Source organism: Scomber japonicus, chromosome 19, assembly GCF_027409825.1.
Source record: "Scomber japonicus isolate fScoJap1 chromosome 19, fScoJap1.pri, whole genome shotgun sequence".
NCBI classification, from domain to species: Eukaryota; Metazoa; Chordata; class Actinopteri; order Scombriformes; family Scombridae; genus Scomber; species Scomber japonicus.
The window spans coordinates 32,705,294-32,768,390 of NC_070596.1; the positions used below are offsets into that span (position 1 = coordinate 32,705,294).

The 63,097-nt window shown below is 40.1% G+C and overlaps 3 protein-coding genes across 3 annotated transcripts; 1 reads left to right on the forward strand and 2 right to left on the reverse strand.

Annotated features, from left to right (window-relative positions):
- Positions 1–25,813: 25,813 nt before the first annotated feature.
- Positions 25,814–29,638, reverse strand: LOC128379973 (serine/arginine repetitive matrix protein 5-like). The gene is made up of 3 exons (XM_053339610.1): positions 29,628–29,638; positions 26,375–29,059; positions 25,814–25,817 (listed from the first exon to the last, which is right to left on the reverse strand). Exons 1-3 carry the CDS (start codon positions 29,636–29,638, stop codon positions 25,814–25,816), a joined length of 2,700 nt encoding a protein of 899 aa, XP_053195585.1.
- Positions 29,639–37,123: 7,485 nt separating this feature from the next.
- On the forward strand, positions 37,124–41,243 carry LOC128380771 (calcyphosin-like protein). The gene is made up of 4 exons (XM_053340670.1): positions 37,124–37,260; positions 38,233–38,410; positions 39,466–39,675; positions 41,142–41,243. Exons 1-4 carry the CDS (start codon positions 37,124–37,126, stop codon positions 41,241–41,243), a joined length of 627 nt encoding a protein of 208 aa, XP_053196645.1.
- A 4,824-nt stretch (positions 41,244–46,067) lies between these two features.
- On the reverse strand, positions 46,068–50,352 carry LOC128379974 (interleukin-7 receptor subunit alpha-like; the record flags this gene model as incomplete). Its single annotated transcript, XM_053339611.1, has 6 exons — positions 46,068–46,448; positions 46,678–46,750; positions 46,833–46,929; positions 47,324–47,480; positions 47,571–47,722; positions 50,133–50,352. Coding segments are annotated over 6 exons (1,080 nt in total), but the record flags the coding sequence as incomplete, so codon positions are not given.
- Between the last annotated feature and the right edge of the window lie 12,745 nt (positions 50,353–63,097).

A 63,097-nucleotide genomic window follows, 5' to 3' on the forward strand; every position in this document is an offset into this window, starting at 1 on the left:
TTTGATCCAGTCAAACGTAAGCTACGTGAACTCAATATGAAATACCTTCTCCGTTTCCCCGCCACGCTGTGTGCTATTGTAGATGGCAAACAGCAACGCTTCTTCACCCACAAAGACGCTGAAGCTGTCTTTATGTCCGCCTCAAACTCTCCTTGACACCTGAGGTGAAGTTGTTGTCCATGGCAGTGACTGTCATCACTAGCCTAGCGACTAATGACTAGCGGCTACGACTTCTTAATAACGATCCAGTTATCACTACACGTACATGCTGTGACTCTCTCTACCCGACTCATTTCTTTTTCTTTCTGTTTTCACTTTTTTGTGATTGATTTTGACACATTTTGTGTGTGTGTTCTAGGCGCAACAGGTAACTTGTACCTGTCTCTTTCAATTACACCGTTTGTTTACTTCTGACAGTGTGACGTTACTTCCTTTTCCTGCCATGACAGAGACGTCTATTGTTACACTGCCCCCTAGCGATAGGTTTTTATTTTTTATTTTTATTTACTACTACTTATGTTATCTGATTATCTTTGAGCTACATCTTTTTCCCTTTGCTCAATGCAGACTGTGCTTTGAATTGATGGCCTGCACCTACGCAGTTAGGTTTACTTGCGGAAAGGCTCTGGGACTTGGTCTCGGGGGCTACTGGGCCTTCTTGTTGTATTTCTTGTTGTATTTTTAATTTTTATTCATTTTCTATTCTTTACGTTTATATCTCTGTCTTGTTCTGTCTGTCCGTCCCACAGTACTTAATGTCTTTTGCAAACTTTACAACCTGGTATGGCATGTACACCTGAGTAGAGACAGTATCTCCATGAATTTTTTTCTCCCAAAATGGATGAATTTAAGGGATTAAAAATAATTCACATGAACATCAGGAGTCTTTTGCCTAAAATTGACTTACTCCGTGCATGGATTGTTCAACATAAACCCAACATCATCACACTCTCTGAGACTTGGCTCAATTATAGCATCTCTGATAATGAATTAAATATATCGGACTATGTATTGTATAGATCTGATAGGTGCTCCAGGGGTGGAGGTGTTGCTATTTATGTTTCTTCTGATTTTGTGAGTGAGCTAATTGTCCCAATGGTTACAATTGAGCCCTTACATTTTGAAAGCATATTCATTAAGTTAAATTTTCATGTAAATAAATGTCTCACTATTGGTAGCATATATAGGCCACCCTCATCTCCAGCTGTGTCCTTTAACTCCATGATCTCTACCATTAACTCCATCTCCGGTAGCAATGAACTAATCTTACTTGGGGATTTCAATAAAAACTGGTTGGATAAGTCAGCAGATAAAGAAAGAAAATTATTTAATAGTATAAATCTTACCCAACTAATTAAGGAGCCAACCCGTATTACCCCCAGAACACAATCATTGCTTGACTGGATTCTTGTGTCACACCCTGATAGAATCCTAAAGGCTGGTATCATGTCTGACTGCTTCAGTGACCATTCAATAATTTTTTGTGTATGGAAAATTAAATTAGCTAAATTACCCCCTAGGTTAATCAAAATTAGACAATATAAGAAACTGAACCCTGCTCTATTTATTAATGATCTGATTAATATTAACTGGGACAGATACCAACTTATACCGAATGTTCAGGATGCTTGGGATTTTCTGTATGATGAATTTACTGATGTTATTGATAGACATGCACCTTGGAGAACTGTCAAAGTCAAGGGCAAACATCTCCCATGGATCAACTCTGATCTTATAAGTCTCTTTAGAGAGAGGGACAAAGCGTGGGTAACTTATCGTCGAACTCGTGACAATGCAGATTGGGAAGTGTACCGGCAACTATGTAATATGAGCAAAACAAAAACACGTAACGCAAAATCCAACTACTATAAAGAATCTCTCACATCCGACTTTAAGAATCCTAAACAATTCTGGAATCAAATTAAAACCATTATTAATACATCTGACAAGCACTCTATTAATAAAATAAGAGCTGAGGATACTATAATCAATGATTCACTAACTATGGCCCAAACTTTCAATCAGCACTTCTCGACTGTATGTTCCTCATTGCTACCTGAATCCAATATTATATCCTCCTCTAGCCATATTTCAGCCTGTCCCAGTTCCAGTTCCTTTTCATTTAGGAAAATCTCACCATTAGAAGTTCAGAATGCCATCAATGACCTGAAGGTGAATAGCAGTCCAGGACTTGATGGTTTAGAGAACAGGTACATCAAATTAGCTTCCCATGTTCTCATATATCCACTTGCTGATCTTTTTAACCTTTCATTGTTCACCTCTGAGATACCAGCTGTCTGGAAATGTGCTCATATCACCCCTCTCCACAAAGGAGACGATGTACTTGATACAAATAATTACAGACCGATCTCTATCATATGTTCCATCGCTAAAGTATTTGAAAAGTTAATTTATAATCAACTTTCTCACTACCTCACAATTAATAATATATTATCACCTTTCCAGTGGGGTTTCAGGTCAAACTATTCAACAACAACTGCTCTTTTGAAATTTACAAATGATGTGTTCTCTGCTGCTGAAAATGGTGAACTCACTGGTGCAGTCTTTATTGATTTTGTTGATTGTTATCTTCTATTAGACAAACTGTTCAATATTGGTCTCTCTTTCAATGCAGTCCAGTGGTTTAGCTCTTACCTTCACAACAGAAAACAGTGTGTTGTCATAAATGGGCATCAATCAGATTTTCTTATGCAACAATGTGGTGTCCCTCAGGGGTCAACTCTTGGCCCACTTCTATTTTCAATTTATGTAAATAATCTCCCAACAAGTCTTGCCAAATGCCGTGTTCAACTTTATGCTGATGACACCGTCATATATACTTCCCAGTCTGATATAACTCAAATTCAGTCCTCCCTTCAGTCCGATTTTATTTCTGTCCAGGAATGGTTGTCTCGTAACAAACTTCTTCTTAATAAATCAAAATCCTATATTATGATATTTGGTACCAGACAAAAACTTAAATCCATCCCTGGTTCTTGTGTTATAAACTGTAATGACGGCTCTCCACTACATAAAGTTGACACCATCAAATATCTTGGCGTTTGGCTAGACTCTGAACTTAATTTTAAACCTCACATTAATCATCTTTTACGCAAAGTCAATTTTGGGATTAATATGTTGTATCGTTCTCGTACTTGTTTTTCATTTAATGTACGTAAAAAACTTGCCACTCAACTTATACTCCCAATTATAGATTACTGTGATGTTATATATCAAAGTGCTCATAAATCAGACCTTGCTTCACTTAACATAGCTTACAATAGACTCTGTAGATTTGTCCTTGGATGCCCTTTTCTTACCCATCACTGCACAATGTATACTAGACTCAACTGGCCATCACTAAATATGAGAAGGCACATGCACTGGTTACAGCTGATATACAAATGCATTCACTTTAATTACCCATCCTATCTACAGCAGTATCTTACACCATATACAACAAGTTATCATATTAGACATTCATCGCAGCCCTTTTTTTCTGTTCCCAATGTCATCAAATCATTTGGTAGAAGAGCTTTTATGTTTAAAGCAGATTGGAACAACCTTCCCGCTAATATCAGATCCAGTTCCTCTCTTGGTATCTTCAAGCATGCTCTGTCTTCTCATCTTATGGTGACCTGTTCCTGTTTTCACTGAAGATGAATTTCTGATTTGTTGAACCGGTACTAATCATTATATACTGTCATTTTAGTCTCAGTGTTGACCATGGTTGCCTTATTATGGCTGTTTTGTTTTGTACCAGGGTAGTTACAATAACTGTGGTTTGTCCTTGTTTGCATTATCGTTTATGTGTTTATGTCTTTTTTTTCTTTTTGTTTATTTGTCTGTTTGTTTTTCTATATTGTTGAGATCATGTTTGTTTGTTGAATCTATGTTTGTCTATATGTTTGGACCCCCTCGAAAACGAGATGGTACATCTCAAGGGGTTTTATCCAAATAAACAAATTTTCAACAACAACCCCAGCAACAAATGCTGGAGGAACTGTGGTATGGTCGGCGACCATACTCATATATTTTGGGACTGCCCGAAATTACAAACATTTTGGAAAAATGTTAAAGAAGAACTGGAAAAAATCTTGACAGTGGACCTTCCTATGGACTCTTTGTTATTTTTATTAGATGTGTTTCCTGATCACCTGTTTACGACAGAACAATGTTATTTACTACGTATTTTGTTGATGATTGCAAGAAAAATGATTACTATCAACTGGATGAAGCCTGACCCTCCCATGATCACACAGTGGTTACAGAAAGTAAAACATGTCTACATGATGGAATATATGACTGCCCAATTACAGCTAAAAGTACCTGTTTTTACGAGAAGGTGGACCCCAGTTACTGACTATCTGGCTTAGGACTCTTATACACATGTACTCTATTCACTTACTATAATTATTTATTCTATTTTATTTATTATTAGCTAAAATATACCTTTTTTGGAGTACGGAACTAAATATGTGCTATACCCTTTACAGTGCTATCTCTATGTGACAGATGAGACCCAACCTCAAGATGTTTTCTTTCTTTTTTCTTTTTGTATTCCTTTGTGATATTGATTGCCTGTTAATATGCATTTAAGGCAATAAAGTTAAAAAAAAAGTCCTTTTTAGTCAGCTGCCAACCCGGTTACTGGATGATGGGAGAGACCACAGCAGGTTGGGGAGCTTATCCAAGATAATCAGCACTGTGGCTCCACGAAAGCAGTGTGTGGCTCCATGAAAGCAGTGTGTGGCTGTGTTGAAGAAGCGAGTGTTCCTGATAATTGAGTCTCCTACAATGAGTGTGGTAGGAGCGAAGATGGGTCGAGGAGACGATGGCTGTGGGCTTTCAGTGCTCTGTGCCTGAGCAGGAGGTGCTGTGGCCGGGCAGCAGCTACGTAGGAGGTCTTGGACCGGGATGAGGGTAGCTGATTCGGGCCTGGGCCAGGAAGACCCTTGGCTGGTGCTGCAGAGTCAGCAGACGTGGTCACCAGGCAAGGAGGAGCCGCAGGAGGATCATCTGGGTGAACCAGGTTGTCAGCGGACAGGGCTGTATAGCAGTTTGAGAGGTTCAGGCAAGGCGGAGAAGCAGACCCATCTGAGTCCTTCTTCCGACCGCGGACCACAAACTCGGTCCAAGGCGGCTGCTTGGGTGTTGAGCAGGAGGAGAGTTGTGGACCAGCAGAGGGGTCTCGGAGTATTGTACTGAGCAACGCTGTAGATGCTACATCCAATGCTATAACAATTTGACAAATTTTAGCAACAAGCCACGACACTGCTAATCAGGAAATACTGATTTAATTGTGTTATACGGTAAAATAAACCCACTGTCCACATATGAGGACTTGAAAAAAAAAACTTGAATAATTCCTGTTCAAAGATGATGCTGAGTTTTGGTGCTTATCAGGTCCCACTAATCCCAAATATCTAGGAGAAATTTAAAATGCAGGATGTTAACCCTTCTCACCTTCACCTGCTTTAGTCAGAAATCACAGACACACATCACAGATTAATTCATGGTGTAAATTATCATTGCTTCCTCTTTGAGTCATTCAGTGTGAAATGAATCAAATTAAATCTGCAGGTTGTAAAATAGAATATTTGAATATGAGGCGGGGGCGGGGTGATGAATCCTGAACTTTAACATGAGACACAAACAGCTTCAAGGACAGTTTGTATATTTGTGTGAATGGGGAAACTAAAAGTGAGTGTAGACTTGGATTAAAATATGTTACTAGTGGTGTTTCAGTTATAGTTGAATACTGTGTTAAGTACACATGGAGCACTGCTGAATTCTGACAGATTAAAGACATTTCAATGTGTTATGACAGACTTGTAGTAGGTTTCCTTCAGTCCACATCAGCTGTGGCTCCATCTAGTGGTCACTACAGAAAACATCATTATCCAGAGTGGATGTAATATTCTTCAGGATATGTTCATTATGATGCTGTGAGCTGTGTTTTCTTTGAGTCTCTGTCAGACTTGCTGCTCAGAATAAAGTCAAACAGACATTTAATGAACAAAGTTCAGCAGAAGCTTCAACAGACTCAGAAAGCAGCTGATGATCCAGTGAAGACACTCTGAGCAAACTGATTTCATCAAGCTCACACTTTATTCATCATTCACAGAAACATGATTTCATGTAGAATAACACAATATACTGCAACCACTCAAATATCACTGCTTAGAAAATAAACTACATGAATGAATACAAGTTTTCCCACATGGCCTGTGTCATCTGAAATATTAAACTCATCATTACAAGCTGTATGATTCAAATACACGTGAAGAAAATCTGATCAGACAGAAGCAAATACTAAACCATATAATCCTCCCTTTGGGTGTTCCCACACCTCCAATCAACCCAAGTCCTCATCAATTAGCATTTAGCATCATTCCACAGTGATTATACAGATATAATATGATTAACATCAGGTATTTGAAGTCAGTTATAAATGTAATGTAAGCATGGCAAAACTCAGTTCAGCACTTGCCTGCGTTGTGCAGTTGTGTGTAAATTAAAACAAAAATCTGAAATATATCAAAAACACAGTTTGAATACATGTTAAAAATATTACATATAAAACTAAACTATTGCTCAGTGCTATTTAAACTCCATCAAAATATAATCAAAAGATATGCATCAAAACTTAAAGTCAAAATAAAAGTAAGAAGTAGAAACAATTAGATAGTGTGAACATGGCAGAGAAATGTCCATCAGGTTTCTATAATCCCCTACTCCAACTACTGAAAGCAGCTGTGTGCTTCTTGTTTCTTGGTTACTGAAGTGCAGCTGAACACACTGATGCTGTGTTTTGATCTGATGACTGAAGCTGAGAGCAGAAAAGAGGCTCAACTATGACAGGAAGTGATGTAAAAACAGAGTATTGATAAGAAGAAAAGCAACAGCTGCTGTTACTGTGAGACAGATTGTGGCTCTGCTTTGACTGATGTGGATCAACTAATGATTCCTCTGTAATCTGAACAGTGACCAGACGTCCAGAATTAAACATTCAACTACAAGAACAAACAGCAACAGAGCTCCTGTTTCTCACAATCACACACCTGACATTTAAGAGAAGATTCAATTCTTTTCTGATGGACATTTTACATCAACATTGTAATTAAAAGGATTATAATGAAATAATATCTTCTTTTCCAGCTGTTTGTCTACTAAACATGAACCGCAGTGTATCTGTCACAGTTCCTTCATCCCGTCGACTCTTCATCTCCTCCAGCTTCTTCACCTTCTCTCTGTCTCCTCTCTCCTTCATCTTCTCAATCAGGAAGTCCAAGTGGACATGAATGGACAGTGAATTATCATTCAGGGCGATCTGCTGCAAATGTTCCACATGTTGGTAGACCTCATCCAGCAACTTTATCTTCTCTGCTTTCAGTTCTTCCATCTCAGTTTGAAGATTTTCCACCAGGGTCTTCTTCTTCTCATTTTCTACTTTACTCCCTTCATACTTCTGATTTAGTTCAATCAGCTGGATTCTTTCTTGCAGGTTTTGGATGCAGGCTGTCAGTCTGATCCGTGAGTTCAACACTTCAACTGTTGTCTTCAGCTTCTGAGGTTTAGATTCTTTCAGGAAGTCTGTGAATTCTTCCATTCCTGCCTCTGTTAGCATCCATGCATTCTCTAAAGCAACCTTGCTTTTCTTTGTTCTCTCTTTGTTCTGGCAGTTATTACAGTGAACAGGTTCATTCTCTTCATCTTTGGCCCATTTAATGTTTGCAGCTTCAAGAGCTTTCAGAGCACTTTCAGGTGTTAATCCATCTGAGTGTGTGATGAGAGGTACGATGTTCTCCTCAATGTCTTTCCCAAACAGAGACGTCACTGAATCAAAGATGTACTTCAGTCGATCACTCACTCGATTCTCAGTCGCCTTCAGCACCAGACCCACTGCAGAAAGTTCATGAACTCCATCGTCTGAGCAGAACAAGTCCAATAATCTTTGACTAATGATATCATCATGTTCGATCCCTCTGGCGTCTCCATATCCAGGAGTATCGACGATGGTCAGAGAGTAGGGCAGAGTTTCATCTTCATAACCAAAGATCTCGTACACAATCACATCTGGTGTCTGACTCATTGACTGATCTCTCTCTTCTTCTTCTACGATCTCAAACCAGATGTTGTCCTCAAACTTCACTCCCATGGTGTAGTTGACCAGAGTGTTGATCAGAGTAGATTTTCCTGCTCCTGTTTCACCTACAAGTAAGATGGTTCTGTTTGTCTTGTTCGGGTTTTTCTCTCCAACAGTTTTTCTTGTCAGAGTCCCAAACTTCTCTTCCTTTGGTCTCAGCTGGGAGACAGCAGGAGATCCTGAAGAGATCAGAGTACTTTTGGAGATGATGTCCTTGTATCTGGATGAGGCGTTACTGGTTGTGAAGAAAAAATAGAGAAAGCATATAGAATAGTTTAATACATATATAAACTTTGTGTACAGTAATTGTTTTCTGTTTGTAGTTAAGAAATCATTTTAAACAGTGCTATTATTAATGATTTGAATAAAATGAAAGTATCTCAGGTGTGAGCTCAGTGGTTGAACCTCTACCAACAATCTCAGATCCTGATATGATGAAGCTCATCACAGTTCAACAGAAACACTGAGATCCATCAGCCTCCAAACTAACTCATATTTACCTCCAGCTGCTACAGAAACCTGAGCAGCAACACTCACTGCATCAGCTGATAGTAAGGAAATGAGTCCATCATCACATCTAATTACTGTTTGTTCACTCTAATATCAATCAGGGACTTTTTCAATCTTAGTAAAGATACTGATACCTTTGTTGAATTAATAAATTGTATACCTTGCCATGTGGAAGAGACTGAAGGCTGGAGGCTTGACTCAAACAACAACGTTGTAAAACAAAATGTAACACATGAACACATAGATATAAATGTACTGAATTGTCATTTATTACCAAAATAATACATAATACAGCATTGGCAGCAACTTGGAACAACATTCAAAATAAACATGAATTTAACTTCTTTGTAAACATTGAATTCAAAAATCCAATATCAAATATAGCAGCTGAAACTGTGAATAAACAAGTAGTTTAACTAACTTCAAATTCAAATATACAAAATAAACTTCTTTTAAAACATTTAGTCCTGGGGGTTGAGCATCCGAGGGGCCTTTTCTGGTGGCTCTGAAGCCTCCGATACTCCAGCTGTGCTTCTCCTCAACTGCATCTTTTAGAGTCTGCACTCTGAAACTAAAATAAAAACGTAGGTTCAATTATGGGAAATTACTGTCTAGCACACAATACACATAAAATTGCAATTTGATTATATTTGCTACTCTTGTAAACTTTTTAACTTCAATCATTTAAACATTTATGTTGATTTTTATTGTTTGTTGCTAAAAAAATAACTTCACTCCTCATTGTGACATATTTTTTTGGACATGACAATAAAACTTGAGGCAAAGTAATATATAATAGAAAATAAAAAGATTACATCCTTACTTTAATGGTTGCGCATGCATTTATTACTTTAAATATATTATATGAATATATTATATTTTGCTCTCTTTCACTGTAGTGGGTGGACATGTTTTCCTCAGCTCTCTACTCAATGTCAACTTTGCACCTTTCTTTGTGTATAAAACCTCCGTGTTCACTTATTCTCCAAAGAGAGTTTTTTTTTCTGGTTATACTATCACAATAGAAATATTATGCAACAGCAGCACACACAAACTTTTGGGACAAGGGAAGGTTTCAGAGCCTTACTACAGATCAGCTGCCAGCCCAGCCTGGCATTCATACTTTCTCCCACTGACAAAACAATGTAAAAGTGATGATTCCAAACCCAGCAGAGTCAGTATGCTGCACTTAATGACTCTGCACTTAGTGTGACTGACTGATGGAGAGGATAACACAGCTGAGGAATTCTCACCGCTGATCTCACTTAGTGTCACTAGATATAATAGATAAATCCTGAATAGTGACCTAAACATTCATGTTAACAAAAAGAGTGATAATAAAGATGTGGAGCTTATAAACATACTGGACAGTTTTGAACTCAGTCAACATGTAAATTAAGCCACTCATCACCATGGTAACACTCTAGATCTAGTAATCACAAAAGGGTTAAATGTTGATTATGTATCAGTAGTTGAATTGCTAATCTCTGATCACCACTGTGTTCTTTCATACCAACCAAACATTATCCAAAGCTAAAAGGTAGTTTTTGGTTCAAAAGAGATTCCAAGATCACAAAGCTGTAATAATGTTTGCTAATATAATGAGATCACATAAAACAAATGTCTGCGTAATATTACAAAAATCAGACACATTCTGTCTCAAAATGATGCTGAAAAACTAGTCATTTAATATAATTCATTATTATCAGGCTGTCCTAACAAGTCTCTAAAGACTCTCCAGCTGCTCGCGTTCTGACAAAAACTAGAAAGATCATATCACTGCATCCACTTCCTGTAAAATCTAGAATAGAATTTAAAATCCTCACTTTCAAAGCTCCATCATATCTGAAAGAACTCATAGAACCTTATGAACCTACTAGAACACTGCGCTCCCAGCTCATAGAACCTTATGAACCTACTAGAACACTGTGCTCCCAGCTCATAGAACCTTATGAACCTACTAGAACACTGTGCTCCCAGCTCATAGAACCTTATGAACCTACTAGAACACTGTGCTCCCAGCTCATAGAACCTTATGAACCTACTAGAACACTGTGCTCCCAGCTCATAGAACCTTATGAACCTACTAGAACACTGTGCTCCCAGCTCATAGAACCTTATGAACCTACTAGAACACTGTGCTCCCAGCTCATAGAACCTTATGAACCTACTAGAACACTGTGCTCCCAGATAATAGAACCTTATGTACCTACTAGAACACTGCGCTCCCAACTCATAGAATCTTATGAACCTACTAGAACACTGCGCTCCCAGCTCATAGAACCTTATGAACCTACTAGAACACTGTGCTCCCAGCTCATAGAACCTTATGAACCTACTAGAACACTGCACTCCCAGCTCATAGAACCTTATGAACCTACTAGAACACTGTGCTCCCAGCTCATAGAACCTTATGAACCTACTAGAACACTGCGCTCCCAGCTCATAGAACCTTATGAACCTACTAGAACACTGCGCTCCCAGCATACAGGCCTACTTGTGGTTCCTAGTATCTCTAAAAGTAGAACAGGGGGCAGAGCCCTCAGTTCTCAGGTTCCTCTCCTGTGGAACCATCTCCCAGATTGGTTCCGGGGGGCAGAACCCTCTCTACATTTAAGAGTAGGCTTCAAACGTTCCTTTGTGATAAAGCTTCTAGTTGGGGCCGGTTCCAGCTCCTAGTTTATGCTGCTATAGGCTTAGACTGCCGGGGGACTCCCATGATGCACTGGGCTCCTCTCTCCTCCTCCCTCTCTCTCTCTATCCATCCAGGCACGTGCACACATAGGGCCCTAGGGGTGCTTGAGCCCCTGCCCTTTTTGCCTCGTATTAAAAAGTGCCCTGTGTGTGTGTGTGTGTGTGTGTGTGTGTTTTAAATAACATTAATTCATTCCTGTTAGGGGAAAAAACCCCAAAACAAACAGCGGTACAAAAACTCCACGGTATTCTACCGTACCCATTTTCTTGTAATACGGGGTTGTTGTGTGTGTTGAGCCTGCTGCTCCTCTGTCCGTTGCGGCTCCGCTCTGTCACAGAGCCGCCAGAGGGAGAGAGAGAGAGAGACAGAGCGAGATGCCCCATGGATAACTGAGGAGATGTGACAGTGGAGCAACGTGAACCTGAGTTATGGTCTAACTAGTCGCCGTCCACTTATTCAACGTGTTTAAATATGTTTAATATTTCAATAAAACGCTCTATTTTAGTCAACGTGTCAGCTTCTTTTTTTGCCAGACGTCATTTATCACAGAGCAGATCGTGCGGGACAGGAAATCGTGTACAAAATACAAAATAAAACACCGGGTTAACTTTCAAAATAAAATGCACCGTGTTTACGGCGGATCATTTTTCCCAAACTACAGGTCTGAAGTACTGAGGGGTATTGCACGAAACCAGGATAAGGGATTAAGCCGGGATATGTTAGTTATCCTGGCTGAATTTAGCCTCAAATCGGTTGCATGAAAGCAGGTTAAATTTATCCTGGCCCAGTTACTATGGTGATTTATTCTCTGCAGCTAGCCTGCTCCAGACCAGGCTAACAACCAGGCTAAGATTATTCTCAGGGTTAGGGGCAGTTCTGTCAATCGTGTGACAAATTAATGGGTTTTACAGCATTTCCATGCTCTTTCTAAATATGTTGCATCATTTTAATTATCCTGCATTAAAATATTACAGATAGACTATATTGTCGTTTCATTAAAGTCTGTTGACTGTTTAATTGCAACAGTCATTTTATAGTCATTCATGTGGTATCATTATTGTGTATAATGTACAGTAGATTTACTTTGTACTATTTACTAGCCGATACTCACAATGTTACTTGGCTGCTTCTGAGGCTGAGCAGCATCTGGGTCCTGTTACACATGTTATTTTCTATTAGCACCAAATCACTGACTTCATATCCATTATGGGCTAAATGAGCAAGACATGATACCTCAAGCCTGGAGTCCAGCAACACTGTCTCCTCATCTGCAGAAGTGCATCCTGCAGCTGCAGATATGCCTTCCCCCTGCCCTACACCTAATTACAATAATTGTTTGCACTTAATTATATTTCCTGAGTAGCATGCACTTTTACTTGCCACATTTAAATCAAAGTGTTTAATTTAATTTAAATCAAAACTGTTGATTAGTGGGCTTGGACAGTAACTTCTTTAGTCCTTTAATTGTAATTTTGACAGTTCTAGTGGAGTACTGTTGTATTAATTGTACTTTTTTTTTTAAGTATATTTTTGGGCTTTTTGCCTTTGATGTACAGGTTAGTAGAGAGAGACAGGAAAACTGGAGACAGAGAGGGGGGAATGACATGCAGGATAGGAGTGCTTGGTGCGGGATTTGAACCAGGGTCGCCTGCAGTGATGACTGTAGCCTCAACACATGGGGCGAGTGCTCTACCCACTGAGCTATGCTTAACACATTAATTAGACATTAATTGGACTACTTACGCATTGAGCCGGTCCGCGATTGTCTGCCAGGCTTTCTCCCTTTCCTTGATTACAGTGCTTTGTGCTTGTGTTGCTTTTTTTTCTTATAATTTCTTTAACCTCATCATGAAACTCCATCAGGAGCTGTTGTTCAGCGGCCGTGAAGAATGACGCGCAACACCTTTCCATTTTCCAATCTGTGATTCTGTGATCGATGCCGTGGGTCTATTTGAGAATGCCGTGAACACGCACTTATCCCAACTATCTACACCTGGCTTGACATAGCCGTGCCTTTTCATCCTGGCTCAGCAAACGTGCAACCGAATAAGCCAAGATGCTCCGGTCAGACTAGATCAAGCTGCGCTTGCTCAGTTATCCTGGATTTCTTTATTCTACTTTTGTGCAATACCCCTCAGGTCAGAGGTTTAGATATAAAGTTTATTGTGACTTTGACAATGTGAATGAACTCATGTTGACAATAATTTGTTGACACAAAAGAAAGAGCAAATGCATCACTTTCACCTACACAGGACACACAGCTAAGTAGTTAGCTACTTAGCTGTAGTTAGACCGGAAAAAAAATTTGGTGTGCGCTCTGCACGCACACACGTTGCCCTTTTTTGAGTTTGAGCCCCTGCCCCTCTATAATCATGTGCACGTCCCTGTATCCATCCATCTATATCCATTAACATTCATGTTCTATTAATGCATCAATAAGCTAAACTTGAACCATCTTGAGACATTGGAGATGAAAAGTTATCAAAAGCTTTTTTATGACTTATTCCTGTTGGGCGTGGCTGTGCGGACAATTTCAATACTTCGCCATAAATCAGGAAGCCCTTTTTAACTATCATCATGCATGTAGAGGGTCCCGCCCTGAACACATCTACGCATCAATACTGCGTCAAATACACAGCGCCACCTACTGGATACAGGAACTCAGCCTCATATGACAAACATTATCCGTGGCATGCACCGACATGCACGTACGGCACTTTTCGTTGTTTTGGGGCGGTGCATGGGGGGGGGCGAGGGCCCATTCATCGCTGCTTGCAGCTTTCATTTCAAATTATATTTCAATGTTAATGTTGTGAACTGTAGCTGTATTGTTTACTTTGTAATTAATTTCATCATTGTTATCCTGTAAGACAAGGTTGGTCAAAAAATAGTGTTAAGAGTGTAACAAAAGGTTTAAAATATGTGAAGATAAAAAACTATAACCTTAGTACAGATTTTAAGGCGTAAGAGATTTGATATTGAATTGTTTTTCAATTCATGATTTAAAAACAAGTATATAGGAATTCATGTTTTAAGATTTGTAATAATAATTGATGGTAGTAATGATGATTAGTAATCGTAATTCCATGGTTAAAAAGCTAAAAAACAATTCATAATTCATTTAATGTGGTTTAAAAACATTCCATAAAGTGATGTGAGTTGAAGCTGTTGCTATCACAGAACAATACGATAAAGATTGTATCTACTGTTTTTGAGGAAATAGATTTAATCTGGGATATGGCCATAAGTGACTGAAATGTTATAACTGTAAACAAAAAGGGTTGTATATTGTTATGCAGGTCAGGTTTTTGATACCTCTGGAAACTGGATTTTAACTGGATGGTGAACTACTGGGAAATCTGATTGCTTCATTCATCAGAGAGGGAATTCATCCATTCCTTCTTCCTTGCACAAGTTCACCCGTGTGGTAGGATGTTGGTTATGGGCAGAGGGTTAATTGGAAAGTATGAGTACCTGTAGCTGCAGGTGTCTCCAATGATCTCTTCAGTCTCATTTGCTGTCAACTGTCTTCATGGCACTCAGCTGAAAGGCAAATATTTCAAATGGGTTTTTTAATGCAGTTGACTAAATGATAATATATGAGTGTAGTAGAGTCAGTTAGTAGTTTGAAATTAGACCCACATAACCAAGGCTATGTTAGGCCATGTGTGAATGAGATGGTGTATGTAAATTATCATCGTTAATGTTGCTACTGTGGGATGAATCAGCTGGGCTAATCAGGAAGTATGAGTACCTGTAACCTGAGGTCGCTCCAATGACCTCTTCAGTCTCTTTTGGTAGAGATGGTTCTCACACCGCTCAGCTGAAAGGTAAATATTTCAAATTAATTTTTTTATGCAGTTGAGTAAATTATAATCCATGAGTGTAGTTGCGTCAGATAGTTGTTTGAAATTCAATCCACATAACCAATGACATGTTAGCCCATGTGTGAATGAGATGGTGTATGTAAATGACAATTGTTAATGTTGTTGCTGTGGGATGAATTAGTTAGATAGCCTATCTAACTAATTCATCTCACAGCAACAACATTAACAATCTATCTAAGATAGGTATTTTATTAGAATGGTAATTCTAGCAGACAGGTAAGAAAGTGAAGCAGCAATATGTTCATGTTTATTTGTACATTCATTGAAATACATGTGTGTATATATAGGCATGAAAGAGTTCATCAGAAGGTATGAGTACCTGTAGATTCAGGCGGCTCCAATCACCTCTGCTGTCTCATTCTGTGGTAATTGTCCTCACAGCACTGCTGAAAAGTCAAGACAGGTGTTTTAAATGAGATAATGCATGATGACACACCACTGGTTAACAAAATCAATATATATTGATAATGGGATGTCTTAAAAATGTTTATATAGGCTATGATACACAGACTAAATTGTAATATAGTGGACACAATACATGAAAACAGTCTTATGTTAAAAACTAAAATCTAAGTAATAATTTCTATATCTTGGTAAGGATGGGTGATGATAGAGGAAAATGTTAATACTCATCATCTCAGAAAAATTAAATATTTCATTTTTAAGTATTGTCTAAAAAAATACATTCTCCCTTGTTCTAACCGGTGTTACACCAAAATCTGTGACTTTCAGAAATGGTGACCTGTGCTGCTGTTTATAAACCTAAAGTTCACCTTAACCTCAGTGGAGACCTCACGCCTCTCCCTAATCTAATAGACAGTTGAAAAGGAAATGTGTTGATTGTCGATATATATACTTAATAGATATAGTGATTGTTTACTTTGCATCTTAGCTGTTTAGTGAAACTCAAAATGAATGCAGCCTCTCGTAAAAAAATGGAGATCAACAATATTTTTTACTTCCATCATTAGCCAACCACCAAAAACATACTACCGCCAGAAGTGTGTGTGTGTGTGTGTGTGTGTGTGTGTGTGTGTGTGTGTGTGTGTGTCCGCAGTGTGTTTATTTGTGCTAACAACATGATCCCAGACCCTCATTCATAAATCAACATTTTTGTTAGTCGAGTTATTAATTAACTCTGGAACGAAAAGGACATTAACCCTGAGACCAAGAGAAACATAATGCGTGAATTTATGTTGCGTAAGGAGAAACTGTAGCTGTAGCATTAGCATTAGCATTAGCTACTGTGTGGATTGTGTTTTAGGGTTTCTTACCTGACTTATCTGGAGTTTCACCACCTTGCATTAATGTCATGTGGGATTTGGCGCCATCACAAGTATTTTCCAACAGTGATTTGCTCTTGTTAGTTATGTTGAAAATGTTCGTGACCAGGGATAAACGTCTCCTCTCACTTCGTTGTCGTCTTTTCCTCCCGTCGTTCACGCCCCTACGTACGGTGTCTCTACGCATTTACGTCACAGGCTGAAAAAAATTGTTCCAGGTGGCAGTAGCTCCAGAGTCCCAAATAAAAAGTAGAACTGCAGATTATTTATTTAACATTGAAACAGAAATTGAAGTTGAAATTCGAAAAAAAGAAGGACAGACGGAAGGATAAATGGACCAACATCCCGCTCTCCAATTAGTAGGATTGGGACTGATATCCAATATTAATATCGGATCGCTGCATCCTTAATATTAATTAGTATTGTGTCTTGTCACCACCTGGCTCAAAGGTACAGTAGGACAAAACATGGAGAGTGCACATGACTTTTTAAACCAGAAAACATGAAATGATTTCAATAAACTAACTTAAGTATGCATATCTGTTCAGTGATGTTTGTAGTATATGGATAAATAACCCAAGATCAAACATACCCAGCAACTCAAAGAAGAGAGAAAGACTGAATGCTCAGTCCTCTATTTTTAAAGGGGCATTGACACCAATTCAGGTGTGAATGAGCCACTTCCCAAGCTACCAATATTGAAATAGGTCAGATGCCTTGGAGCCCTCACAGTCTGTGTACCCAGATATTAATTAGTATTGTGCTGTTTGTTTACACTTGTTGGGGGTTGGCTACAGGTTTGGCTATAAGCAATAATGAATTATTATCAAAGGTAATACTTATTCATCAATAAATTGATGAATCAAGATCAAAATCACACTGACCGAATGATTGTGGTGAGTCAGCATGTTCTGATGTAAACCTGAACAATTCCTCCTTGTGTGAGCAGAAATCTAACTCTGCTTTCTTATTGGCCTTTTGAACCTCATGGAGGAGGCAGGCATTTTGTGCTCTAAGGGACTCTACCTCCTTTTCTAGAGCTGCTTTGTGTAAGGCTGGTTTGCCTGTAATGTTCAGAAGCAAGCAAAACAATGGGTCTTTGGATGTGCTCTGTGCATCATACCCGTCCTTCAGTAGTGAGTCTCTTCCTACACTGACTGAAATTCAACCTGCTGATGAATTCAGGGTAGTTTGGTGTTAGGAAAGAAATAAACTGCTCTACACAGGGATTCTCCTGTTACATCTGGAACAGACGGTGAGGTTAGTTTGGCCATGGTGTTGCGTGGCAGACATCTTGTAGTGCAAACCTAACGTATTTGCGTAATTCAGACCATTCATGGTTAAAGAAAAAGGGGTGGGACAAATATTTCAGTCTAGCTTTAATACCAAAGCAAGAGTATATGTATATCTGATCCATAAAGTGGATATGTTATAGTTTTTGGTGTACTTTTTCACACACCTGTTCTATATGCCCCTAACTGGGATGATGCAGGATTTGTGCAAAGGCTTGTCTGTCAGCTACCTGACCTTACTACTCATCTGTTGATCTTAGGGGGAGATTTCAACTGCGTTATGAATCTGAACTTGGATAGATCCAACCCTAAGTGTGCACTCTCTCTAAAATGGCCAGAAAATTCTTCAACCATGCGGCTTGTATGGACCCATGACGATATTTGAATCCCCACAGTAAAATGTCTTCTTTTTTTCCAATATACATCATACATATTCAAGAATCGATAATTTTTTTATTGATAAAAAAAGTCTTAAATGCCCTTGAAAATGTTGACTATTCTGCTATTTTGGAATCAGACCATGCCCCCGTAGTTATGGATCTATCTTTTAATCACAATTACACTGGTTGCCCTCAATGGCACTCTAACACCACGCTGGGGTCAGGCGACATTTTCTGCCACTTAATTGCTAAATCCACATGCTTTTTTAAAGGCTAATAAAACAGATTCTGTGAACCCATCATTGCTATGGTAAACTCTTAAAGCTTTTCTTAGGGGATAAATTATATCTTAATCTTCTCATCGCAACAAAGAAAAGAAGAAACAAAAACAGCAGTTAATCAACGCCATATTTGAATTGGACTGTAAGTACTCCACTTCTCCAAATCCATCTCTTTATGAAGAGAGAATAACACTACAAACACAATATAACTTAATCTCAACCTCTGAAACAGAACGACTTATTATGAGATCACCAGAAGAACTTTAAGAACAAGGTGAGAAAGCGGGACAGCTCCTAGCGCATCAACTAAATTCTAAGGACAGCATCACAATTAATATCACAAATTGAGGACACAACAGGTACCGGTAATATCAGCACAGAAAAACGTAACCTAACCCTAACCCTCATTATTTCATAAATTCTTTAAAAACGTAGAAGTGCCTACTTTAACTACAGGCCCAAAAGACCATTTAGACTGGCCATTAACACTTGGGGAAATAATCTCTGCTGTTTCTGCCATACAAAATGGAAAATCCCCAGAGCCTGTGGCTTCCCCATTGACTTCTACAAAAGATTCTCTCATCAGTAAGCCCTGACCCTACTATTGGATATGTTCAATTACTCACTGTCAGAAGATAAAGTTACCTGGCCCCAGGGAATTTCAGGACTGTTTCCAACGGACTGATTGGGATTTATTCCACCATCCCGACCTGGAGGTATATATATATATACACAGCAGGTTCTCTTTTACATCAACTGCTGTGTCGACAGTGTCACATTGCAGAAACAGGTGTGGACCTTTCCAAATCAGAAAGCATGGATTACAAAGGAGGTCTTCACCCTCATATGAGTTCAGGGCCTTCAAGTCAGGAAACCAGGCCCTCTACAGCTCTGCAAGGGCTAATCTGAAACGAGGCATCAGAGAGGCAAAATGGACGCACTCAAAGAAGATCGAGGAGCGTTTCAGTGATAACAACGCAAGTCAGGCATGGCGGGGACTGAAACAAATCTCCTACTATGAGGGCAACACCGCCACCATCTCCGACCGTAGTGCCTCACTGAACTGCTTTTTCTCACAGTTTGAGGTAAAATTTCCAACCTCACACACAAACATCCCTGCTACAGACTCTAGTGTTCTGATAGTTCAGGAACATGTGGTGAGGAAAGTGTTCAGAGCTGTCAACCCAAGAAAGGCCACAGGTCCAGACGGACTACCTGGGAAGGTCCCAAAAGCCTGCAGCTACGAACTAGCACAGGTTTTCACAAGGATTTTCAACATGTCCCTTGCCAGAGCCACAGTCCCCTCCTGCCTTAAAACAGCTACATTCCTTCCGGTACACAAAAAACACATCATAAATAACTTAAATGACTACAGACCTGTCGCTCTCACACCCATTGTCACCAAATGCTTAGAGAGACTGATATCATAGCATATAAAAGCCAACCTCCCTCTATCCTTTGACAACCACCAGTTTGCATACAGACATAACAGATCCACCGAGGATGCTATAAGCATTGCCCTTTACACAGCCCTGCAGCACCTGGAACAGAGACACACATATGTGCGGATGCACACCATATCGAAATGAAGTCCAAAGATTGATCATGTGGTGCTCTGCGAACAACCTCAACTTGAACACAAACAAAACAAAAGAACTGATTACAGATTTCAGGAAGACCAGAGACGACCAGCCCCTCCTCATAAAAGGCGACTGTGTGGAAATCGTCCAAAGCCATAAATTCCTTGGCATACACATCACAAACATACTTTCTGGGACAGGAACCACAACTGCTGCTAATAAGAAAGCATTTCAACGCCTTCACTTTCTCTGTGTACTGCAGAAAAATCACCTCAACAGAGCAGTGATAGAGGCCTTCTACCACGCAGTCATCGAGAGCACCTTGACTCTAGAAGGAGTTGCAGATGCTCAATACCTCTCCAGAGCCAAAAACATTTTAAAAGACTCCTCACATCCCAGTCGTACAATGTTTGACCTCATGCCCGCATAAAAACACACACAAACAGACTCCTGAACAGTTTGTTCCCCAGAGCCATCCATTCACTAAACAAATCACAATCACACTGACAACCATGGGACAATATGCAATTAGGGACTGTGCAATATTGTTTATATCATATTGTTTTTATTCTCTGTGTATGTGTGTATGTTGCTGTGCCACTGTGATGAGCCCCCTGCAATTTCGTTGTAATACTTATACAATGACAATAAAGGCATATTCTATTCTATTCTATAACACTCTTATTGAAGCCAGGAAAGGATGCTTCTAGATGTGGTTCATATCGACCAGTGTCACTTTCAAATACAGACATTAAAATACTCTCAAAACTGTTAGCCACAAGATTAGAGTTACCATTACCCTGCTTAATATCAACCGACCAGACTGGTTTTATTAGGACGTCATTTATCTTCTAATATAAGACACCTTTAAATGTTTTGTATGGCCCCTCATCTAATGTGGCCCCTGAAGTGGTAGTCTCATTAGACGCAGAAAAAGCGTTTGACCGCATTGAGTGGGATTTTCTTTTTTTCTGTGTATTGTATTTGTGAAATTTGGCTTTGGTAAAACGTTCATTCTATGGATCCAGCTTCTTTATTTTACCCCTCGCACTTCAGTTATAACAAATCAACTGCAATCACAAAAGTTTCCTCTTTCTAGAGATACCAGACAGGGCTGTCCTTTGAGTCCCTTGTTATTCACACTTGTCCTGAAGTCAACACCCTTAATACAAGGCATTAGCAGAGAGGGATTGGAAATTAAGCTTTCATTGTATGCAGATGATATGAAACTATACATATCCAACCCCCTGCAATGTCTCTATAACATCATCTCTCTATTGCACTCTGTTGGGAAGATTTGAGGTTACAAGGTTAATTTCTCAAAAAGTGAATGTCTTCCAGTGAATAATTTAGCATTACAAATTCCAGAACAGGCATTGCCATTTCAAGTCTCAAGATCAGGTTTTAAATATTTAGCTGTTAAAATGACTCAATCGTTTAGACACCCCATTAATGAAAATTTTGTCCCACTTATCAGACCTACAATGATGGGATAGTTTTGCATCTTACTCTTGCGGGCAGAGTGTATTGTATTAAAATGAATGTCTTACCAAGATTTTTATTTCTTTTCCAGTGCATTCCTATTTATTTACTTAAATGTTTCTTTTGTCAGATTGACAAATTGATCTCTGGATTTTTATGGGGTGGTCAAAACCCTAGAATTAGTAAAGATTTACTTCAGCGACCTTGGGCAGGAGGGGGGCTAGCTCTACCAAAGTTTAGAAGCTACTACTGGGAAGCAAATGTCCACAATATATCATATTGGATTCAATCTCCAGACACTGAATGGTGTGAATCATGCTCATCAACCTTCCTAGGTGCCCTAGCTTAAATCAGGTTTTTGCAGTTTTCGTCTAACCCAGTGGTCACCTCCACACTCAAAATATGGTCTCAATTTAGAAGGCATATTAATATGAAAGAAACCCTTTTGATTCAAAGCCCATTGTGCAAAAATCATCATCATATAATATGCATATATATTTATTTCACTTTATCTGTGCAATAAGAATATCTGCTATATACCAATATTAATAAATAATATTAATATTATTCCTACTATTACTCTTACTTAAATCTTGTAAATAATGTCATGCAGGGATTAAAGCAAAAAAATCCGGAGCCTGAACTTTGTGTGTGTGTGTGTGTGTGTGTGTGTCGTTCTGTGGCGTGGACACATTAGCAGGGTAAAAAACAAACATCATTATATGGAACTGAATGATTGCAGATGTAATAACAAGAAAAGGTCAGTAGTAGGCAATAGTACTCCACCTCACTACAATATGTAGCATTTCGGATTACTGCTGATATCAAGTTTTGCTGCTAAACTTGGTCCTTGACAGGTTACTAGATGACCTACAATCACAAGCTGACATATTATAAAAGATATGTGAAATTCAGTCAGACATAAAGAATAAGATTTGATTTGCAACTAGGGCTGGGCAACTATGGCAAAAATCAAATTCACGATTAATTGAATTTTTAACCGGGTTAGGATTAATCCATGCAAGTTGGGGCTGTAAAATGTCACATTGCTGATGGCACAAAGGGCCTGATTTACTAAGATCTCTCCAAAATACTTCAATGTCAACTAATTATTGTCTGTTACAGAAAAATAAACTGGAACACATCAACATTTTAATATCTCAAACTGAGCCAGCTATTCTTGTTCTCACTGAATCTTGGTTTCAGCAAACTATTAGTAACTCAGATGTGGCTATTAATAATAACAACTTATTTAGAATTGACAGGGTTGGCAGAGGAGGTGGCGTGGCTGTCTATGTGAAATGCAGATTTCCAGTTACAGTTTTAAAAAGTATTTCATTATTTAAATTATTTGATTTTATGACTTTTAAAAGTCTGAGCTAAGCTGACTGAGCTGTTGACACCTTTTTTAAGTTCAGAGTTAGTCATCCTGGGTGATCTAAATCGTGACTGGTTCAATCAACATTGAAGATAGTAAATCCAGATTGACATTATGGTATGTACTAAACCTGAAAAGTTCATCGTCAGTGGAATATTTGATCCAAGGATAAGTGGTAACTGTCTAATAGCTTAGCTTTTAATTAAGTTGTGGATAAACATGCTCCCTTTAAAAAAGCAAAATAAAAGCTAGATCTTGCCCATGGTTCACAGCTGACTTAGCTGAGCTTTTAAACTCCAGAAACAATTCCCATAGTTTGGAAAACAGCATCTTACCTTCCCCTACATAAAGGTGGTTTTCCAAACTATGCTGCCTTGTTAAAATACTACTATCAGCTCAGTTAATAATCAGCTCAGATCTTATCTCCTTTCAGTCTGGTTTTAGGCCTATGCATAGCACCATATCAGCAACCTCACTGGTTTTAAATGACTTTCTTGCTGTAGATAGCAAATTATCTTGTGCTGCTCTTTTCATAGACCAGTCTAAGGCATTTGAAACTGTTGACCATTCAATTATGTTACAAAAAATGCCTGTATTGGTTTTGATCCTGTCATTTGTTATGGTTTGAAAACTACCTCTCTAATTGATTACAGTATGTAAAAATGGATGATGTTCACTCTGATTTCCTAAAAGATGTTCCACAAGGTTCAGTGTTGGGGTCAATATTGTTCTCTATTTACATGAATGATATCGTCCCCTCCTCAGAATCCCACAAATTCCACCTTTATGCTGACAACACAGTTTATATTGTATTTCAACAACTCCCCATTCAGCCACTAATTGTCTGCAATCCCCATTCAATTCACTTCAACTTCAATTACATAAAAATAAATTAGTGTTATTCACAGACAAAACAAGATGGATGCCGTTCACTAAGAATACGCACACTGAATCCTGTAATATTATTTCCACTAATGGCACAAGTATAGATAAAGTGCCCCATTATAAATATTTTGGCATCTGGATGGACAATTGTCTCAATTTTAAGCATCACATTAACACACTTATTGCTAAACTGAGAACAATACTTTGGCTTTCTGTATAGAAATAAACATGGCTTCCCTATGCACCAGAGAAAAATAATTGTGGAAACACTATTTTGATGTGTTTTAGATTATGAGGATGTCTTTTATGGAAGAGCAGCTGTTTCTAGACTGACTTCACTGGATGCTGTGAACCATTCAGCATTAAGGTTCATAAAAGTCCTTACTGTACCCACCACTGTACTCTCCACCAAAAAGCTGACTACTCCCTGGAAGTGAGGAGGGATCAGCATTGGTTTTTATTCATATATAAAGCTTTGTTACAGTTACTGCCTCCCTATATTCACTGTTAATCCTGAAGTCACATGATATTGGTACTCGTTCACATTGGTTGTTGCTCTATATTCCATTAATCAGAACCAAAATGGGAAAAATCTCTTTCTCTTGTAATGTTCCTTACACATGGAATAATCTGCAAAAAACCTTTAAATTAGATTTTTTTTAACCACCACTACAGCTGTTCAGAAGTCTTATCTCAGACCTTGTTTTATTTGATTGTAAATGTTTTTTAACATCACTGTTTCTTGACTGTTTAACTGTAATTATTAAATGTTTTATTATATATATTATATTATATATTTTATTTTATTGATTTATTTAGTTTTCTTTTACCTGATATTGTTTTGTTGTGTTGCTGGTTATGTGTCTTGACACCATTGTAAATGAGGACTCCTCCTCAATGGTCTTTCGAGGTAAAATAAAGGTTAATAAAAATAATATGGGCATTTGGTTATAGTTATTAAGTTCATTATTAACCAGAGTTCCAAATCTGTAGCTCAGTACATTTAATGAGACTGAACAAATTAGCTATCTAACCCTGTTATCCAGGGTGGTGCCCTGGTATTATTGATTCTTATTAACAATTTTATTGATTTATCTAATAATTATCTTTCATAATCATTAACAATTCCTGATATCCAAACCTGTAACCAAGGCCCAAAAGCTTTTCAGTAACTACAGAATGTTACATCATGACTTGGCATGACTTGAAATATTGGGCTGGTGAGAAAAGACAGACCTAGATATCCATCATTACTATTAAGGTTTCCACATCCTCATTTAACGAAGACTGCTATGAGACATTCTGGTGCTGTAGAAAATAATTACAGGCTGTCTGTGTCTGTCTATTGCTGATAATATCTGTTTCTGCAGGATCATTTTATAACACAATGAACACACAGACACATTTTCTAACAGTATGTTAATGGTTATTTATGGTCATGTTACTCACCACTGCTCCATGCTGCTGTCTGACAGAGAGACTCCACACGCTGAGGATGAAACAGGTGTGTTGGTATCTGTGTGGGACAAAATGAAAAACTATCATAAAGTGAAATAAAGGTGTGAAGAAGCTGCTGGAGAAAGTTTCAGTGGTGCACATTTTGAGCAATGAGCCGCTCGGCCAACAACGTCTCCTAGAAATGATCTTTGTTTGCTGCTAAATGGAAACAGCAGATATGTTCTGAAGGAAATGTCATGCTGCCTGGATGAAGCTTTTATATCAACATCATGAGGAAATGTTGACTACTGAAAGCAGCTGTGTGCTTCTTGTTTCTTGGTTACTGAAGTGCAGCTGAACACACTGATGCTGTGTTTTGATCTGATGACTGAAGCTGAGAGCAGAAAAGAGGCTCAACTATGACAGGAAGTGATGTAAAAACAGAGTATTGATAAGAAGAAAAGCAACAGCTGCTGTTACTGTGAGACAGATTGTGGCTCTGCTTTGACTGATGTGGATCAACTAATGATTCCTCTGTAATCTGAACAGTGACCAGACGTCCAGAATTAAACATTCAACTACAAGAACAAACAGCAACAGAGCTCCTGTTTCTCACAATCACACACCTGACATTTAAGAGAAGATTCAATTCTTTTCTGATGGACATTTTACATCAACATTGTAATTAAAAGGATTCTAATGAAATAATGTTTGTGGTGTTTAAACATTTGTATGAACAGTGTAGATCTTGTTGTCTACTCAGCGATCTGATGTTGTCTACTAACCTTCCTTCTGTCGTCTCTTCATCTCCTCCAGCTTCTTCACCTTCTCTGTGTCTCCTGTCTCTTTCATCTTCTCAATCAGGAAGTCTGTGAATCGTTTCATTCCTGCCTCTGTTATCGTCCATGCATTCTCTAAAGGAACCTTGCTTTTCTTTGTTCTCTCTGTGTTTTGGCGGTTATTAAACAGGAAGTGAACAGTTTCATTCTCTTCATCTTTGACACATTTAATGTTTGCAGCTTCAAGAGTTTTCAGAGCATTTTCAGGTGTTAATCCATCTGAGTGTGTGATGAGAGGTACGATGTTCTTCTCAATGTCTTTCCCAAACAGAGACGTCACTGAATCAAAGACGTACCTCAGTCGATCACTCACTCGATTCTCACTCGCCTTCATCACCAGACCCACTGCAGAAAGTTCATGAACTCCATCGTCTGAGCAGAACAAGTCCAATAATCTTTGACTAACGATGACATCACGTTCGATCCCTCTGGTGTCTCCATATCCAGGAGTATCGATGATGGTCAGAGAGTAGGGCAGAGTTTCATCTTCATAACCAAAGATCTCGTACACGATCACATCTGATGTCTGACTTCTCTCCTCATCTGATTTCTGACTCTTTGAGTGACTTCTCTCCTCATCTGATGTCTGACTCTTTGAGTGACTTCTCTCCTCATCTGATGTCTGACTCTTTGAGTGACTTCTCTCCTCATCTGATTTCTGACTCTTTGACTGACTTCTCTCCTCATCTGATTTCTGACACTTTGACTGACTTCTCTCCTCATCTGATTTCTGACACTTTGACTGACTTCTCTCCTCATCTGGTGTCTGACTCTTTGAGTGACTTCTCTCCTCATCTGATTTCTGACTCTTTGAGTGACTTCTCTTTTCATCTGATTTCTGACTCTTTGAGTGACTTCTCTTTTCATCTGATGTCTGACTCTTTGAGTGACTTCTCTCCTCATCTGGTGTCTGACTCTTTGAGTGACTTCTCTTTATATCTGGTGTCTGACTCTTTGAGTGACTTCTCTCCTCATCTGATTTCTGACTCTTTGAGTGACTTCTCTTTTCATCTGGTGTCTGACTCTTTGAGTGACTTCTCTTTTCATCTGATTTCTGACTCTTTGAGTGACTTCTCTCCTCATCTGGTGTCTGACTCTTTGAGTGACTTCTCTTTTCATCTGGTGTCTGACTCTTTGAGTGACTTCTCTTTTCATCTGATTTCTGACTCTTTGAGTGACTTCTCTCCTCATCTGATTTCTGACTCTTTGAGTGACTTCTCTCCTCATCTGATGTCTGACTCTTTGAGTGACTTCTCTTTTCATCTGATTTCTGACTCTTTGAGTGACTTCTCTTTTCATCTGATGTCTGACTCTTTGAGTGACTTCTCTTTTCATCTGATTTCTGACTCTTTGAGTGACTTCTCTCCTCATCTGGTGTCTGACTCTTTGAGTGACTTCTCTTTATATCTGGTGGCTGACTCTTTGAGTGACTTCTCTCCTCATCTGATTTCTGACTCTTTGAGTGACTTCTCTTTTCATCTGGTGTCTGACTCTTTAACTGACTTCTCTCCTCATCTGATTTCTGACTCTTTGAGTGACTTCTCTCCTCATCTGATTTCTGACACTTTGAGTGACTTCTCTCCTCATCTGATTTCTGACACTTTGACTGACTTCTCTCCTCATCTGATTTCTGACACTTTGACTGACTTCTCTCCTCATCTGGTGTCTGACTCTTTGAGTGACTTCTCTCCTCATCTGATTTCTGACTCTTTGAGTGACTTCTCTCCTCATCTGGTGTCTGACTCTCTATCTGACTTCTCTTTTCATCTGATTTCTGACTCTTTGAGTGACTTCTCTCCTCATCTGATGTCTGACTCTTTGAGTGACTTCTCTCCTCATCTGATGTCTGACTCTTTGAGTGACTTCTCTTTATATCTGGTGTCTGACTCTTTGAGTGACTTCTCTCCTCATCTGATTTCTGACTCTTTGAGTGACTTCTCTTTTCATCTGATTTCTGACTCTTTGAGTGACTTCTCTCCTCATCTGGTGTCTGACTCTTTGAGTGACTTCTCTTTTCATCTGATTTCTGACTCTTTGAGTGACTTCTCTTCTCATCTGATTTCTGACTCTTTGAGTGACTTCTCTCCTCATCTGGTGTCTGACTCTTTGAGTGACTTCTCTTTTCATCTGATTTCTGACTCTTTGAGTGACTTCTCTTCTCATCTGATTTCTGACTCTTTGAGTGACTTCTCTTTTCATCTGATTTCTGACTCTTTGAGTGACTTCTCTCCTCATCTGGTGTCTGACTCTTTGAGTGACTTCTCTTTATATCTGGTGGCTGACTCTTTGAGTGACTTCTCTCCTCATCTGATTTCTGACTCTTTGAGTGACTTCTCTTTTCATCTGATTTCTGACTTTTTGAGTGACTTCTCTTTATATCTGGTGGCTGACTCTTTGAGTGACTTCTCTCCTCATCTGATTTCTGACTCTTTGAGTGACTTCTCTTTTCATCTGATGTCTGACTCTTTGAGTGACTTCTCTTTTCATCTGATTTCTGACTCTTTGAGTGACTTCTCTCCTCATCTGATTTCTGACTCTTTGAGTGACTTCTCTTTTCATCTGGTGTCTGACTCTTTGAGTGACTTCTGTTTTCATCTGATTTCTGACTCTTTGAGTGACTTCTCTTTATATCTGGTGTCTGACTCTTTGAGTGACTTCTCTCCTCATCTGATGTCTGACTCTTTGAGTGACTTCTCTTTTCATCTGATTTCTGACTCTTTGAGTGACTTCTCTGCTCATCTGACGTGTGACTCTTTGAGTGACTCTTGAACCGAGGGTTGATCAGGGTAGAATGTCCTGTTCCTGTTTTACCTTCAAGTAAGATGGTTCTGGTTGTCTTGTTCGGGTTTTTCTCTCCAAAAGTTTTTCTTGTCAGAGTCCCAAACTTCACTTCCTTTGGTCTCAGCTGGGAGACAGCAGGAGATCCTGGAGATATCTGAGTACTTTTGGAGATGATGTCCTTGTGTTTGGATGAGACGTTACTGGTTGTGAAGAAAAAATAGAAAAAAGTTTAATACACATATATACTTTATGTACAGAAGAATATCCTTCCTTTACTATAGATCAGTCATTGTTATCTATTTGTAGGTAAAAGAAATATGAAATAACGTAAATTAAACTAAAATTAAGTGTTATAATTGCTGATTTGAGTAAAAGTCAAAGTGTTTTTAGGTGTGAGCTCAGTGGTTGAACCTCTACCAACACTCAGCTGCTGATATGATGAAGCTCATCACAGTTTAACAGAAACACTCAGATCCATCAGCCTCCAAACTAACTCATATTTACCTCCAGCTGCTACAGAAACCTGAGCAGCAACACTCACTGCATCAGCTGATAGAAAGGAAATGAGTCCACCATCACATCTAATTACTGTCTGTTTACTCTGACATTGATAAGTATTGTAGTGTCTGTGTCTCAGCAGGTAGTTCACTAATCAGAAGTTTAATATTTTGATCTCTTGGCAAAATACTAAACATATTTTTCTTGATGCACACATACACATTTTATTCTAACAGTATTTTAATGGTTATTTATGGTCATGTTACTCACCCCTGCTCCATGCTGCTGTCTGGCAGAGAGACTCCACACGCTGAGGATGAAACAGGTGTGTTGGTATCTGTGTGGGACAAAATGAAAAACTATCATAAAGTGAAATAAAGGTGTGAAGAAGCTGCTGGAGAAAGTTTCAGTGCTGCACATTTTGTTCTACTGCAGGAATACTACTACTTTATTCCTCCTCTCTGTTCTACTACAGGAATACTACTACTTTATTCCTCCTCTCTGTTCTACTGGAATACTACTACTTTATTCCTCCTCTCTGTTCTACTGCAGGAATACTACTACTTTATTCCTCCTCTCTGTTCTACTACAGGAATACTACTACTTTATTCCTCCTCTCTGTTCTACTGGAATACTACTACTTTATTCCTCCTCTCTGTTCTACTGCAGGAATACTACTACTTTATTCCTCCTCTCTGTTCTACTGCAGGAATACTACTACTTTATTCCTCCTCTCTGTTCTACTGCAGGAATACTACTACTTTATTCCTCCTCTCTGTTCTACAGGAATACTACTACTTTATTCCTCCTCTCTGTTCTACTACAGGAATACTACTACTTTATTCCTCCTCTCTGTTCTACAGGAATACTACTACTTTATTCCTCCTCTCTGTTCTACTACAGGAATACTACTACTTTATTCCTCCTCTCTGTTCTACAGGAATACTACTACTTTATTCCTCCTCTCTGTTCTACTACAGGAATACTACTACTTTATTCCTCCTCTCTGTTCTACTGCAGGAATACTACTACTTTATTCCTCCTCTCTGTTCTACTGCAGGAATACTACTACTTTATTCCTCCTCTCTGTTCTACTGCAGGAATACTACTACTTTATTCCTCCTCTCTGTTCTACAGGAATACTACTACTTTATTCCTCCTCTCTGTTCTACTGCAGGAATACTACTACTTTATTCCTCCTCTCTGTTCTACTGCAGGAATACTACTACTTTATTCCTCCTCTCTGTTCTACTGGAATACTACTACTTTATTCCTCCTCTCTGTTTTACAGGAATACTACTACTTTATTCCTCCTCTCTGTTCTACTACAGGAATACTACTACTTTATTCCTCCTCTCTGTTCTACTACAGGAATACTACTACTTTATTCCTCCTCTCTGTTCTACTACAGGAATACTACTACTTTATTCCTCCTCTCTGTTCTACTGCAGGAATACTACTACTTTATTCCTCTCTGTTCCACTACAAGAATACTACTACTTTATTCCTTCTCTCTGTTCTACTGCAGGAATACTACTACTTTATTCCTCCTCTCTGTTCTACTACAGGAATACTACTACTTTATTCCTCCTCTCTGTTCTACTGCAGGAATACTACTACTTTATTCCTCCTCTCTGTTCTACTACAGGAATACTACTACTTTATTCCTCCTCTCTGTTCTACAGGAATACTACTACTTTATTCCTCCTCTCTGTTCTACTACAGGAATACTACTACTTTATTCCTCCTCTCTGTTCTACTACAGGAATACTACTACTTTATTCCTCCTCTCTGTTCTACTGCAGGAATACTACTACTTTATTCCTCCTCTCTGTTCTACTACAGGAATACTACTACTTTATTCCTCCTCTCTGTTCTACAGGAATACTACTACTTTATTCCTCCTCTCTGTTCTACTACAGGAATACTACTACTTTATTCCTCCTCTCTGTTCTACTGCAGGAATACTACTACTTTATTCCTCCTCTCTGTTCTACAGGAATACTACTACTTTATTCCTCCTCTCTGTTCTACTACAGGAATACTACTACTTTATTCCTCCTCTCTGTTCTACTGCAGGAATACTACTACTTTATTCCTCCTCTCTGTTCTACTACAGGAATACTACTACTTTATTCCTCCTCTCTGTTCTACTACAGGAATACTACTACTTTATTCCTCCTCTCTGTTCTACTACAGGAATACTACTACTTTATTCCTCCTCTCTGTTCTACTGCAGGAATACTACTACTTTATTCCTCCTCTCTGTTCTACTGCAGGAATACTACTACTTTATTCCTCCTCTCTGTTCTACTACAGGAATACTACTACTTTATTCCTCCTCTCTGTTCTACTGCAGGAATACTACTACTCTATTCCTCCTCTCTGTTCTACTACAGGAATACTACTACTTTATTCCTCCTCTCTGTTCTACTACAGGAATACTACTACTTTATTCCTCCTCTCTGTTCTACTGCAGGAATACTACTACTTTATTCCTCCTCTCTGTTCTACAGGAATACTACTACTTTATTCCTCCTCTCTGTTCTACTGCAGGAATACTACTACTTTATTCCTCCTCTCTGTTCTACTACAGGAATACTACTACTTTATTCCTCCTCTCTGTTCTACTGCAGGAATACTACTACTTTATTCCTCCTCTCTGTTCTACTACAGGAATACTATTACTTTATTCCTCCTCTCTGTTCTACTGCAGGAATACTACTACTTTATTCCTTCTCTCTGTTCTACTACAGGAATACTACTACTTTATTCCTCCTCTCTGTTCTACTACAGGAATACTACTACTTTATTCCTCCTCTCTGTTCTACTACGGGAATACTACTACTTTATTCCTCCTCTCTGTTCTACTACGGGAATACTACTACTTTATTCCTCCTCTCTGTTCTACTGCAGGAATACTACTACTTTATTCCTCCTCTCTGTTCTACTACGGGAATACTACTACTTTATTCCTCCTCTCTGTTCTACTGCAGGAATACTACTACTTTATTCCTCCTCTCTGTTCTACTACAGGAATACTACTACTTTATTCCTCCTCTCTGTTCTACTACAGGAATACTACTACTTTATTCCTCCTCTCTGTTCTACTACAGGAATACTACTACTTTATTCCTCCTCTCTGTTCTACTGCAGGAATACTACTACTTTATTCCTCCTCTCTGTTCTACTGCAGGAATACTACTACTTTATTCCTCCTCTCTGTTCTACCGGAATACTACTACTTTATTCCTCCTCTCTTTTCTACTGCAGGAATACTACTACTTTATTCCTCCTCTCTGTTCTACTACAGGAATACTACTACTTTATTCCTCCTCTCTGTTCTACTGCAGGAATACTACTACTTTATTCCTCCTCTCTGTTCTACTACAGGAATACTACTACTTTATTCCTCCTCTCTGTTCTACAGGAATACTACTACTTTATTCCTCCTCTCTGTTCTACAGGAATACTACTACTTTATTCCTCCTCTCTGTTCTACTACAGGAATACTACTACTTTATTCCTCCTCTCTGTTCTACTGCAGGAATACTACTACTTTATTCCTCCTCTCTGTTCTACTGCAGGAATACTACTACTTTATTCCTCCTCTCTGTTCTACTACAGGAATACTACTACTTTATTCCTCCTCTCTGTTCTACAGGAATACTACTACTTTATTCCTCCTCTCTGTTCTACTGCAGGAATACTACTACTTTATTCCTCCTCTCTGTTCTACTGCAGGAATACTACTACTTTATTCCTCCTCTCTGGTCTACTGCAGGAATACTACTACTTTATTCCTCCTCTCTGGTCTACTACAGGACACAGAGAGACACAGGAGAATCTATTTTTGGTGGCCAAATATGGACAAACAGATTGAAGAGAAAGCTAAAAGAATCTGTGCTAGCCAGTAGCTACAGAGTTGAGCCTAAGTTTGTTCCTGCGACTGTTATTGCACAAACTGGACCAGTGTCATATACAGTTCAAACTGCTGATAGTGTTTGGAGAAGGCATGTGGATCGTGATTGTATCAGTACCTGAAGCGAACTTTCCATAAGAGAACACAGAGACTGATGTTCCTCCAGGCCGATACCTCACCAGAGAGCAGCAGCCTCCTGTTTGTCTGCGTTATTAGGCTCGATAGAAACCCAAGTCAACGGGCCAGAATAATCTCCATGGGTACAGTCAGGGGCTGAGGCAGTCTACCCTCACTCACTCCTAGGGTAGCATAATAAAACATTTTTTAAAAGGAAATAAAAATAAAAGAGAAAGTTGTTGTAATTAAACAGTTAATTGGGCAGATGAAGAGAATGAACAAATGTTCACATATATTAAGATTGTTAGTGTTATGTTATAGTGAAGACAAAAGAATTTGAGTGGACACTCATTTGTTATTTTTTGTCGTAAATCCAGTGTAAGAGAGGAGGAGATGTGTATTTTGGGTTACTATGAGTTCTGTAGTGGATGCATGCATTATGGTTAGCCTTTGACCCCAGGTTGTGGTTATCAGCCTCGTGTTATGAAGGCGTGTTGCTGTGCTAATAAACAGTTAACATTACTTCAAAGTCCGGGTTATATTAAGTAAGACGATACGGTGAAAGATACAACAGATATTATTCTGTGTCAATTAATTTATTAAGTTATTATATTCAGTTTTCTGCAGCATTTGTTTCCTAACATCCTGACACTGAAAGTATTTCATGATTCTTCTTTCAAAGTTTCCTTACCTGAGTTGTTGACTTGAAGCTCTGAGATACTGAGGAGGAAGAGCAGAGAGGAGGAAGAGCAGAGAGGAGTCAGAGCTCAGAGGTTTATATCAGCAGCCACCGTCCACACCTATCCGGTGAGCAGTCACATGATCTCACAGAAACAGTCTGAGACACTCAGAAAGAAGACAGACAGATATCTGATGGACTTTATGCAGTGAATTCTTCAGCTCACTGAGGAATGCTTCTTTATGCTGTTTTATGAATGAATGAACATTACTTATTGTTTACAGTGAGATTATATTATCAACTGTAAATCCATATATTGATGAAGCAAACATGTTTGAACTGATGTGAATATGACAGAGAGAGAAACACAGAGAGATCTCTATAACAGACTAAATGTACAGAGCCTGAGAGCTGTGTTACTGATTTCATATCATATTATATATTTATGTATATTGTGTGTTTGGTGTGTTGCATTCAGACGGCTGAAGTTTGTGTCTGACCGCAGGCTTCTAATACTTTCTGCTTCCTTCTTTGTGACTCCATAAAAAGTTAGAACATCTAATCTCTGTGGATTGATCATTCAACCTTAATGAATAAACTTTATGACTGAGTTTTCCATTCTCATTACCTCTCATTCTATAACAGCTCAATATAGGATTCATTTCATCTAGTAGTAATAATGACTTCAGAAATTCAAGACAAACGTTTTAAAAAAGCATTACCTTCTTATATAATCTAATGATATTTAGTCAACTAAAACTAAGTTGTTCATGTTTCTTTTGTTGATCAGATGCACAATTAACAGATTTTTAACTATATGGTGAATCAGAAAACTAAATATAACAGAGTTTTATTATTTTGTAATCTGTCTCCACTTCAAATTTGATTCAACACTTGCAGGTGATTACTGTTATTGAGATGCTCTTTTATGAAAAAGCCAGGCCAAGCCAGGTAAATAAAAATATGTTTGTGTTTCATCCAGGAAGTAATGATAAGAGCTTTCCATTCTCATTACCTCTAGTGTACAAAATGGTGTCTCACTTAAGGCGGGTGTTGGTTCTTATGTAGATTATTATTGGAAGCATTTTCCTCACTGCATTTTATGGTTCCTCAGATGTGGCTAATATTCAACTAGCTCAGGCTGTTTAAGCCGTCTAATGACATTACCTTCACCTTGGAGTGAATGAAACAATTGCAGCTCAACAGGCTATGAGTGCAAAGACTGAAGGACTCATCATTTGTGTTCAGAAATGCTGCATTTAAAATGGTTGGTTGGGCGTGCAGGTGGTCGAGTGGTTAGAGCCAAATCCTGCATGTCACCCCCCCTCCCCTGTCTACTGATAAATAACGGCGTCTATGCCAAAAAAAAATCTTTTACAAAAAAGGTTGGTTGGGGTATATTGCTAATATATGTACTTCTCTTGGGTTGCATGCTTGTATCCCTCTCAGAATCAGTTTGCTCAGCTGAGGTCTGCAGCGTGCTTGTTGCTCCATCGATAGTTCACGTAACAGTAGAGTGACCTCTTCAGGATGCATGATGCAACTTCATTCATTTATGAATTTCTGAGGTCTGCAGCATTATTGTGTTCTTATCTCTTCTCAAACAGTTGTATACATATGAGCTTCAGCAAATATCTGTTACACCAGCATTGTGATTATCATTAGAGTCTAAATCCACTGTAATTACTTTTTCCATTTTGTTTGTGGCTATGCTGAAGGCCTTATACTGTTAGATTGTTTTTAACACAGAGCAGCCCGCCAAACATCAGACATCAACGTCTGCTCTGCAAACAGAATAAAAGGATAATAACTCATTCTGGATCATTTTATTGCAGGATCTAAGCAGATATACAGGAAGTGATCTACGAGACAACCATGAAAACACACCTGATGCAGTCTGTGTTCAGATGGAATAATACTGAGTTTATTCTCTGAGTTTGAAGGCAGTTCATCAGTGTCTGAATTATTATTTAGCGCCATCTGCTGGTTAAACAGCAGATGGCGCTAAAACAGCAGCTCAGGTCCAATACATGTAAAAAGACACAATAACCGAGAGATTAACATTCAGAGTGTGGAAATATATTCAATACTGGAAATACCCAACAAACTAAAAACATGCTAAAAAGCAATAATATTTAGCCTAATAATTCCATAAAAGTGAAATAACTACTACTATCGATACATTTATCTAATTTTAATGAATAAATAAATATATTCAACATGTGTGTGAGGGATGAATAAACATACTCACATTTACCTTTGCTCTGTTCAAGGTAAAGATTCATAAACAAATTAAATAAATGAAATGTTAAAGGTAAACTTTATTGATCCCTCTACAGTCAGCTGGCGTCTCAGCAGCCAATCAGAGGAGGGAACAGTATCTCCATAGCAACCAGGGAGAGTTTGGGGAAGGGCTGTTTGTTTGTTTCCAACCGGAAATAAAAACATCTCAGCTGCTGTCGGTGAGTCTGCTGCTTTCATTTAACACTAGATCTATTATTTAGTAGTACTAGTATTATAAGTTTTATTATTATAAGTATTATTATGTGAGAGAAACAGTTTAATACGTTTTCTTCTTCCTGTTTCCTTCATCATAAAAGCGGAGCAGAAACCACTTTAACTAAACACCTTACTGTAATACTGCAGTACTTTTACTGTAATACTGCATACTACATCACTATAATACTGCAGTACTTTTACTGTAATACTGCATACTACATCACTATAATACTGCAGTACTTTTACTGTAATACTGCATACTACATCACTATAATACTGCAGTACTTTTACTGTAATACTGCATACTACATCACTATAATACTGCAGTACTTTTACTGTAATACTGCATACTACATCACTATAATACTGCAGTACTTTTACTGTAATACTGCATACTACATCACTATAATACTGCAGTACTTTTACTGTAATACTGCATACTACATCACTATAATACTGCAGTACTTTTACTGTAATACTGCATACTACATCACTATAATGTAAATGAAGATGTTAATTTGAATAAAACCTTTATTGATGATGTCAGTGATGGCGGGGACGTCGAGACACGACAGAGAAATGGCGATGAACGCTAAGCGGCAGCTGTCACAGTCTGCCGACCCGGTGGAGAGACTCAGACTGCAGTGTTTGACCAGAGGATCATCTGGGATCAAAGGTCTGGGCAGGTGAGACACACACACACACACACACACACACACACACACACACACACACACACACACACACACAGAGTTAAATATCAGACTCAGTTTCCTGCTGCAGGTGAATTTATCGTCTCATATTTGTATGAATTTACATTTTCTGCTCTCATATCTCAAACTGCTCAGCGCCTCATAACTCACAGAATAAATGAGTCCAAACATTCTTCTTCTATTTTACCGGCTCAGTGTGGTCTATGAATTTAAAGAGACAAACACACTTCAGCTGTTTAGTGTCTATGAATCCTCATAAATATCATCTCATCTCTCATATTGTACATCTCTCAAACTTTATTCACTCACAAGAGAAAAAATAAAACATCCTGAAACCAGAACAGAATAAGAACATGAGAGCAGCTGTTATTCTACAGGAAGTGAATGTACTAATGTTGTTTCAGTTAAAGTCTGTTTTATTATTTAATGTGAATCTTCTGACTGTTTATTGTTAACCCTCGTCTCGGGTCAAATTGACCCCGTCTGTTCTGACTGTTCCTTCTTTCCTTTCCTACTTTCCTTCCTTCCTTCCTTCCTTCCTGACTTCTTCCCATCCTTCTGTCTTTGCGTCTTTCCATACTCCCTTCCATCATTCCTTCCTTCCTTCCTTCCTTCCTTCCTTCCTTCCTTCCTTCCTTCCGTCTTTCCGTCCTTCCTCCTTTCCTTCCTTCCTCCTTTCCTTCTTTCGTCCTCCCTTCCATCATTCCTTCCCTCCTTCCATCATTCCATCTTTCCGTTCTCCCTTCCATCATTCCTTCCTTCCTTCCTTCCTTCCGTCTTTCCTTCCTTCCTCTTTTCCTTCTTTCATCCTCCCTTCCATCATTCCTTCCCTCCCTCCTTCTTTCCCTTCCTTCCTTCCTTGACTCGAGGACAACAGGAGGGTTAAATCATTATATAATCCTAACAGCCGACACTGACTGAGTGTTAATACTTCCTGTTTGTCAGAGTTTTCAAAATAATGGACGATGACAGGAACCGCTCCCTGGACCTGAAGGAGTTCCTGAAGGGTTTGAACGACTACGGCATCATGATGGACAAACAGGAAGCTCTCACTCTGTTTCAGCACTTCGACCGAGACGGCAGCGGATCCATCGACTTCGACGAGTTCCTCATCACTCTGAGGGTAAACCAGTCCAGGTCCAGGTTCTCCCACTCTGAGTCTGGTTCTGAGGGTTCTTCCTGTTAAAAGATGTTCTCCCACTCTGAGTCTGGTTCTGAGGGTTCTTCCTGTTAAAAGATGTTCTCCCACTCCGAGTCTGGTTCTGAGGGTTCTTCCTGTTAAAAGATGTTCTCCCACTCTGAGTCTGGTTCTGAGGGTTCTTCCTGTTAAAAGATGTTCTCCCACTCTGAGTCTGGTTCTGAGGGTTCTTCCTGTTAAAAGATGTTCTCCCACTCCGAGTCTGGTTCTGAGGGTTCTTCCTGTTAAAAGATGTTCTCCCACTCCGAGTCTGGTTCTGAGGGTTCTTCCTGTTAAAAGATGTTCTCCCACTCCGAGTCTGGTTCTGAGGGTTCTTCCTGTTAAAAGATGTTCTCCCACTCTGAGTCTGGTTCTGAGGGTTCTTCCTGTTAAAAGATGTTCTCCCACTCTGAGTCTGGTTCTGAGGGTTCTTCCTGTTAAAAGATGTTCTCCCACTCTGAGTCTGGTTCTGAGGGTTCTTCCTGTTAAAAGATGTTCTCCCACTCTGAGTCTGGTTCTGAGGGTTCTTCCTGTTAAAAGATGTTCTCCCACTCTGAGTCTGGTTCTGAGGGTTCTTCCTGTTAAAAGATGTTCTCCCACTCTGAGTCTGGTTCTGAGGGTTCTTCCTGTTAAAAGATGTTCTCCCACTCTGAGTCTGGTTCTGAGGGTTCTTCCTGTTAAAAGATGTTCTCCCACTCTGAGTCTGGTTCTGAGGGTTCTTCCTGTTAAAAGATGTTCTCCCACTCTGAGTCTGGTTCTGAGGGTTCTTCCTGTTAAAGGGAGTTTTTTCTCTCCACTGTCACCAAGTGCTGCTCATGTGGGAATGTTGGGTCTCTTTAAATGAAACCTGAAGAGTTTGGTTTAGACCTGCTCTATGTGGAAAGAGTCTTCACATGACTCTGTTGGGATTTGGTGCTTTATAAATAAAGATTGACTGATGGATTGATTGATCACATGATCATTACTTCAGCTGTTTTCCTCCATCCATCTGTTCTCTGCAGCCGGCCATGTCCAAGGCCAGGAAGGAGGTGGTGATGCAGGCGTTCAGAAAGCTGGATAAGACCGGCGACGGAGTGATCACCATCGAGGACCTGCAGGGGGTTTACAACGCCAAGTACCACCCCAAGTACCAGAACGGGGAGTGGAGCGAGGATCAGGTCTTCAGGAAGTTCCTGGACAGCTTTGACTCTCCGTATGACAAAGATGGAAAGGTAAGAAACACTGGAGACATGGACACTGAGCTGTGGAGGAAATATAGTAACAAAAAGACTTTGCTACTAAAAACAGTGTAACGTTGAAACATAGAAGATGAAGATTTGACTCATTCAGACTCTGAAGCTTCATATTAGCTTCACATCAACTTTATAATCCATGTTTCCACAGGAGGACTGTGAGTTTAGTCCTCCATCACTTCCTGTAAACATGATGAAGGATCTATCAATCTTTATTTATAAAGCGCCAAATCACAACAAAGTTATCTCAAGGCTCTTTCCACATAGAGCAGGTCTAAACCAAACTCTTCAGGTTTTAACTTTAAAGAGACCCAACATTCCCACATGAGCAACACTGGCAAGAACAAACTCCCTTTTAACAGGAAGAAACCTCAGAACCAGACTCAGAGTGGGCGAACATCTGCCTGGACCAGTTGGAGGAGAGAGGAGAGAGAAGATGGAGAGGAGAGAGAGAGGAAGGAGAGGAGAGAGAGAGAGGAAGGAGAGGAGAGAGGAAGGAGAGGAGAGAGAGGAAGGAGAGGAGAGAGGAAGGAGAGGAGAGAGGAAGGAGAGGAGAGAGAGAGGAAGGAGAGGAGAGAGGAGCACATTGAAGGTCCGGGACTGGAATCTGTCATCCGGACGTCTACAGGCCCAGATTACCTGTGAGACCAGAAAGCACAGACAACTCCGGGGAAGAAGTTTAGCTTATTGAAGCATTAATAGAACATGAATGTTAATGGATATAGATGGATGGATAGAGAGAGAGAGGGAGGAGGAGAGAGGATAGATGGATGGATAGAGAGAGAGAGAGGGAGGAGGAGAGAGGATAGATGGATGGATAGAGAGAGAGAGGGAGGAGGAGAGAGGATAGATGGATGGATAGAGAGAGAGAGGGAGGAGGAGAGAGGATAGATGGATGGATAGAGAGAGAGAGGGAGGAGGAGAGAGGATAGATGGATGGATAGAGAGAGAGAGGGAGGAGGAGAGAGGATAGATGGATGGATAGAGAGAGAGAGGGAGGAGGAGAGAGGAGCTCAGTGCATCATGGGAGTCCCCCGGCAGTCTAAGCCTATAGCAGCATAAACTAGGAGCTGCAACCCCAACTAGAAGCTTTATCACAAAGGAACGTTTGAAGCCTACTCTTAAGTTTCAATCTAATGCTCAGTATGAACAGGAAGAATCATTACACACACACACATACACACACACACACACACACACACACACACACACACACACACACACACACACACACACACACACACACACACACACACACACACACAGAAACATTATGAACCGTCTGCTAAAGGATCATGTAATAATCTCTGTACTGATGTTCTATGTGAAATATGAGTTATAATAATATTTTGAAGTGTTGGGTTGATTGATGCAGGTCAAAGGTCAAAGGTCAGCGCCTCCTGTGTGAAGTGAGTGTGTGTTGATGCTGGTGTTCCTCTCTGAAGGTGACCCAGGACGAGTTTATGAATTATTACGCTGGTGTGAGTGCGTCCATCGATACAGACGTCTACTTTATAGTGATGATGAGAAACGCCTGGAAGCTGTGACGCCTGGTAACGACCTCGCTGTGCAGCTGGTGGCACAGTTTCACATCTCATGGTGTTTCCTATTTTAGTCTGTAGAGTCATTTCCCCTGAGGAGTGTGTGTAGTGTGTTGTTTGGTTTTTGTGTCTTTAAATATGAAATGAAAGAGACATAAGAACCATTCAACATGTAAACATCTGTCGGGTTTCTCTTCCTTCTGTCTGTTCTGACTTCATGAAGCAGGTTGATCAACGCTTTGGCTTTTAATCTGTATTTATTCTTTGTAAAGTTGTTTCTGGGTTTCTCCTCTTTAAACAAACACACTGACTGTTTCCATCCAGATATGAAACTCATGTTAAACTTTATTGTCTCAATCAGCATCTTTACTATCAGGCTTATTGATTTTAACCCTCCTGTTGTCCTCGAGTCAAGGAAGGAAGGGAGGGAAGGAGGAAGAAGGAAGGAAAGGAGGGAGGAAGGAGGAAGGAGGGAGGGAGGAAAGGAGGGAGGGAAGGGAAGGAAAGGAGGAAGGAGGAAAGGAAGAAGGAAGGAGGGAGGGAGGAAAGAAGGAAGGGAGGGAGGAAGAAGGAAGGAAAGGAGGGAGGAAGGAGGAAAGGAAGAAGGAAGGAGGGAGGGAGGAAAGGAGGGAGGGAAGGGAAGGGAAGGAGGGAGGAAGGAAGGAGGGAAGGAAGAAGGAAGGAAGGAAGGAAGGGGGAAGGAAAGAAGGAAGGAGGGAGGAAAGAAAGAGAGAAGGAGGTAAGGAAGGAAAGGAAGGAGGAAAGAAGGAAGGAGGGAGGAAAGAGGAAGGAAAGAATTAACAAGTAAAAACAGACTGGGTCAATTTGACCCGGGAGGACGACACGAGGGTTAAAGTTAGAAACTAGACAGTCAGGCAGAAACTAGACAAATACAACTGAATAAAACAGAAAAGGAGAAACATGTAAAGACAGTCAGGTAAATGTGATGAGAGGCTGATGGGATGAAGGGTTAAGTGAACAGGTTTGTCCAGATGGTGGCGCTACAGCAGCAGACAGGATGACAGCAGACAGGATGACAGCAGTCAGTCGGACTCTTCCTCTGAACATGAACAGTGTAGGTGACAAGTTTGACCTCACGGTGGCGCTAAAGGAGAAGACTTAAATATCTGAACCACATTTCAACTCATCAGACACAAGTTAGATTTCAGCTTTGACCCTTAAACAGGCAGCGAGCAGCAGGAGACTCTTTCACTAGGAGCATCATTAGTTCAGGTGCTTGTTCTGAAGCTCGAGGTCAGTCTGTACTTGGATAGAAATGATAAAAGTAGAAACTAGTAAACATACATCATCTTATTTTCCCCTCCTGTCTGTTTCCATGTTGGAACTGAATCAGCTGCTCTGAAAGCTTCTCTCTGCTGTTTCTCTTCATTCTGAGACTAAACGTTTCTAACATGGTTTCTTCTCTTCGTCAGGTGACCAAAGACGAGTTCGTCAACTATTACTGCGGAGTCAGCGCCTCCATCGACAGCGACGTTTACTTTATTCTGATGATGAGAAACGCCTGGAAGCTCTGAACCCAAAGACTTCATGAATTCATTCATTTTAATCATGTGACCATCACATCGAGCTGTTTGATAGTAATTATCGTTCATTTTGTGCTTTCATAAGTTAGAAAATCATTTAACGGTTCATTTCATAGTTTGCAGAGTGACTTTGGAAACCTTTTGCATATGCAGTCCTTTTAAAATGTTATTTCTAAGCAACAATGATTCTAAGGCAACTGGACTTAGATTTGTCTATGAAGACGTTTCGCCTCTTATCCAAGCGGCTTCATCAGTTCGTAACGCATCGGTCTCACTAGTCCTCACTAGTCTGACACACAGTGGAGGTAGACCCAGGTATTTATCCCTGTGGAAGTGACCGCCCAGCCATTTTCTGACAATAGTTCGTTCCTAACCCTGTGAGTCATCCCCCGTGAACGACAGTGAACTCCTAACGACTGTCGTTCACGGGGGATGACTCACAGACCAAAACAATGGTCAGGTGAAACTCCACTAACGAACTATTGTCAGAAAATGGCTGGGCGGTCACTTCCGCAGGGGTAAATACTTGGGTCTACCTCCACTGTGTGTCAGACTAGTGAGGACTAGTCAGACCGATGCGTTACGAACTGATGAAGCCGCTTGGATAAGAGGCGAAACGTCTTCATAGACAAATCTAAGTCCAGTTGCCTTAGAATCATTGTTGCTTAGAAATAACTATGACCTGGACAAATGAGAATATACATAGATTTTTAAAATGTTAAATCTTAAAATGTTAATCTAATGTAAAGTAAACACAACAGTATGTTTCCACATCAGGTTTTATAGTTTATTATTAATATGCAACACTTTCAGCTTTGTTTAAATAAAGAAAATGTTTTTATGTGATAAAACAAACAGAATATTCAGTACAATCAGACGTGAGAGAGTAAAGCTCAGTGTATTGCTGTGAGGAAACATGAGGTGTAAGTTGTGTCAGATATAAGCAGCATGGTGTCAGTGGCGTCTCTGTGAACCCTAACCCTCCTCTCAGACCTCCGCTCACTGTCACCTTTACTAGGATTCAGGGCTGAGAGATAAATAATACTGATGAGAACTGAACCTGCAGGCTGAGCGGGAGCAGCAGCAGTTCTCCAACAGTTTAATGTAACAGCAGCGTTTTATTAAAGGATCTTTGTTTGGTTTAACTCCTGAAACATGAAACCTGTGATTCCAGGCAGCCGGCAGTCTCTGTTTATGGATCACTAACTAATAAGAGTTGGTAAGATGAGCAATTAATAAACCAGTTCAACTAGTTTTAAAAGCAGCATCAGGTTTGTTCAAATGTATATTTTATATTTTTGTTGGTTTTATATCATTTAAATGACATTACATGACAAAAGTAAGACTGAATGCTTTACTTTATGTTGGGTCATTGGTTGGTTATTCATATGTTTATTTTCTCATTTCAATCACATTAAATTTGACTAAAGCACATGGACTCATATCACTTTGGTTTGAACATCATGTTTTATATTTATGTTCATATTTTGACTGTGGCTGGTTTAACGTTTGCTGAACTGGTCAGCAGCTGTTTCTGTAATCAGCAACAAGTCATCCTGTTTCAGTTGATGAATTTTAAAGGGTTAATTCAACCACATTAAAGATGAAAGGAGGCAGAAATCTCCATAAAACTCTAAATGATGTAGATGTTTGACCGTGTTCAGGCTGCCTGGAGGATAATCTGCTTTGGAGACAGTAGCAGTAATATAAAGTACTCTGATCTGCTGTAAACAGGTTAAACATGCAGAAACACTGGTACAGTCTTCTAGTTCCTCCAACAACCGACTCTGGGTGACAGCAGGTCAGTTCATGGAGGTTTGTCAGTATAAAACATGTCAGACATTAAGATAAATATAACAAAGCAACACAATGAAGAAGCTACATTTCTGGGCTTGTATTGATCAAATGGCTAAAAGTGACTTCATAGAAAGATAAAAAGCTTCTTTACTCACACTAAAGAATAAAAACATTTGATTAAAAATACTAAAAACATAAAAGGTTAAGTTTGAAAGATGTGGTTGTTTCTGCTGGCTCTGTCTGCTGGGGCATTTAGGATCCCTCCTCCTCACTAATCCAGCTTCTTAATGGAAGTGCAAAACTAAACTGTGGAAATGCCCCTTTAACTGCTACTGGAGATATTAAAGACTACAAGCAAAACACATTAATGTATAAAATAATAATAAAATAATAAAAAATCATTTGCAGAATAAAATATCCCTGAGAAAATATGGATGTGTTTTAGATGTAGAGTAAATCCTTGATTCTGATTGGATGTTCCTGCTCTGGTCATGTGATCTGCTCTCAATGTTCCTCCATAAATTTATCTTCTTATTCTCTTTTTACATCAATGGAGCCTTTTTAACCCGTCGTCACAGGTTCTGGTCTTAGTGTGGACGTCAGCGATTCTTTTCCTTCTCAGATCTGATCTGATTGGTTTTTAGAGGCGAAACGTATTTCTGCTAAATGAGATCGGGGGGGAGGGTTCAAACCTCTGGTGTTTGTTCTGGGCTGAGTCAGCGGACGAGGTGGTAAACTCCACTTAGTTTCACTTCAAAATCAAGACTGAAAACACAGTAAGAAGATCGAATCTACACGAATATCAAGAAGACACATGTACGTCATTTGTTAGTCCGGCCATTCAGATCAGATCTGCAGTCAGTCAGGTGGAGATGAACTGAGACCACTTCCTCTGAAGGTCTCTGTGTGGTTGTGTTGGTCTGAGTACGACTGCTGAGCTCAGATCTGCCCAAACAAATCAAACCAAGGAGGAAAACCAACCCGAGTCCTGTTCAACCAGACTGATGTAGACAGGGAGGACACATCCTGAGACTCTACCGATGCTAGCAGCTCTGTGGTGCTAACCTGAGCTAAAAGCTAAACGCTAATCAAACCGGAAGATTTCAGAAATGTCAGGACGTTTGGAAGTTTTAGGCTGGAGTTGGTTATTACAGTTCATCCTGAGGAGAACATGAACATGAGACAAATGACATGACAATTTATCAAATACTTGTTGAGATATTTAACTTAAATCAACGCTAGAGGAAACATGAGTTGATCAGCCAAAGTCAGCTGGATTCCTCCTCTGAGGAACATGAATCTGCACCCAATATCAGAGCAACCCCTTTAGCTGGATAAGTGTAACCTTTGACCTCATGGTGGAGCTAAAGGATCACAGATTCATTCTTTGGGGAACACTAATTTCATCCATTATTGTTGAGATGTTTCTGTGTGAACTGACCGGCAGATATTCTCAGAAGATGAATAAATAGTCGCTGCTTCTCTTCACCTAATTGATCTGGTAGAAGCTGGACATGGTGACGTAGGCCTCCTCCTGCTGGCTCACTGCAAACACCTCAGGCTCCTTCTGTCCGGCACTGCATTCAGGTGTGTGAGGTCGCTCCGCCAACCGGGGGACGTCCACCGGGGACGGATCGCGGTTCTGCACGCTGTCCTCTCCGTCGGACGAGCTCCTGCTCAGCAGCTCCAGCTCCTCGGTGCTGATGCTGGCGTTGTCCCTGGAGCAGTCGGAGCTCTGGGTGGAGGAGGGAGCGTTGGAACGGTCGGCAGCAGCAGGAATCGAGGGCTCTGTTTCCTCACATGATGCTTTCTCTATCGGGGAGATTTTAAGGGCGCTGAAGACCTCCGGTTTGATGTGCAGCAGAAGACCCTGCACAAACAGACACGTCACATATCATCATCACACATCACATCAGATCATCAGGTACTGACAATCACAACCTTTCCAATACTGTGACACCAGTGAACCCTCCAGTAATCCTTAAGATAGATTCATCACAGTTATAATTCCTCTGATAACTAGAAGTCACTTTAAAGTAAATGTGTCGTTAATGAAAAGATGTTTTTCTGGCAAACAGCCTCAAAGTAAAACAACTAACTTTATTAGGTTTGCAGATCTGCACCAGTGTGTGTTTGGGATGTGGGATGTTCGGCCACATGTAGGTGAATATTCTGTGAGGGGAAAAGAAAAGATCATTAACATATGAAACATGTTGTTTATGGGTCTGTCTGAGAGGAAAGCAGAGATGCGTACTTGTTCTTCCAGAAGAAAACAACGCTGAACGTCAGAACCACCAACGGGACGAGACATGCGATCAGTTTGTAGATCGACTCCCACTCCATGTTTTCTCCTTTAAGAAAGAAAAAGAAAAGAGAGAAAGCAAAGAAAAGGTTGTTATTCTCTTCTGTATGAAACCTGTGCTTCATGTGTTTGTGTCTGTTTCAGATGTTCCACCAAACAGACTTTTCTCCTCACAAGGTTTCAAAGAAATAACTGTTAGAAACACAAAACCTAAAAAATTAAACCAGATTTCTGCTCAGTTTATCATCTGAGGATCCTTCACAAAGCAGCTCAAACCCCCAGCAGCTGTAACAGTCACATGCTGCACTATTAATAATGTGTTTTTAATATATCAGTCACAGCCAAATCTTCTGAGTAATTTTACTTCACTTTAATTTCTGGTATGTCTTTTACTGGTAAGAACTCCAGTAAATGATCAGAGTTTTAGTTCCAGCTGTTCTTACCAGCAGGAGAAGAGAAGCTGTAAGTTTTGCCCCACTCGCTCCAGCTTCCCTGCAGATGTTCGCTCGGCATGGCTCGCACTTTGACGTGGTACTTCCTGTTCTTCTGCAGGTGCTCCATGCTGATGGCCAAAGTGTCTTTTTGGAAGACATCTTGAGTCTGTGGTGAAACAGATCAAACGTGGATTCATCCAAACATTTCTGATCATGTTTAAAGGTAATAAACATACAAGACAACAAATTTTCTCACTATTTCACTGTCGACCGTCCAGATGTGCAGCTGGAACCGCTGATTGTTTATTTTCAGGTAATCGTTGTGGTACGGGGTCCGGATATGAAACACAGCCTGGTTGGACTCCTGGTTGAAGGTCACGTTCCACACATGAGGACTTCTGGGTTTCACTGCAGGAACACAAAAACAACCACAGGACTGCAAAGATTGGAAAGACTGGAACAACAAACAAACACTTTCACACCTGAAGAAATATTCAATCCCAGTGATTTCAGTGGGTCGTCATGGAGACTCCTGCAGTGTCATTGGTTACCTCAGATTTACACACATGCATTAATAATGACTACTGATCAGATGATATGGTGCGTTTGTTATTTCAGCTGCTGTAGTGAAGGTCTGACTCGTTATATTCCTCCACAGTCACTACTGGACTCAACACATTCAACCCCTGCAGATAATTAACCTTTTTTAAATGTTAATGCACCATTACTTCATGTTTCATAATATTCATCATCAATAGAAATGAAGAGGTAGAAGAGGAGGGACGGGCCTTGAGAGCTTAATTATCTGCATATTCCTAACTTGTATGATGTAATTTGTGTTAGGGGTTTCAGGTAGTTCGTGTTCATTGGTCCCAGTCTTGCTGTGAATGTGGGGCCGGCCCCTCCCACAATGCAATGTGTCATATATGTGAGAAAATATGAATGTGCAAACTGACAGAATATATAAATGTACTGAATAATGCCGGATAACAAGCTAGAACAAACAGACCCGAGCTCAGTCTCAGTCATCACTGTGTTAAACAGTGAATCCAGAACTATTCAAATGGGTTCTCGAAACTCAGAGTGCAGGTGAGTCATCTCTCAGGTGAACAGAGGTTTTCACCCAGCGACCACATGATCACTGTAAAGCTGGTTTATTCTTCCACAGTCAGTTCTGTTATTTCTGAGGCTGACTGTGAAACTGTGACCTGCAAGAAACATGAGAACATTTCTCTGCACCGACACGCAAGCTTCAGACTCTGAGACCATCACTGCTGAGAATCATGAAGTCTGAGGCAGGCAGGAACTTCCCCAGCTTAAAGACGATAAAAGTAGAACCAGCTGATTCAGCAGATACGTGATGTCGTCCCCAAATTCATGGCGATGTTTGCACCGAGGATGACTTTTTGACTTTGACACAACTCTACATCATAAAACTCCTAAAAGCTTCATTTCACAACTTCTAATAGATGAAGAGTGGAAAAAACTAAACCTTCCTGTTCACACTCTGAGGTGTGGTGACGCACCCTCCCCAACAGGACCTGCCTGATCCCCAGTGTGTTCATGCTGATCTATGAAGGTTGTTCTCCAGAAACAGTCATCTGTGTAGTTTGTTGTGGCTTCAGTGGTGTTGCTCTCCCTGCTGGTGACTCATTTCTTCTCAGCTTGGTTGGATCTGTTTATGATAATTTAGGCCCGAGCACTAAACAGTGAAAAGGCCTTTTTGAATCTGTAGGAATTATTCTTCTTCTCTGAAAACAAACGCATTTCACAACCTAAACGTCACATCAGGCCTCGCAAAAAAGTTTATATTTTATGGCTCTCGGGAGCGGGCTCCACAGCGCCCCCTAGCCCCTCGCTCCAGACTGACATAGACTCACTCACTTCGGTATAATGCCAACACACACGGACTCCTCCTAGAGATTTAATCCGACCAAATTCAAATTCACTCAGAAACATCTTCAGACATAGGGGTGAAAAGTTACCGGAATCTTTTTCCTCCATTATACCTGGTTACCATGGTGATGGGAGAAACTTTGATGTTTCGCCATGAAACAGGAACTGCTGCACCCCTTCCTCCAGATTGACACAGATGAATGATTTTCCGTACACATGTATCATGTAGACGCACAGAAAAGTCTCTTGGACCCATAGCTACTCTAACTCCAACAGGAAGTCAGTTTTTATTCAAATGTTCAAATGTGACGCTGTTTGTTGTCATTTCGACGCCTTGCAGTTTAACAAACTCCTTCAGATTTAATCCGACCGACTTCATATTCACTATATCTCCTCTCTCTCTCTCTCCTCCTGTGTTTGTGTTCATGTAGATCTGTTAAATTCACTCTCTCTGTCATTTAAAGTGTTTTGTGCCTCGTAGAGAAACTCTGAGTTTATCTCACAGCTGATCACACGAGGACTGTTTTTATTCACCATCTGCTCGAAGGACACCTGCTTCCTCTCACCTCTTCACCTCCGCTTCAACTCATTTTCACTTTCTGTCTGATCAGGTAAAATCCCTGAAGTCGCGTTGCCATGGTTACCGTTGTTCATTTAACTGAACAAGAAGAACTAATGACGTTGCATTTTGTATTATTGTGCTTTTACATTTGATATTATTCTCCCTAGAAAAGAATAGAAAGCTTTATTGTCATTATATTTAACATATAATGAGATTACAGGTGCCACTCCATTTGTACACACAAGACACACATGCAGCTAAAACAGATGAGATAGGAAGATAAACTCTCCTCTACATGAACAAAGAGTTGAATGAGTTAAAACAGGGCTGAGACATACTGAGCACACAGGAAGCATTTACCTATTTTTTTCAGGTCGAGCGGGGTGGTGATGGTTCCTCCTCTCTTCAGGTGGACGGTCAGGATGAACTGAGCCAGCGGCTGCAGATCTTTGGAGGTGATTTCGTCTCCGGAGTCGTTCAGACATCTGATCTTGTTCACAGCAAAGTCTCTGTAGCTGTGGACAGAAGATGAGCTGAGAGTCAGAGTCTGAGACACACCTGAGAGTCTGATCCTCTTTGACTTTTAAACTTTTTACCACATGATCATCCTCTCGATGAAGTCGCCTTCGTTGTCATCCTCATCGTCTTCGCTGTGGCCTTCGATCAGCTGACAGGCCACACTGCTCTCCTTCATGGAGATGTGAGAGGTGCAGCTGATCCTCGGCTCTGAGAGGAAACACAACACATCTGTCACATCCTGACACTCCTTACTCTGAGATCAGTTCAGACCAAGAATCATTAACTGACTCATTCAGATTAGGGAAAAGGATTAAATAAAATGCTGCATACATATCTTTAAAACAGTCAGCAGATACTGGACAGTATATGGCTCAGTGATAAATAAGATGATGAATCCATAAATGAGTTAAACTAGATTTAAAAGCAGCATCAGGTTTGTTAAAGTGTACATTTAGTATTTTTGTTGGTCTTCTAGATAAATTCAGACTGAACTCCGCAGCAAGACAGCATGGAGGTTACGACCACTTCAATATAATCAATATATTAAAAAAAGATCAATAAGAGAGTCAAGGAAGGAAGGAAGGAAGGAAGAAGGACAGAGGAAAGAAGGTAGGGAAGGAAGGAAGGAAGGGAGGGAGGGAGGGAGGGAGGGAGGGAGGACGACACGAAGGTTATAGATAAATTCAGACTGAACTCCGCAGCAAGACAGCATGGAGGTTACGCCCAGTTCAATATAATCAATATATTAAAAAAAGATCAATAAGAGAGATTTGAAATGACCTTTGACCCATTTTATACCAAAACACTGAATGCTCCTGAACATGTCAAATGGTGTAACCACAAAAGAATGATAGATATTAAATATTGTATCACCTACAGTGTGTTTAAGTGGACTTATACTAATAATGACTTCATTTAAAACATGTAAATGTTTCCTGATCTCCATGGTAACCAGATGAAATGTAATATTTAGAACAATAGTATTCCATTAGCTTTATTTAATATAAAAGTTATAATGTAAGATCATGCCACACTAGTTGATATGGTGTTTTATTGACTATTTACTGTTTTTAAGCAAGTTGAATTATTTGGTACAAAGTTTTTATGGTTACACCACTTAGACATTTTTGCGATATCAGCTGATAAAACCAGTTGAGCGATATATCAGTCGGCTTTAATGGTTCAGTCTGATGCTTCACTCCACACTGAAATAACTGCTGTGGATGTTCAGACATTCAAGTTTCCCAGAAGATAAAATCCTACTTTTCCTTTAGTGCCAGCTTGAGGCCGACTTTCATGGCTCAGAGTGAAATATCTCAACAACCATTAAGATGGATTCTCATGCAACTATTCCCGTCATGGTGGCGCTGGAGGAGAAGTGTTCCCCAGAGGATGAACCCAGAACATAAACTCTGATATCTTCAAATTCATACATAGTTATCTTCAAATCAATCTGTGGAGTATTGATATGATGCGTCAGTGAAAAGGTCGACAGTCTGACAGCAGCGGTCACCGACGGACTGAACGCTGATCACAGCTGGTGTGACGCTGCGGTTCATTCGTCTGTGTGAACTTCACCTCTGACCTCTGACCTTTCACCTGTCAGCTGTTCATCGCTCAGTGTTTCAGGACAAATAACAAACCTTTTGTTTTTCCTCACACCTCTCACCTCATTTTCACACATTGATCTGCTCCCACTGATCAACTGTCAAACACTTACAGCAACCCGACCTAACTCCAACCCTCTGACAGAAGCTCAACCTTTACTTTATATTTAAACAGTGAAAACAAATAAATTCAGTTTATTCAGTCTAATAAACCATAAATTAATGATAACTTTGCTTTTATTCCATAACTTCAGCCAGTCGCTCATCACAGATAAATGCTTTTTTTCTAGTCTAAAAGTGCAAAACTGTTATTCATTTATTTTATTATTAAATCAATTCAGAGAAATAAGTTTATGATTCCACTGAAAACACTGAAGAAGTACTTCACTGATACTTTACTGCAGTAAAAGTACTAATACTGCAGTGTACAAATACTCCATTACAGTAAAAGTACTGCAGTATTATAGTGATGTAGTATGTAGTATTGCAGTAAAAGTACTGCAGTATTATAGTGATGTAGTATGCAGTATTACAGTAAAAGTACTGCAGTATTATAGTGATGTAGTATGCAGTATTACAGTAAAAGTACTGCAGTATTATAGTGATATGCAGTATTACAGTAAAAGTACTGCAGTATTACATTATTTGGTACTTTTATAAACTCTAAGTAACTCATGTTAAATATGATCTCCAGACTCATGATGTAACTGTGCATCACCCTCACTGATGTGTCGGAGTCTGTGAGAGTCTTTAGGAGCCACAACAGAGTGAACCCAGCCTCAGGGTGACGGAGCAGAAGTCATTTAGGAGTCATTGTGATCACATGTGGTCATAAACAGTGTAAAAGTTGTTCTCACCTGTGTCAGTGTCTCCGTCTCCGCTCTGAGCTGCAGTCTGAGCCGCCAGCAGCAGCAGCAGCAGCGCAGCCACACGCCAGCTCAGACGCATCTCCGCTCCACTTCTGCTTCTTGTTGTTGTCACAGCAGCAGAGAGACGCTCACCTGTCAGCCTGCAGCTCTGCAGCTCTATGCTTTAACCAGCAGCACGCACAGAGAGAGAGAGAGAGAGGGGAGGGGGGGAGGGAGGGAGGTAGAGAGGGAGGGAGGGAGGGGGAGAAAGAGAGAGAAAGAGAAAGAGAGAGACAGAGACAGAGACAGAGAGAGAGAGGGAGAGAGAGAGAGATACAGAGAGAGAGAGAGAGAGAGAGAGAGAGAGAGGTACAGAGAGAGAGAGAGGTACAGAGAGAGAGAGAGGTAGAGGTACAGAGAGAGAGAGAGGAAGCAGAGGAAGGAGGGAGGTGTCACAGGATGTAAATCAAAACGTCTTTGTTCAGCAGACTGAAGGGAAACAAACACGCTGCTGTTCATCTGCTCACCTTTAAAACAACTTTCAATAAAACACATCGGTGTGTTAAAGAGAAGAAGAACAAAGAAAACAGACTCAGTTCATTCTTCACATCTGAGAATAAAATGATCAGTTTTTGAAAAAGAAGTGAACTCTGATGTTCATTAACTCTGAACTCACCATCTGTAATATTATATTTCATATTTTGGTTAAACAGTGTTTTAAACAATTAACTGATTATTAAAATTGTTGCAGATTAATTATTATTATTATTATTATTGTTTAAAATCCAGTTAGAACCAGTTTCAAACCTTAGCTGGTCTAATTCTAAATGGATTTACCTGCTGAGTCAGCTTGTTCAAACTGGTTTAACTGGTTTCAATCAATCAATCAATCTTTATTTATAAAGCACCAAATCCCAACAGAGTCATGTGAAGGCTCTTTCCACATAGAGCAGGTCTAAACCGAACTCTTCAGGTTTCATTTAAAGAGACCCAACATTCACACATGAGCAGCACTTGGTAGAACCCTCAGAACCAGACTCAGAGTGGGAGAACATCTTTTAACAGGAAGAACCCTCAGAACCAGACTCAGAGTGGGAGAACATCTTTTAACAGGAAGAACCCTCAGAACCAGACTCAGAGTGGGAGAACATCTTTTAACAGGAAGAACCCTCAGAACCAGTTTAGCTTATTGATGCATTAATAGAACATGAATGTTAATGGATATAGATGGATGGATAGAGAGAGAGAGGAGGAGAGAGGAGCCCAGTGCATCATGGGAGTCCCCCGGCAGTCTAAGCCTATAGCAGCATAAACTAGGAGCTGAAACCCTAACTAGAAGCTTTATCACAAAGGAACGTTTAAAGGCCACACTGCTCTCCTTCATGGCGATGTGGTGCAGCTGATCCTCGGCTCTGAGATCAGTTCAGACGAAACAAAAAGATTAAATAATCAGTCAGTGATGAATAAATAAGAGTTGGTAAAATCATGAATTCATAAATTCAGACTGAACTCCGCAGCAAGACAGCATGGAGGTTACGCCCAGTTCAATATAATCAATATATTAAAAAAAGATCAATAAGAGAAAACTGGATCAATGTGTAATTACTCTTAAACGTAGAGAGGGTTCTGCCCCTTGGAACCAATCTGGGAGATGGTTCTAGAGGAGAGGAACCTGAGAACTGAAGGCTCTGCCTCCTGTTCTACTTTTAGAGATACTAGGAACCACAAGTAGGCCTGCATGCTGGGAGCGCAGTGTTCTAGTAGGTTCATAAGGTTCTATGAGCTGGGAGCGCAGTATTCTAGTAGGTACATAAGGTTCTATGAGCTGGGAGCACAGTGTTCTAGTAGGTTCATAAGGTTCTATGAGCTGGGAGCACAGTGTTCTAGTAGGTACATAAGGTTCTATGAGCTGGGAGCTCAGTGTTCTAGTAGGTTCATAAGGTTCTATGAGCTGGGAGCACAGTGTTCTAGTAGGTTCATAAGGTTCTATGAGCTGGGAGCACAGTGTTCTAGTAGGTTCATAAGGTTCTATGAGCTGGGAGCGCAGTGTTCTAGTAGGTTCATAAGGTTCTATGAGCTGGGAGCGCAGTGTTCTAGTAGGTTCATAAGGTTCTATGAGCTGGGAGCGCAGTGTTCTAGAAGGTTCATAAGGTTCTATGAGCTGGGAGCACAGTGTTCTAGTAGGTTCATAAGGTTCTATGAGCAGTGTTCTAGTAGGTACATAAGGTTCTATGAGCAGTGTTCTAGTAGGTTCATATGGTTCTATGAGCTGGGAGCGCAGTGTTCTAGTAGGTTCATAAGGTTCTATGAGCTGGGAGCGCAGTGTTCTAGTAGGTTCATAAGGTTCTATGAGCTGGGAGCGCAGTGTTCTAGAAGGTTCATAAGGTTCTATGAGCTGGGAGCACAGTGTTCTAGTAGGTTCATAAGGTTCTATGAGCTGGGAGCGCAGTGTTCTAGTAGGTTCATAAGGTTCTATGAGCTGGGAGCACAGTGTTCTAGTAGGTTCATAAGGTTCTATGAGTTCTTTCAGACATGATGGAGCCTTTGTGCTGAGGAGAACAATGACTGTTATCAGACTTTTATTTTCTTTGTTTAACTTTTAATCTTTTACAACGTTGGTTAAAAAGCGACTTTACTGCCGAGCAGCGCTGCAGTGATGAGCCGCTGCAGCAGCTACAATCTAACCCTAACCCTACAAACCACTTCCTGTCTACTTACTGATCTGGTTTGTTTTTAAATGAGGCCAGGATGTACACATTTATCTGAGTTTACTACGAGCTGTCAGGTGACTGTCGGAGCAGCAGGACCCGTCTGACACCTGAGCGTGACCAGAAGACGACGTGTGACTGAATCACACGATAATCTGCAGCTTTACGTGATGGAAACTCTGATTTTAGTTTCATTTCATTAAGTCTGCCTGCAGCGTCTCACACTCTCTCTTCATTCTCATTTCTCTTCTTTCTCTGGATCAGCTGCTGCTTCCTGCACTCAGCCAACAGGTGTGCACGCTATGTTTTATGTTGTGAAGCAAAGCATGCTGGGAAATGGTTGTGCAATACCTGCCGCTCTGAGTTTTACTGCAAAAACAGAGACGGAGACGAGCAGCGATGCATCTGAGATTAACCTCAGTTATACACACATAAAAACATAGACTGTACTACAGTAAAGTACAAGTACCTCTAACAGTACTACAGTAAAGTACAAGTACCTCTAACAGTACTACAGTAAAGTACTAGTACCTCAAACTGTACTACAGTAGAGTACTAGTACCTCAAACTGTACTACAGTAAAGTACTATTACCTCTAACTGTACTACAGTAGAGTACTAGTACCTCAAACTGTACTACAGTAAAGTACTAGTACCTCTAACTGTACTACAGTAAAGTATTAGTACCTCAAACTGTACTACAGTATAGTACTAGTACCTCTAACTGTACTACAGTAAAGTACTAGTACCTCTAACTGTACTACAGTAGAGTACTAGTACCTCTAACTGTACTACAGTAAAGTACTAGTACCTCTAACTGCACTACAGTAAAGTACTAGTACCTCTAACTGTACTACAGTATAGTACTAGTACCTCTAACTGTACTACAGTAAAGTACAAGTACCTCTAACAGTACTACAGTAAAGTACTAGTACCTCTAACTGTACTACAGTAAAGTACTAGTACCTCAAACTGTACTACAGTATAGTACTAGTACCTCTAACTGTACTACAGTAAAGTACTAGTACCTCAAACTGTACTACAGTAAAGTACTAGTACCTCTAACTGCACTACAGTAAAGTACTAGTACCTCTAACTGTACTACAGTAAAGTACTAGTACCTCTAACTGCACTACAGTAAAGTACTAGTACCTCTAACTGCACTACAGTAAAGTACTAGTACCTCTAACTGTACTACAGTAAAGTACAAGTACCTCTAACAGTACTACAGTAAAGTACTAGTACCTCTAACTGTACTACAGTAGAGTACTAGTACCTCTAACTGTACTACAGTAAAGTACTAGTACCTCTAACTGTACTACAGTAGAGTACTAGTACCTCTAACTGTACTACAGAGTTTGATGCCTGCAGGCTGAATACTCGCCTACGATTGGCTCCAGACTAGTTGTGATGTCACAGAAACATCATCGTCCAGAGCATGTTTCTGATTGGACGAGACTTTAGAATACAAACATTTCTGCATCACTGTGAATGATTTTAGTTTTTTTTTTTTATACTTAAAATAACCTTTAACCTTTAACCTTTAACCTGCTGCTCTGCTGCTCTGCTGAGGATCAGCTGATACGCTGCCTCGGGGTCACATGACTGCTCAGACGGGTGGTGGTTCGACTATCTGAGCCGGTCGTGGGTGCAGATGAGGCCCTGGGGGGAGGGGGGGGGGGTGTATGAGAGTGTGTGTGTGTGTATGTGGGGGGGGGGCGCAGTGTGTGTGTATGTGGGGGGGCAGGGGGGGTGCCTACCTGTGGAGTGCGTCTGTGGGCGTAGGCCGTGGTTAGCGGGCGAGGTCTCAACTTTTAGGAGAAAGCAGAAACTCTGGAAGGAAAGAAGGACGCGTTGTTTGTTTGTTTCTCCTCAAATGTTAAAAGAAGAAGAAGTCCGTCCTCGTCTCTGTGGAGGAGAGGAGGGGGAGGAGGGGGAGGAGGGGGAGGAGGGGGGGGTGTTAAACCTGCTGCTGCACTAACACTCAGAGCCTCCTCAGTGTTTCTCTGCAGCTTATCTGGGAGGAGAAACACTCCCACCCCCCAAAACCACACGCTGAGGTTCATCTCTCCGCTCAGCATCACAAACATCTTCAGCTGTGGTTTGGTGTTTCTCTCTCTCTCTGTCTCTCTCTCTCTCTCTCTCTCTGTCTCTCTCTCCTCACTCTCTCTCTCTCTCTCTCTCTCTGTCTCTCTCCTCACTCCGCTCTCCTCTATTTCTCTTTCTCCTCACTCCTCTGTCTCTCTCTCTCTATCTCTCCTCACTCCTCTGTCTCTCTCTCTCTATCTCTCCTCACTCCTCTGTCTCTCTCTCTCTATCTCTCCTCACTCCTCTGTCTCTCTCCTCTCTCTCTCTGTCTCTGTCTCTCTCTCTATCTCTCCTCACTCCTCTGTCTCTCTCTCTCGCTTTCTGTCTCTGTCTCTCCTCTCTCTCTCTGTCTCTCTCCCCTCTCTCTCTGTCTCTCTCTCTATCTCTCCTCTCTCTCTCTGTCTCTCTCTCTATCTCTCCTCACTCCTCTGTCTCTCTCTCTCGCTTTCTGTCTCTGTCTCTCCTCTCTCTCTCTGTCTCTCTCCTCTCTCTCTCTGTCTCTCTCCTCTCTCTCTCCTCACTCCTCTCTCTCTCTCAGTGTCTCTCTCTCTCTCAGTGTCTCTCTCTCTCTCCTCACTCCTCTCTCTCTCTCAGTGTCTCTCTCTCTCTCTCTCTCAGCAAACATGTTCAGTGTTTACTCATCTGATGTCAAATACTAATATTATACTACTGTAATACTACTATAATACTACTGTAATACTACTGTAATACTACTATAATACTACTGTAATACTACTGTAATACTACTATAATACTACTATAATACTAGTTACTTATAGTAGTATCTGATACTACTATATGAGCTGGGATTATAATACTACTGTAATACTACTATAATACTACTGTAATACTACTATAATACTACTGTAATACTACTATAATACTGCTGTAATACTACTGTAATACTACTATAATACTACTATAATACTACTGTAATACTACTATAATACTACTGTAATACTACTATAATACTACTGTAATACTACTATAATACTGCTGTAATACTACTATAATACTACTATAATACTACTGTAATACTACTATAATACTACTGTAATACTACTATAATACTGCTGTAATACTACTATAATACTACTGTAATACTACTATAATACTACTGTAATACTACTATAATACTAGTTACTTATAGTAGTATCTGATACTACTATATGAGCTGGGATTATAATACTACTGTAATACTACTATAATACTACTGTAATACTACTATAATACTACTGTAATACTACTATAATACTACTGTAATACTACTGTAATACTACTAGTATTATAGTATTATTGATACTAGTATAACACTACTGTAATACTACTATAATACTACTGTAATACTACTATAATACTAGTAGTATTATATTAGTATTTGATACTAGTATAATACTACTATAATACTAGTAGTATTATATTAGTATTTGATACTAGTATAATACTACTATAATACTAGTGTAATACTAGTGTAATACTACTACACTCTATGAAGCCACTGAAATCCTACCATATTAATTTTAAATATTTTGCACACAAGATGAAAAACAATCATCATTTTGGATTTTTGGGGTTTATATTAAATATATTACTACAATGCAGATGTACTCTTTAAAATAAGTTCTGCATTTAAAGTAAAAGTACTACATCAGCAGAAAGTACTTCAGTCTCCAGAGATCACATGACTGATCACGATAGACAGACCTGACGTCCAATAAACTGAACATACTGAAAGAATAATTAATCATCAAATCAATGCAGATTTATTGTGATTGATAAATAGAAATAAAATCAAACGGTAGTTTCTGCTGACGTGTTATTAATCCTGATCAATGATATTTATTCTGACTGACTCTCAGCTGTTTGATCCTCAGGTTGAATTCTCAGTGAAAGTGAAGGTTTTTGTTTGTGTGGGCGGTTCACACTTGTCTCTGTCAGCATGTTTGATCAGCTGCAGGATGTGCAGCTTGTGTGGGTGTTCAGGCCTTCGTATTGATAATGCTTCAGGTTTTATTAGTGCACGGCTCAGTGAGCACAGACCGGTCATGAAGTGGAAAACTTTAAACATGTCAGTGTCTCCATGCTGAGCTGCTCCTGTTCAGGATGTCCTTCCCATACAAACCTGCAGAGAAGGTACATCTATTTATGTCACCCATCTTTACACCTCCACCCATACATGAAACCGCAGTGCAGAATCTCATGGTGTTGAATTTGAGTGAAGCCACACCAAAATGAGAAGGTCTTTGAAGCCGGAGCTCCAACAGCCACATGAATGTCTCCTGCGTACAGCCTCTCTGAAAACTCTGCTTCCTGCTTCTCCTCACTTCTTGTTTTTGCTTCTTTCTTTCTTTCTTTCTTTCTTTTTTAAGGCTAACTTTGTGTTCACCAATCATCACGTAACACAGACAGCTCAGTCTTACAAGAAGTTTGAGCTGGCGAGGTGCGAGGGAACTTCTGTAGAAAGGTGTTGCAAGTTGTGCAAACAGAGGTTAGGCTTGTTCAGAAATTACTCCTCACCACATCCTCTTCCTTGACTCATAATTTGTCTTCATCCTTTAAAAAACACGACAAGCTGAGCTGAAACATGAGTTCAGCTCCTCTCTCTCTTATTGCATGCAGTGAGTGTCAGTCAGAGTTTCATTTCACCTTTAACAGTAAAGGACTGACGCACTGCAGGTTTGTGGCGGCTGCATGAAACTTTCACTGCGTGGCAGGAACAGAGATGATTGGTGATTTGTGCCTCTGAGCTCAGAGGTTCGTGACTCTCAGGTGGAGAACAGGTGACTGAAAAGGACTCAGTTATATCAGAGTGAAACCACAGAGCTGCACCACAGAGTCCAAACCCTCACATGGGTTATTAATACATGTACAGTCTCTCTGCTGCCTTCACTCCCCCTGTCAACTACACATTATATTTGATTGCTTGTCTGGTCCAAAGACAGAAAGGCTTTTACTAGTTTTATCACTTTAAAGCTTTAAATGAAAAGATGAAAACTAACTACTTTACTTCATTCAAACCATTTTAACCAGACTTCAAAGTAAAGTCAATAAAACAGCTTCTTAATTACAGTAACGTGTTACTTTCACTTCTGCTTATTGTTATTTATTTATTGTTAATAAGAACACAAATAGACCCCATCACTAATGTTTGCTAGGTTTGATTTAATAAAATAGAAGTTTGTGCATGTTATCCATAAACTGCTATTGGCTCCACATCTTGAAATCACATGACTCTACAGCTGATGGTGAAAATGGCTGGGTCTCATTCAAAAAATGGTAGACTGTAGAGTAACAGACGTGTAGAGTAACAGGCTGTAGAGTAACAGACTGTAGAGTAACAGACTGTAGAGTAACAGGCCGTAGAGTAACAAACTGTAGAGTAACAGGCCGTAGAGTAACAGGCTGTAGAGTAACAGGCTGTAGAGTAACAGGCTGTAGAGTAACAGGCCGTAGAGTAACAGGCTGTAGAGTAACAGGCTGTAGAGTAACAGGCTGTAGAGTAACAGGCCGTAGAGTAACAGGCTGTAGAGTAACAGACTGTAGAGTAACAGGCTGTAGAGTAACAGGCTGTAGAGTAACAGGCCGTAGAGTAACAGGCTGTAGAGTAACAGGCTGTAGAGTAACAGGCTGTAGAGTAACAGGCCGTAGAGTAACAGGCTGTAGAGTAACAGACTGTAGAGTAACAGACTGTAACAGACTGTAGAGTAACAGGCTGTAGAGTAACAGGCTGTAGAGTAACAGGCTGTAGAGTAACAGACTGTAGAGTAACAGACCGTAGAGTAACAGGCTGTAGAGTAACAGGCTGTAGAGTAACAGACTGTAGAGTAACAGACTGTAACAGACTGTAGAGTAACAGGCTGTAGAGTAACAGGCTGTAGAGTAACAGACTGTAGAGTAACAGGCCGTAGAGTAACAGACTGTAGAGTAACAGACTGTAACAGACTGTAGAGTAACAGGCTGTAGAGTAACAGGCTGTAGAGTAACAGGCCGTAGAGTAACAGACTGTAGAGTAACAGACTGTAGAGTAACAGACTGTAGAGTAACAGACTGTAGAGTAACAGGCCGTAGAGTAACAGACTGTAGAGTAACAGACTGTAACAGACTGTAGAGTAACAGGCTGTAGAGTAACAGGCTGTAGAGTAACAGACTGTAGAGTAACAGACTGTAACAGACTGTAGAGTAACAGGCTGTAGAGTAACAGGCTGTAGAGTAACAGGCTGTAGAGTAACAGACTGTAGAGTAACAGACTGTAACAGACTGTAGAGTAACAGGCTGTAGAGTAACAGGCTGTAGAGTAACAGGCTGTAGAGTAACAGACCGTAGAGTAACAGACTGTAGAGTAACAGACTGTAACAGACTGTAGAGTAACAGGCTGTAGAGTAACAGGCTGTAGAGTAACAGGCTGTAGAGTAACAGACTGTAGAGTAACAGGCCGTAGAGTAACAGACTGTAGAGTAACAGACTGTAACAGACTGTAGAGTAACAGGCTGTAGAGTAACAGGCTGTAGAGTAACAGGCTGTAGAGTAACAGACTGTAGAGTAACAGACTGTAGAGTAACAGACCGTAGAGTAACAGACTGTAGAGTAACAGGCTGTAGAGTAACAGACTGTAGAGTAACAGGCCGTAGAGTAACAGGCCGTAGAGTAACAGGCCGTAGAGTAACAGACTGTAGAGTAACAGGCTGTAGAGTAACAGGCTGTAGAGTAACAGGCCGTAGAGTAACAGGCTGTAGAGTAACAGACTGTAGAGTAACAGGCCGCAGAGTAACAGACTGTAGAGTAACAGACTGTAACAGACTGTGGAGTAACAGGCTGTAGAGTAACAGACTGTAGAGTAACAGGCTGTAGAGTAACAGGCTGTAGAGTAACAGACTGTAGAGTAACAGACTGTAGAGTAACAGACTGTAGAGTAACAGGCCGTAGAGTAACAGGCTGTAGAGTAACAGGCTGTAGAGTAACAGACTGTAGAGTAACAGACTGTAGAGTAACAGGCCGTAGAGTAACAGACTGTAGAGTAACAGGCTGTAGAGTAACAGGCTGTAGAGTAACAGGCTGTAGAGTAACAGGCTGTAGAGTAACAGGCTGTAGAGTAACAGACTGTAGAGTAACAGACTGTAGAGTAACAGACTGTAGAGTAACAGGCCGTAGAGTAACAGGCCGTAGAGTAACAGGCTGTAGAGTAACAGACCGTAGAGTAACAGACTGTAGAGTAACAGGCCGTAGAGTAACAGACTGTAGAGTAACAGACTGTAGAGTAACAGGCCGTAGAGTAACAGGCCGTAGAGTAACAGGCCGTAGAGTAACAGGCTGTAGAGTAACAGGCTGTAGAGTAACAGACTGTAGAGTAACAGACTGTAGAGTAACAGGCCGCATCCTCTTCCTTGACTCATAATTTGTCTTCATCCTTTAAAAAACATGACAAGCTGAGCTGAAACATGAGTTCAGCTCCTCTCTCTCTTATTGCATGCAGTGAGTGTCAGTCAGAGTTTCATTTCACCTTTAACAGTAAAGGACTGACGCACTGCAGGTTTGTGGCGGCTGCATGAAACTTTCACT

Bases quoted from the DNA above. Each gene is read 5' to 3' on its own strand.
- LOC128380771 (XM_053340670.1), top strand. From the start codon at position 37,124: ATGGCGGGGACGTCGAGACACGACAGAGAAATGGCGATGAACGCTAAG. The intron at 38,411-39,465 runs GTAAACCAGTCC...TGTTCTCTGCAG, and splicing joins AGTTCCTCATCACTCTGAGG to CCGGCCATGTCCAAGGCCAG. The intron at 39,676-41,141 runs GTAAGAAACACT...TCCTCTCTGAAG, and splicing joins CGTATGACAAAGATGGAAAG to GTGACCCAGGACGAGTTTAT.